This window comes from Pinus tabuliformis, chromosome 3_2 (genome assembly GCF_031772625.1).
Source record: "Pinus tabuliformis cultivar Carrire ecotype Pingquan chromosome 3_2, CPIR1, whole genome shotgun sequence".
Taxonomy (NCBI): Eukaryota; Viridiplantae; Streptophyta; class Pinopsida; order Pinales; family Pinaceae; genus Pinus; species Pinus tabuliformis.
Window position 1 is genome coordinate 272646934 of NC_142302.1, and position 72089 is coordinate 272719022.

Consider the following 72089-nt stretch of genomic DNA (forward strand, 5'->3'; position numbering starts at 1 on the left):
ATCCAGCAACACCTCCCAGCAGAAAGAATTTCTCCTCTTCACCTCCTTCAAGCATCACCCAATAGCTCTATAGTGAAACCAACAGCATATCATTACTTTGCACAAAATTCCAGCCTCCTGAGCTCATAGGAGAGAGCTCAATATATAGATGAATTGAGAAAGGATGAGTCAGCTTGCAACTGATGTGTAGCTGCCTTGTGTCCTCTCTCTCTTCAGTTGATCTTCAGTTCTTGAGTCCACTTGGAGAACCTTGCTTCCACTTGGAGAAACAGAGCCTCTGACTCATCACAAGGCGAAATCCCTGATCCAAGTGTCATTTTTGGAAGATTCCAGAGCAATGACTCAGTGTGCCACTTGTCCCATCTCGCTCAGCGCAGGTGGCCTTTGTTCTACCTGCTTTGCAATGCAGGTACACCATGGAGGAGTTGAGTTTCAGCGCAGAAGCCTAGTGGAGCACCTGCTTTGATTTCAGGATTGCTTGTTTTTGAGTGTTTTCAGGTGGAGAACTGATCTGAGAGCTGTTGGTTTGCTGACCTTGTTCCTCTAGGGGTAGGAACATCATGTTTAGGGACTTTGGATCCCTTGGATTATTGACAATTCATGCCTGATGCTGCAAGGCACAAAATTGTCTATAACACATGATCCGACGAATCATTGGTATTCATCGGTCGAATTGGCACAACATGTTATTTTCCGCGCTTTGGACGTACCAAACCTCAGTGAAAACATCAACAGGGTTCACTCCTTTCCAACCAGTTTATGGTTTGGAAGTTGTGCTGCCCATTGAATGCGAAATCCCGTCACTTCAAATGGTTGTCGAATTACTTCCAGCTACTTCCGAAGAGGAGAAGCGTTTATTATACTTAGCTCAATTAGATGAGACTCGACGTGATGCTGCATTAGCGATCGAGACTCATGCAAAACGTATGAAAGCTTAGTATGATCGAAATGTGACCCCTCAAAATTTTTCGGAAGGAGACCTAGTGCTATTATATGATCAAGCTAACGATAAATTAGGTGCTGGAAAATTCGTTCCTATGTGGCATGGCCCTATATTGTCAAGCGAAAGCTAGCAAAAGGGGGCCTATGAGCTGGTTGACTTTGACAGGGACTCTTTGGGTAAACCCAGAAATGGACTTTACCTAAAGAGGTATTATGCTTAAATGATGGGTATGGAGATTTTAGGTTAGGTTTTTCTTTCTAGCTGGTGTGTTTGTTAGTTTAGACAGTGTGCTTAGCTTAGAAAGTGTGTTTTTCGTCGTTATTCTGCTTATCTTGGTTTTACGCTTAATGTTTGCAGATGTCGATGCCTCTCCAAACATAAATCGGATTTGCTGATGGTGCTTGTCGTAGTACACGGAATATCTCTTCCGCAGCTTGGGTTATTTATTCACCCTCTAACGAGTTAGTTTCTATGCATGGGGTGAGCCTCGGTCAAACAACAAACAACATTGCAGAATACAGTGCAGTGATTGAATTATTGTATGAATCTATTTCATTTGGGATTCGGAGTTTGATAGTGAGGTTAGATTCTGAACTCGTTGTATTACAGCTTAATAGAGTGTATGCCATTAGAAATCCAGTGTTATTAAGATTATTTTTGAGAGTGCGTCTCTTGGAACGTGAATTTGATTACATTGAATATCAGCATATTCCAAGGTCTTTAAATACATTAGCAGATGCAATTGCTTCTCGAATGTTAGACAGACATTTGCGATAATCATACATGTAAATTTAAAACCATTTCATCACACATGTTTAACAAGATAAGCCGGTAATAATGATATATATAGATAGGAGTGTAAAAAATACATCGTCTTCGATCATAGGTTGAAAAACACCTTATGATCGGCAAAAATGATAAGTACAAAAAACCAAAATGTCACATGTGTCTACAAAAACGACCATCCAATCACTGGTGATGCTCTCTTATACGACACCACTGCACGCGCTACCCTACACAAGAACCTCCTAAAAGGTCCTGGGACTGCGACTACATAGCGCTGAAGCCTGATAGGAATATCATCTATAGTAGTCTCTGGTATATCTGCCGTCAGACGCTCTAGGTCTTGTTCCAACTCAGCTAAGGTCTCTGCGGCAACGTCCTGTGGGGCCGGTGCCGGTGCAACTGGTTGTCTCCTCTCGAAAGGCCGGAGATTGGTTGGACGACGTGGGCCTACATCTGCATTTTGAAAATTATTACTGTCAGTTTTGAGACGATATAAAAAACAAAAAAGTAGATAATTTAAAACTTGTGAAAAATGAAGTACCTGTGTCATCCCATTGTTCTCCCGTGGAAGAACCATGTCCGATCTCCACGAAAATCAACTCTGGCATAAGGAAAATCCTGTATCGAGAAGATCTGGTCCTCCAACCAGTGAAAATACTCCGATCTAAATCGGACAACCTCCGTGCCCTCGTCAGGATGACGGGCCATAACCGCAACCCATCGCGTCAACTTAGGCTCTCGGGGAGGCCCAACCTCAACAGTGAGCTACTGTGGGATCAGCATCAGAACTCTCTCTAGGGCAAAACTCACAACTAAAGGCCCATAACCAAAAGTCTTCAGCTGTCCATTTTTGGTCCTAGTCAGTTGGCCCTTTAAGTTGGCCAACACAGCATCGCACCAGTTGAAAATGGTGCCCCGATAGCAATCAATCGCCATCCGCATCTGGGATCCAGTGGCAATGTGCAAAGCGGCAGCCCCGCAAAGTCTGGTAACTGTAAAGGAAATTACCATAAGTTCAGGTCGGGATATCTTTTTAATCTCTATCCCCTTCTCCTGGTTCTGATTATTGCACCACTCTAGTCGGAGACTAGCAATGGACTGGCCACCCGGCCTAGTCCCAGACAGAGTCAATTGTTCACCCCTCTTGGGCAAACCAGTGAGAAAATAAATGTCTGAGGGCTCTATCTCGAGCTGGTGCCCTCCAATGTAAAAGCACTGATCCTGAACGTTCCACCTTTCAACCAGCCACTCTAGAAAGCACACCTGGGCCCTCATGCCAGGTATGGCCCAGTATTTGTAAAGACCGCATGCCTTCAAAGCATCAATGGAAGGTTGGTGATTAATGGCGGCCAAATCAACATCTTCGTGTTCTCTCTCGCGCCAATCAAGCATGGTGGGCAATCTACACACCATAAAACATCTGTTAGAGTCCATAAAATTAAAATTTTTTGGTCCATTTTGAGAAATGGGGGTTTGAAAATCCTCTCCGCGGTGTACGCAGCCTGCCTTTAGAGACAGAGCGTGTGTACGCAGGTTCTCTGAAGGCAAGCTGCGTATGCCCAGCATTTTCCCAACTGAGAAAATTTCGGGGTACGCAGGTCACCAGTGGAACACCTGCGTACCCTGAAAAGCGGACCTTGAAACCCCAAAACCTCCAAAAAATGAAACTAGGGCCTAAAAGAAAATTCTAAACAGATAGAAATGAAGAGGAGGATGTTGTAGAATACCTGATGAGACGGCGTTCGTTTTCGACGGTCGGATTCTCCGCAATGTCCACGGGAAGTTTCTTGCCAAAAGCCCTTTTTCTCTCCTCAACAGTAAAATGGTAAAAATGAAATGGTAAAAGCCCTTTTTATAGGTTTTTTGGGTAAATAAATGCTGAATTTGTTTATTTTTCACCATGAAAAGGTATTTTTCAAAGTATTTTTATCTATCTTAAACAGGTATGAGTAATGTGTTGGTTTTTGTGCAGGATAAAAGGATTTTCAGGGAAAATTGTCATTTTTTCACAACAAAAACATCAGAGTCATCTTTTAAGCCCTTTTCTGACTCCTAAAACATGAAAAGATTGCTGAGCGTTTCTTTTACACTCGTTAAAACGGAATTAAAAGACGGTCCCCTTATAGCCCTTTTCTGACCGTAAAAACAGGAAAAGATTGCCGGATTTTTGTCGTTTCAAATTCGATACTGGAAATAAAACGACGTGTCCTTGATCGCTTTTTACTTTTCAGGTCAAAGACACTAATCATGAAAGTACTCCTTGGTCACAAGATCAAGCGGTTCTCTCAAGTATTATTTTATACTTTTTCGGGCTTGGGAGACACAAATTTACAAAAAGTTCAACCTTGGAGTCTTCTTAAGTTTTTCAGACTCTCTAAAATTGAAAAACGTCGAGTTTCTCCTATACTGGACTCGTTAAAATTTCACAATAAAGGACCTGTTCGATTACAAACAGGAACGGACCGCTCCTTCTTAGGGTTTGAATCTAAACTAAGTTGGACTCATCCGAAGGATGAGCTTATAATCAAGCATATGTTATCCTCCTCAAGCTTGTAAAAAATAAAGAGGTACTTGCCAGAAATGGTGGGGGAAAAGAGAGAAAAATGAGCCTATTTGTTATCCTTTGTCTCAGAAGAAGCCTTATCACCACTCTTGAACACAACACTTTTCATTCACCTGGGTTGGGAAATCCTTTGCCTAACATTTGATCAAACCACATTGAAAATCTTCAAACCGTTCCGGTATTAACTATTGGGTCAATTGTCACCAAGCCATCTGTCGTGTCGTTATGTGTTCAAGAGGTCACTGCAAATAAACCATTCATCTGCAAAATACCCGTCATCCATCTCGACCATCCCTGAGTCAGTCCTTACAGCTACATTTCTTCAACTTGATCTATGATTTCGTGTTGTGGGCTTGCCTGCAACGGGTCGCTTTCTATCGACATCAGCACATTATCTAGAAAGATGACCTAGAAATCGTCATTACCTTGAAATCTTCATGCATCAATGGTAGGTTTCTCGCCTTTGACGATGGTTTACATCATTGACTTTCGATCGAAGGATTCCGTGAAATGTTCGACATCATCAACTCATTCATTCACATCATTGTGGATTGTACTGGGTAACCATTGACAACATTGTGCTCTCTGGTCTCACTCACACTTATTAACAGTTACATCATCGACTGGTAATCAAGTGGTTTCTACAATGTTCGACATCAACTCATTTATTCGCATGGATAGAATCGTACCTTTTCGGGAAGTAGAAATGAAGACCCTGGATCTAGTTTCCACCATCCAGGCTGCGAGGAGTTTTGTATTCATTATACAGTAGACTAATCATAAACAGATGGCTGCGTCCATACTATGTCTACAAGAGTCTATGATTATGATGTACTGCGAAATCATTCCTATATCAGAGCAGTAGTTAGTTTGTTAGTTAAAGTTTTCAATCTGAGTATGGGAATGCCTACCTCAGTGATGATATGATCTTATATATGTATTTTGTGTTGAATATTTGCAGGTTCTGACTGGGCTCTCCACAAGATAATCCTTGAAATGATAAAGTACTTCACCCTTCCTAGATGATATGAAACCCTAATCTACTACAGGCTTCGCACTTTAGGGGGCAATCTGTTACACTAAAATTTGTCACCATGACTATTTGCAGTTAGTATGGCTCCATCAACTGTCATACTATCCTCCTTGGCAAGTCTTATACCTCTGCTCTTCATGTCAAACTCCAAGAAAGAGAGAAAGTCTTTAAAAATCTATATAACTCTGGGTACGCAGTTTCTCTTAGCCTTACCTGCGTGTACGCACCTCAAGTTCACATTCCATGCGTACTTGTACGCTCTGTCTGTAAAGGGTGGGGGTGCGTACCCATGTAAAGGTCAAAAGGCGCGATTTTTACTTCAAAAAAGTTACTTGTGGTCGATCCTAGAGCATTCTAGAAGTTTGTTTGACGTGTATTGAGCGCCTCCAGATGGTTCATGTATCCCTATGAAAGAGGAACTTATCCCATCAAGAGGGGAGCTATCCCATTCAAAGAGGGGCTTATCCCATTGATGGTGGACCTGATTAACTTCCTCTAAAGCACTATAAATACAGGCATTGGGCCAGAGGGAGGGAGGTTGAAAGCTGAACATTCCTAAGGGTAGATGCTGCTGGAATTAGGACTCCCTTATAGAGCTTGAGAGGAGAGATTCCCATCCTTTCTTAGCTTCATTTGGAAGTGGGTGAGTTGATAAAAGTAAAGGAGAACTCTTGTTGGACCCTGGGAGGGACCTGCACAACACCAAGGCATAGGTTGTAATGGTTTCTTTTGTTTCCACTTAATACAATTAAGCTCATTTTTCTCAACAGATTGTTATACATGATTTGTTTCATATACTCCTTGGTCTGTATGATGAATATGTTTTATTTTATAAGTTATTCAGGTGCTATGTAATCGTTTGCTTGTTAGTGAATGCAGGTTTCGAAGAGAAGGAGGAGCTCATCCGGATCGGCGAGGCTGGACTACTACAAAGCGTTGGACTAAAGGTATGTTATAAACACCTGATTACTTGTATTCTAAATGCATATTTAGGGAAAGGTAGTGTTTAATTGTCTTGTTTGTCACTAGAAAGCCTTAGCTTCTAGGGAGGTCGGTTTTGTCCGCAAAATTGACTCTTTCCGCATGACACACCTGCATCTTGAGGTCTTCCCAACTTTGGTTGCCACTTCCCTTTAACTTTCTCATTTCCCTTCAAATCAAGCTTAGGCTCAGCGTTACACTTTGACTTATTATAACAATACTTCAGTTTCCTTATGGCTTCCTCTAGTGATCGAGGCTCATCAAACTCAATCTGGTCTCTATATTTTTTTGGCAACCCATTGATGAACCTTTGAATCTTTTCTTTCTCATCCTTGAGGTAAGGACCATACCTTAATAGCTCCACGAACTTGCTAGTATAATCATCATCTATCGTAGAACCCATTTTCAGCTCACAAAATCCTTAGCTTTTCATCATAACACCTCTCAGACATGTACTTCTTCTTGAAGAGTCTCTCAAACTCATACCAAATCAACTCTTATTCCTAAATACCCTTGAATTTGTTCACATCTTCCCACCATATATTTGCTTTCCCTCTCAAACTGAAGGTGGTTATTTTGGCTTTCATATTATCTGAAAAGTTATGCAATCTGAAGAATTTATTCATTCCAAGCAACCATGCATTTACATCTTCTAAATTCTTCATCTCTCCATCAAATGTAAGCGGCTTGAATTTCTTCAAATCCTCGGGAAAGTACTCACTCCTCCTATAAGGATGATGGTGGTGACAATTGTGATGATGTCTCCTGGATAAGGAACTAGAATGATACCCATACATACCAGTCCTCCTGTTAGGTGTATCTAATAATCTGCTACCTATGATTGTGTCTCCTCTATCCAACCTGTATCCTGACCGAGACCCGCTACCATAGGCTCCATCAGTCTTCTCTTCCTTTTATTGACTAATCCTCAACTGTCCCTGTCTTTGCAAGTGTGAAAAACTATGAGGGATGACTGCATTGACATTTGCTTGCTTTTCTTGAGCCCTTGCGAGTCTTTCCTAAGCCTCAACCAACCTATCATTTTCTACTTTGCAAATTATGATCCTTGCCCTAAACTCCTCAATGTGTCTGCTATATTAGGAGAATTACCATCTCCTTGGTGCCCAATTGATCTATAGGGAGACTCATGTAAACTGTAGTCTACTGTTTTTATCATCGCCTTTGATTCTCTTCTTTCTGCAAGTATACCATCTCAAATAAACCAAATAGATATCATAACCAAAATCATACCTCAATGACATTCATGAGAGGCTTATCTCATTTGCAGAATCAATCCACATTAGGACGATACGTGTATAATCATAATCATATCAATATGTCAACACCATGCATGACAATACCAACTACATACAATGACCTCATGCATGACAATGATAACCATGATAATGCATGCATGACCACATGTGTCTATCCCATTCAATCCAAGTGTTTGAACCATGCTCGGATACCAATCTATGGTATCAGATATTACCCAAAGAGAGTGCAACCTACTCTGATACCACTTTGTAAATGTCTCCTCCCATATCGACCCACTTTCATCAACCTTCCTGGGGTAAACATGAGTTGAGGGAAACTATGATATGACTCAACCTCCTAAGTAACCTTAAGGAAATGGAGCCAACAAAAGAAGACCTTACTGACTTCCCTCATGTGCTATATGAACACCAGGAACTAACCAACCACTCTAGGTTCCCAACCTCTGACTTAAATTTCTTTTTCACTAACCTATAGCCTCAATCGCTCCCATTACAAGGCCTCAATGTGAGTGGAAACCTCCAGTCGCTCCCACAAGCCTGCTTCCCAATGACTGCAGTCTTTTTTGCTCAATTTTGTTCTAATGACCCTGAGATCTAAGCCACTTTTTCAAGGCTATGATCCATACCTCTGCCCATAACTTAATGAAACTCCCATAAATGATAAATAGCCCAAAGACAAAGCCTCTAACACAAAGCTTCATGAAGGACTTGACCTAGCCCAGTCTAACAGTGACAATCATTCCATTAAACACATGGTGAACATGAAATCTACAGGTCATAAATTCATATTTGAACATAGAGATCTAAAACTTATCTGGGAATCATGAAGAAGGTATAATTACCTCTCACAATAGGTAAAATAACATTTATTAGGTCATGGATCCAATAACCATTCATTTACAAATGAAAACATGATAAGATCCATAACTTGAATTTGTCATCAAACCATGCTTATAACCAACATATAACCAGATAAATAACGATGATAGAACAACCATTAAAGCCACATAATAACAAGTATAATTACTATTGAGTTACAAGGGAATAGATCTCTTATCAATCATATGAAAAATCCAACCAAGTCAAGGACTTACACTACCACCCGACTATATATTAGGCTGAACCAAATATTTTGTTCAGTCAATCACCCTTGGGCCAACTTCTAAGCATGAATGTGGGATCTCATGGGATAAACCAATCCATAAGCAAACAATGAATCCTAGCACACCATGGCTATCTAGAAATGGCAAAGAAAGGCTAAAACCACTGTTGAAACCTGACAAAACCATGCCAATGAAAAAAATGAACCAAATACACACATGAATATACCATGCATGCCAAACCTAGTTAGGAAATCATACATGCAACATGTGACCTGCAAGTATTCTTGTTGAAGCCGCTTTATCCAACCTTTCCTTGCTTGATCCTTGCTTTCCTTTTCTTTCCTTTGCTTTCATTGTCCTTCCTTTGATTGATTTCTTCTCCTCTTGATGCTCTTCTCTTCATTGAGACTAATTCCAAAACTGAACCAACAAAAGGCCCCAAACTGATGTTCTGATGTCTTTTATTATTGAAGCCTCTAATTTCTTCATTTTCCCTATATTTTCCTTGAATTTCCTCCTCGCACGAAACTAGTGACCTTTCACGTTCTTTTTCTCCCAATTTCCTTTATTTTCATAAATAAAATTCCAAAAATGTCTTTTTTCCCTTTCAATGCCATTGCCAATTTCCCTTACACACAATAAACAACAAGTGATGCCCACTAGGATGTTTTTCCCCAAAATTCAACTTGGAATATGTGTCCCATGAGCTTGGTCTTATTTTTCCTTTATTAACTTTATTACATGAACTCTTAACCCAGGGCTGTTATAGACCCCTCCTCCTTAGGGGAACACCATCCTCGGTGTTCAATGATACCTAGAACTAGGAAAACCACTGAAAAACCAAAACATACTGCCCATGGATCCTTATAAACTAGCTCATTGTAGTATTTACAATGAACAACCTTCTCAAAAACAAAAACCACCATGACAAACATGACAATATGACAACCATACCGCTTATTGGAGATTTATAACACAACTCATTGCGGCATTTACAATAGAAACCATACATAAATGTTCACATACGCCAAAAACTTATTTTCCTCCACCGACAAATAATGAAGGATACATAGCCCATATCTGATCAGCCATATCCCATGTAGATTCTTTGGGCCCAAAGTGCCTCTACACTTTAACTTCCTCGATTTCTCTATTTCGTAGCATGATTTTTTTCCACAGCAATATACACTGAGGTTCCGGCTGGAATTCTCCTTCTGGCTTGACCTGCAATATAGACCAATCAATGACATGATCAACATTTTTTACATATATTTTAAGAAATTAAACATGGAAAACATCATGGACTTTCACTGTCAGAGGTATTGCAAGTCTGTAGGCCATTGGTCCAATCCTCTCAAGGATCTCAAAAGGTCTGCAATACTAAGGTTCCAACTTGGCACATGACGCAATCCTCAAGGATATCTTCTTAGCCTGACACTCACACATGCTCTCCAACCTGAAACTCCTTAATGCCTTGTGTTTATTTTCATAACTCTTATGCATGTCCTATGTTGCCTTTAGATTCTTCTTGATGACCTGCATTTCTTATTCCATCTCTACCAACATGTCTGGTCCTATAAGTACCTTATTCACTGGATCAATCTAGTTGATGGGAGTATTACAACTCTACCCATAGAGTGCCTCAAATAGACTCATCCTTAATGACTCCTGATAACCATTTTTGTAATTAAACTCAACCAATGGAAGATACTCCTCCCACTTCCATTGTTGATGCATGACATACATCCTCAGCATATCCTCGAGTATCATGTTGACCCTCTCTGTTTGTGCATTTGTTTGTGAATGATAAGTTGTATTGAAGGCCAACTTTGTACCCATACCTGCAAACAACTCCATCCAAAACCTAGAAGTGAACTTAGCCTTTGTATCTGACACAATATTATTCGAAACACAATGCAACTTAACTATCTCCCTGATGAAGACATGTGCTGCCTCACTAGCTGAATAAATAGACTTCACTAGAATGAAATGTGATACCTTGCTCAATTTTTCTACCACAACCATGATTAAATCACGTTGCTTCGATGTCCTCAACAAACCTATAATGAAATCCATGGAAATGACCTCCCATTTCCATTCTGGAATCAAAATAGGTTGTAACAAACTAGCTGGTTGCTTACACTCGGATTTCACCTGCTGACAATCCAAGCATTTAGCAAAAAGCTATGCCACTTCCTTCTTCATGTTTGGCCAATAGTAGTACTTCTTCACCGATGTCAATGTCTTCTGATATCCTGGGTGACCCAAATATGGCTTGACATGAAAATCCCTCAAGATAAGCTTCTTGATCTCACTGTAATCCAACACATAGAACCTATCCCTAAATATGACCAAGCCATTTGTTGTGAGATGATAGTCCACATCTTGTTCACTTGTACCCTATTGTAACCTATGATTAAGTTGCTGGTAGTTGTCATCCTGATGTCCTTCTTGTAGGATCTAGTCCTATAAATTCATCCCATAATAACTCATAGTTGCAACATGCTTTACCTGCACTCTCCTACTGAGAGATATTATAAAAGTGTTCTCCTTTCCTTTAATATTTCTTATCTCAAATTCAAACTCACTAAGGTTGTCCAACCATCTAGCTTTTGTGGAATTCATATTTGGTTGGTCAAACAAGTACCTCAGCCCACTATGATCACTCATCAGTACAAACCTTCTACCAAGAAGATAGTGCCTCCACATCTTCAAGGCATGGATAATAGTTTCCAACTCAAGATCATGAGTCACTTAGTTCTACTTGTGCTCATTTAGTTTCCTTGACTCATAACAAACCACACATGCCTCCTGCATCAGGACTCCACCAAGTCCTCTCTTGCAAGAATCTGCACACACCACAGACTCTTTATCTGGATCTACAATAAATTGGAGCGTTTGTCAACAACTACTACAACTGCTCAAAACTTGTTGCACATTCTTTTGTCCATTCAATTTTTTTTCCTTTAGTTTGCGAGGACGTAATATGATATGTGATCTAGGACAATTTCCCAATGAACATCCCATAATAACCTGTTAACTCCATGAATGATCTGACCTCATCCACATTTATAGGAGCTTTCCATTCCATGATAGCACTTATATTTTTTGGATCTACTGCTATGTCTTCCTTAGAAACCACATACCCCAAGTAAAGTAACTTTGTCTGAAATAATCTCCATTTCCTAAGCTTGGCATACAACTGATGCTCTCTTAGAAATCTCAATACTTCTGCTAAATGTTCATGTTGGCTTAAGGGGACCTGACCTAGGTTCAACATTATTCGTGCCAAACAACAAAACCCTAACTTTTGGCCATTTTGGTAACAACCTGCGTAATGCATGTTGTAGTCTCACCCGAAACAGTATTGGGGGATGCTAGAACTAGGTTTCTGCATCCAAAGACCATGTGATGTGTATCTTGAAGCCCTTATATCTCAAATCTTCCTTCGCGCAAATCTATATCCTCCTATTGTTAATTACTGCAATTCTATCCAATTGACCTCCATGTCTCTGCAAAGGTATACAATCGTTCTTGTCGGACATAAAAGAGGCAGATTCGCGACTTTCGCTCAGTAAATAGCAACCCTAGATCTTCCTTCACACATATCTACCCGTTCTGAATAGTTATAATAATAGATCTATCTAATATCTTTGAGAAAATAGTTCATTACACTTTTCATCCATAGATATTAAAGATCCAATAGATTCACGCAGAAAATACACTTTAAAACGGATCTTTGAGCGAATATGCATAAACTTAAATAGAAATGAGAACAAAGCATAGATGCAATAGATTTGATCCAAAACAATATTTATTAGATTTAGCATTCAGTTAAAGACTCTTTCTGCCCTGCGCACCCAGCTGCATGGGCTCGCGCACTCAGCTGCGAAACTTACCAAGGTCTCCGCGCACTCAGCTACTGGAGCCTTCCCAATTCGCATGAGTACTGGAAACAAACTTTTCCTGCCTTAGCACCTTTCCCTTACAATGATTTTCTGTCAAAATTTCTAGATCCTTAGATTTGCTAAGACTTAACTATATATAGATTTTTCATTACAATACCATGGCCTGCGACCCATGGGTGAGTCTCAAAACCGACCTATCACCTACCCATACAAGGGACTAAAGCCCCTTTGACTCTTACTTAGCTACACACTCTGCTTCCACATTTTGTTGAGACTTTACATTCATTACAAAATTCTAACCAAAAATTGATTAAACTGTCAAAATTTGACCCTAGGGACCTTATCCCAACAGGTCCCCAACACAAATATGGTGACTCACCCTCGAGTCACTCAGCTGGCTTCTCTACTTTATGGCGGAGCTCACTGAACTCCTGCTTCAATGCTTCCAGCTCCGCGATGCTTTGTACTGCAATCTGCTTCACCTCTTCAACCAGTTTTTTTGTAGTTGGTCCCTCCACCGCAAGTCGCATGGTCCTTTGAGTCTGCTAAAAAGATTTCAGCTTTTCCTGAATAGTCTAAGAAATCTAGCTTGCCTCCTTTGTCCATGGTTGAAGTCAAGCCTTTAACATTGATTCTTTTTACTGCAATTCCTTAACTTGTGCTTGTATCATCTTCTCTTCTTGTAAGTGCGTGAAGCGCTGAACTCGCGTTAAGGTGTGTGCACTCGCACTGATCTCATAATATTTTTGCTAGGCCTCTCTAATTTTTGTAGTCAATCTCTATAGGTTTGGGTACTCCTACAAAGTATCCCATAAATCCATGGCGTTGTCAAAAATAAAGTCGCAACCTTTTACTTCATTCTCCAGAGTAGTCATGTGCTCCTTGATGGTTGAGTCTCGCTACTTATGACCTCTGGTGGAGTAGCCGGTTGTAGTTTTAGTTGTAGTTATGATATCTTCATCTGGAAATCAAAACTAACTCTGCCTATTTCATATTTTGATTCACACATGGCAGCAGCCAATTTCCTAATATTTTCCATAGTTGTTGCATCCTCTAGAATATGTAACTTTGGGACTGAATTACACGCCTGTGTAATTGTTTCTTCCAGGCTTTGACTTTACGTTGCTAGCTCTTCATTTTCTTTCAGGGCCTGAGCCTTCTCAGTGAATATATGTTCATTGTTCAAATTAACCTCACTGATCACCACTAGTGTGCGTTTCTCTCTGATTTGAAGCTCGTCTGACACCCCCTGATGAAGTGCGTGGAGGGACTGAAGTGGCAGCGTGGCTAAGCTCACCCCCATGCCTTTAACCTTTCCTAGTTGTGCACGGTCTTCCTCTGGTAGGGATATGTCTCTGAGGTCCAGAGTCCTTTCTATCTCCAACATGCCCTCGCTCGCTTGCTACAGGCTTTCTTGAACCCCGCTCGCTTGTCTGACACTCACCTGAATTCTACTAGTTTGGATCTGCAACTTGCGCAGATCCTTCTGGACACTCTTGATTTTCTGTATGTATTATTGCTCGAACTGTTGCCACAATTCCATTATTGTATCATGGACCTTATCCCCGATCTTGTCCAAGTCCCCCTCAGTAAGGATCATGGGGTCCACCTGTGTCTGTTTATCTAACTTTTTCTCTTTTCTTGGACCTGAGGTTGTTTCCTTAGTTTTCTTATTCAATGTGAAGGGAGTGCTTTTCTCGTCCCCTCTGTCTTCACTTTGCTTGGATAGTTCTTGTTCCTCAGTATGTTGGGAACCCAATGCTTCAACTTCCACTGTGTTCTGTTTCCTGGCAAGCTATTTCTCAGCACGCTCTTTTTTAGCGTTCTCTTTTTCAACAGTTGCCTTAGCAGCAACTTATTTCCTCCTTTGATCGGCTAATGCCTGTGCCGCTTCCTATGTTGCTTCTTTTTGTTTCTACATAGTTGTCGTCTGCATGACAGATCTTTCTCCGCCCTGACTGGTACATGCACCAACATCCATGGGTTGTCGCCTCTCTGCTAGCCACCTCCCCACAATCTCCTGCGCATCTGTCTCCCAAATTAGGTATGGAAACTTGTGTCAGATTTTCTTAGGGTCTTACCTCACCTAGATTGAGACATTATGAAATTTTGCCTTAAACTCCGCAAAGGCCCTCAACTGCTCAAACAAGGTTGGAGACAACCTTGGCCTCTCACTTATTACTGTGCCGAGGTACATTTCGACCAAGATCCAAAAGACCTTTGATTCCATGATCCTCTCCAGATCCTTCGTCACCCGCAGCGAAACGAGCTTCGCTGCCTCCTGTAAGTCTTCTTCCTGTGGAGGAAACTGACTATCCTCCGATAGTCGCCATTCTACTAGTAAAAGTAGCAACAGGAGTTGGGCATAGTGAAATGCCTTGTTGTCTTCCTATGCTTCGCGGTAGTTCGCTAAGAATTCTTTACACAGGTACTGCGCCCAGTTGTACTGCATCCCCTTCGCGCATTGTGCAGCCAACGAAACAACTGGTGCCAGAACCTCAACCACGCGACATTTCCTCGTGATATTCCCGACTAAAATTTGAGCATAAAACTGCACCGCTTTGTCTTGAATTGAGCAAATATAATATCTGCGTGACTTCTTGATTAGCCCAAATTCAATTTTCATTCTATCTGCGAGCTCCTTTTCTTTGCTCTTTCCTCCAAATTCCTTATTTGGTTCCGCCCCTTTATAGGGCAACTCCATAATTCTATGGGTAAGCATATCAATTATAGGGATGGGTTTGCCTAGCCACAAGCACCAATCATGCACTAGCGCGAGCAGTTGGCGCACATAGACAGTGTTGATAATCGATCTATGGAAGTGTTCTAGTGCGCACAGCATATTTAGTTGTCTGGCTTGCTTGACGCCTTTTACCCATTTCATCAGTTCCAGCCTTGTGACCTCGGTTTCTTCATAATAAATATTGGCCATGTATTTATTAGTGTCCGAATGAGGTAATTTCTCATGGTCGGCGAGATCTGAATCTTCCATTTTTAACACCGGATGCGCACTAAGAGCACGCCCTCAAAAACTACTTCTTCCGGTAATAGGGGCGTAGAGACCATGAATTTGCTTGAATCTAGTTCCTTGGTCACCTTTTCTTTCCCTTTTCGTGGAGGGATATACATTGGGAGCCTAGTGATAGGCTCACCCTCCTCAACATCTAACTCCTCAACTCCATCGCGAATTTCCTCTGCCTCCAAGTCCACTGGTTCCTCCAGCTGCTTTACCTTGTCCTTCCTATCTCTCTGGCGAGCCTTCCAGTTCTTCCTTGGTGACTGCATCACTGGTACAAGTTTCTTCTTCTTCTCCTTAGTAATTGATTGCTTTGGCCTAGGCGACCTTGGCACCGTAGGCACAGAGGGCGCAGCTTCCATGGACACAACTTCAAGGCCTTCCGCTTGAGACACAGCAGCTTCAGAACTGACTGGCTTGGAAATTTGTTCAACGATAATCTTCTAGTTCCACTCAGGTAGGTTCGCAAATACCTAGCTTGAGGCTAAATCCTCCCAAACCTACCAATTCATATAGCGGAAACAAGAGGGCTCATACACAATCGTCAGAAGGCAAAGTGTTCTTCGGCAGACCAACATGCTAGATTTATAGGTGATTTCGAATTCAAATCTAACTGTTCCCTCCATTTTCTGATCATAAATGCCTCTTTGGTGGCAGATCTCCAAATATTTTCACCATAAATGTCACCTACCCGCCTCTCCTAACAGGAGTTTTTCTATCTGATCATGAATAGTGACTCCAACGGCTATTTTTGAGCCCGGCTGTGCGACACCACCTCGTGTGGCGTAGCTCATCCATCGCATCTTCTTCTATCACATTTCTTTCATCCTTCGCGCAGCCACCTTACTATATTTTCCTTCTCTTCGAGTAGTGTAGTTTACAGTTCTGCTCTCCCTTGCAACTTCCTAGAGCTCTAAGACTGTCCTGCGACCATGTAGTCATTGTGCAGGGGCAAGACCCCTTGTATACAACTTCAACTGACTTTCATTCACTCTACTAGGGAATGGCTCCCCAGTCAGCTTCGCGAGTTGAACTGCGCCACCATCGTGATCTCCTTAACAACATATGGCCATAACCAATGCATTTGAAATTTCCCTGAAAAAATTGTGAACTTGCTGTCACATAGCAGCACCAAATCATCCAGCTTGAAATTGCATAGCTTAATATGCCTATCATGCCAAGTTTTTTCGCGTTCCTTTTGCACTTGTTGGTGAAATCCTACAAGAAAGCAATCTTCTTCTTGCTCCAGTAACTGCGCAATCCGTTCCTCCAAGGTGTCACGATCTGCCATCTCTATCAAAGTTACAATACGTAGGCTTTACACAATATAATCTGTAGGCATTACCTCCTCAAACCCATGACCAACCTCGGAGTTTGTTTGTCAACTTCTTGCAGGTCGTTCGATATGCCCATAGAACTGTTGGTACGCGCACATTCCAACGGAACCCTCAACAAAGTCCGCTGCCAATCAATTTTTGTAACAGCAATTCATTTAAAACAGAGGCAGCCTTATTTTTTCATTTGCCATGAGTAATTAAGGTTTCACTGTGTGATTTGATCATAGGGAGGGATATTCAATTTCCTAGGGAGTTTAACTGAAGGGACAAGCAATTGAATTAGGGTTTACATAGGGAATTAGGTAGGGGAAAAAACAGAGTTTTGAGGAGGGGAAAAAGATACCATGTTACTGCAAACCCTAACCACTGCAAGTCTGATTTCTTTGATGACTATGCAAATGAAATTTTGTCATGACCTTATTTGAGCTTTGAAGTCTTTGACATATACACAAGATGACATTTTCCTTTATTTTTCTAAGGCTATGCAAAATGGCAAATTTCACTGTTTTTACAATTTTTTGAGTGCATGCCTTGTCATCACTTTTCTATTTGTTTTTTACCTGTTTTCTTTTCATTCACTGCTGTACATTTACATAGGCATTTTGCTGTGTTACTAGTGCTTAGGGTTTGATCATTATACATGGGGAAAAGGTAGGGTTTATAGGGTTTGAAAGGACTAGGGTTTGCAAATGATTTAGGGGTAGGATTTGTATAAGATTGGGGGTAGGGTTTGAGTATTGTTTGCAAATGAGATTAATGATAATGACATTTTAACACCTGTGATTAATCATGGGAAAATGAATGGAAGGGAATAAGGAATAAAACACCTTGAATAACAAACAAAACTACCAAAGCATATGCTTGCAAAAACCTCAAGCCAATTTAACCTATTCTTACATTGACTTCTTGCATGAATTTTATGACCATAATCCACCTTTGAAATCATGACACATTTCAAAACGATGTGATGGAGGCATACCTTCAAACCCACGAGCAAAATTTGGTGAAATTCGAGAGTTTGGGTGAGTTTCTGGGCAGACATAAGTTCTGGTCGCGCGCACCTTCAGACTGGTCGCGCCCCTGTAACTGGTCGCGCCAGTGTATTTTTAACACTGTGCGTTGGGCTGTAACTGGTCGCGCGCACCCAGATGGTCGCGCACCTCCTCAGAATGGTCGCGCGCACCACTCCAAGTGCTGGAACTTGCAGAAAATTGCCACGAATTGCCTCCTTTGCCTCTAGCACGAAATTTTGACTTTCATTTGCATAATAAGAGTGATTTGAGAGGGAAATTAGCTTTTTATAGGGTCACTTAAAAAAAAAATTAACTTTAGAACCCACTTTCTAATGTTTCCAACTTGCTTTGCTTTTTTTAACACTGTTTAGAGTCTTTTTGTCCTGAAATGAGCTCTTTTGATGCGTTTGACTCCATTCTTTTTTGCAGTTTGACCGCCTGATGAACTGTAGCGAAGGAACCAGGGTTATTGCCGGCACTTTTACAAATTTTTGAGAATTTCTTTATTTTTTCAAATTCCACATGGCCTTGGACTTAAAAACAGGGTTTTTAAATCCAAGGCATGATATGAGCTGCAGCTGAAGAAAATGATAATGAAACATATGTACAAGACTCCTTCCGGCTTGCTGGGCACCTACTGACCATGACTCATGACCTTGAAATGATTTTGACTCGAAACCCTAGACCTAAGACCATGGGACCTCAAGACAAAAACAAGAACAAGCATGACTCAATTACATTGTTATATGACCTGATCCAGCAAAGCCAAGAAGGGGACCAAGACCAGCTCCTCCATTCAGTGTTATGGCATGCCTAGCGGGATGCAAAACTGACACTGATGAGACACCTATAAATGCATATGCAAAGAGTTATTGATCACTGATGGAGGGCTCAAGACCGACACTAACATTGGCTCCAATGGGGATGGTAGCTCCTTGGAGGTGCCAAGAACCTCAGACCTCTTGGGAGAGCAGACCAGTGCTTTATTCATTGGGCAATGGAGTCAACTAATAGAAAAAATAACCAACTCAAAAAGACTTTATTTGACTTGACTATAAACTGAAAACTTTGAAAGGACTATGACTCAAACAAACTGACTTTTTGCAGAAAATAAACAAACTGAAATCCCACACCAACCAATCTTCATGCTTGGAATTATATCCTTCACTTCGGGCCCCAAACCAAGAATGAAAGATCAGTTCACGCTTGCTGTAGTAAAGTAAAATGATATGTACAATGAAGATGATTTAGAGCAGCATTGTTCAAACATGATATCTCTTGAGAAGCCGGCCATTCACCGACCCACCGGGACATCCATCGCCATTCAACTCCTTAAGAAGGAAAGCATTAGGACCACGATATGCAGCAATCTTAAAAGGACCTTTCCACAGATTATCAAACTTACCGTGTTTACCTTTGTCCTCGTTTCGAGCATCCCATCTCAAAACAACATCTTCTAGCTGAAAATTTTCTGATTTTGCCTTCTTATCATAAATCTTCTTGATACGTTCTTGCAGCTTCAAATAGTTTTGGAGGACTTCTTCCCTTGTCTGCTGTAGGTGGACCATTTGACTGATTCTCCGTTGCATTGGATCCATGTCTTCTCCCGTTTCTTGGATTAACTTTGCGACCGGTACACTAAGTGATGTAGGAAAAACTGCATCAACCCCATAAACAATCTCAAATGGCGACATTCCTATTGATCTCTTTTGGCTCACCCGATCAGCCCATAGTGCATTGACCAACTTCTTGTGCCAACTTTTCTTGTTGATCTCCAGCATCTTTTTGATAATGTTTACTAGTGATTTATTTGATGATTCGGCCAGCCCATTACCTTGCGGATGATAAGCGGTGGAGTGACCCAAACTGATATTGTACTTATAACAAAAATCCACCATCTTATTTGACTTGAAAGCAGCTGCATTATCCGTGATCAATTTGAATGGACAGCCAAAACGGGACAAGATATTAGTTTCAAGAAAGGAGATAATTACCGAGTCTGTGGCCTGCCGAGTAGGAATTGCTTCTATCCACTTGGTGAAGTAGTCGGTAGCAGTCAAAATCCATCTATGCTGCCCGGATGAAACTGGGTGTATTTCACCAATGAAATCAAGGCCCCACTACTGAAAAGGTGCACTAATTTCCACCGGCTTGAGTGGCAATGGCTGCAATCTTTGTTTCCCTTGAAATATTTGGCACTCATGGCAGCTCTTCACCGCTTTGTATACATCAGAAAAAAGGGATGGCCAATAGAAACCAGCTCTCAAAATCTTGTTGGCTGTAGTTTTCCAAAATAAATGACCTCCACAATCACCTTTATGGAAGTCTTCTACCGTTGCTTTCGCTTCTTCTTCAACCAAACAATTCAGTAGGATGCCTCCGGGATCTTTCCAATACAATGCTGATTTCATGATGCAAAACTTAGCGGCCTTCAATTTCAAAGTCCTTGCTTTGTTCTTTGACATTCCAGGAGGCGCGGACACATTCTGAAGTACATACACTATATCAGCATACCAAGGAGAATTAATGAAAATGTCTGATACCTGAACCGCTGAATTTTCTCCTTCACCATCGGACAAGGCTGCAATCAAGTTGATGTCAAGCACATGTAGGTTTGTTTCAGCCATTAGTTTAGCAAGTCCTTGTCCTTTAACCAGCTTGGTTGGCTTGATTTCAACATCATACTCCAAGAGAGCAGCAATCCACTTGCCTCTCCTACCTTCCGGCTCTGTTTGTACCAAGACATCCTTTACCGCTGCACTAGGAACATAAGCTAAGACATGAGAATGAAGAATATAAACCCGAAATCTTTCAATGCCTTAATCAGGGCCAGCGCTTGTTTCTCAATGATGTTATATTTTAATGCCCCATCTCTAATGATCCGGCTGAAAAATGCAATTGGCCTTTCAACACCCTCTCTTTTTTGCATCAAAACTGCTGCTAGTGTATGCTCAGAAGCGAAAGAAAACAATATGAAATCCTGAGTATAATCAGGGCTGATTAAGGTCGGGGCTGAAGACAAGATTACCTTGATTAAGTTGAAGGATTTGACTGCCTCCTCAGTCCATTTGATCTCGCTGTCCTTCCGAAGCATGTTGGTCATTTCTCTTAAGTGCTCTGCAAGATTAGGAATGAAGCGACGCAGAAAATTCAATTTACCATTAAAAGATTGTATCTCCTTCTTGTTTCGGGGCTGTTCTAGCTGCTGAATTGCCTCCACTCTTGCGGGATCAATACGTATACCATCTTTGGAAATGATATGTCCCAACAATTTTCCTTCACTCATGGCGAATAGACTCTTTTTTGGATTTAAAGAGATGCCATATTTTCTGCATTTTTGAAAAACTTTCGTCAAATGAAAAAGATGCTCCTCATCGGATTTAGAAAATACCGTTAAGTCATCAAGATAAACAACTAAAAATATGTCCTTTTCATTTGCAAAAGCCATGTCCATAGCTCGCTGAAATGTTGCACCTGCATTCTTTAAACCAAAAGGCATTTTAGCATAATGAAATGTTCCCAAGGTGTAGTGAAGGCTGTCTTATCACGGTCATCCTCATGGACTAGGATCTGATTGTAGCCGGAGTATCCATCCAACAATGACATCTTGGAGGCACCTACTACTCGCTGCAATATGTGATCCATCTTTAGCAGCGGATAGTTATCTTTGAGAGATACCTTGTTCAAATTTCTAAAATCTATGCATAACCGAATCTCACCGGTTTTCTTCCTTACTGGCACTAGATTAGAAATCCAATCTGAAAAGCGAACAGGAACTATAATTCCGGATTGATAAAGTCTATTTACCTCTTTTTCAATCAAGGGCAGCAACTTGGGATTGATCCTCCGCAACTTCTGCCGAAAAGGTTTCTGATTTTGTTTGATTGGAATAGTGTGTTGGATTATGCTTGTATCATAAGTCTTTAGATCTGAATAATCCCAAGCGAATACATTAGTAAATGATGACAGCAATCTAATGTATTGATTCTTTACCTTGGGTGGCAGGGCCTTTGATAATTTCACCATCTTTGGATGTTCCGCTGTCCCAAGGTTGACATCTTCCACACCTTCTTCGGTTGGCATCAAAGTTGGCTTGCGAGCCACATCGTCTTGATCAAAAAGCTCTTCTAAAGGAATCATCCCCTTTGGAATATGATTGTCTTTCAGCTGCAAAACATCCATTTGATTTATTCCTTCAGGCTCCATGTCAATTGAGATTTCTTCAAACTTACCTTCTCCATGCAAGAAGTCTTTGATTTCCTCATCATCCTGAAAGACTTGCCAATTCCTTTGGTTGTCTGGGATTGTGGGATGGTGTTTTACATAGATTTCAAACTTGTTACTTGAATTCATTGGTATCTTTAAATTGCTTGCTGCCTTAGCCAAAGCATCGGCAACTCCATTTTGTATTCGGGGTATGCATGTTAAAGTATGCTCTGAAAACCGCTTCAAAATGTCTAGAACAGCATTGCGATAAGCCCGCATACGAGGATGTTTAGCTTGAAATTCCCCCTTTACTTGTTTGATCACTAACTCGGAGTCGCCATAAATTGCTATCTTCTTTGCTTTTAATTTCCGGAGGATTTTCAAACCAGCTATAAGGGCCTCATATTCAGCTTCATTATTTGAACAATCAAAAGCCAATTTATAAGAGCAAACTTGTACCTTACTTGGAACTTGTTTAGAGACTGAAAATGGGCTGCGGATCCATACGCCAATGCCTGCTCCATCGCTGCCCACTGCCCCGTCGAAATCCATGGTCCAAAGACCATCTTCATCATCATCCAAGGGCTGTACTTGTGATGTTGTTTCAGTCATGACTTGCTGTCCATTTATCTCAGCAATTGACTTTATGACAGCAGCCTTTTCTTTGCTTTCCGTTCTCAATACTTCTCTAACATCTTCAGCAATGCCTGGGATATCTTCTATCTGAACTAATTGACTATTTACTTCATTAAAACTATCAGCAAATAAAACATAGGACTCTAGATCTGTCTGTACATAGTTTACAGGATGATTTACCGGTTTTTCCTTGCTTGTAATCATATACTTCATCTTTTGCTCTCGATAGACTTTCCTCATTTGTCCAAACACCGGAATAGTGGCATATGAAAAGTCCAGCTGTAAAGTGCCTTTGAGTTTTGATCCCCATGACCTTGAAAGAAGCATGCCAAACCTTGGCGGAATGTCCGCTACTACCACATCCATCAAGAGATTCTTTGCGGGAATTTGATCCAAGCTAACAACTAAATCTTTAATCAGACCGATACATCTAACTCGGCTGGAATCAAATGAGTATAGATCATGGTACTTATGAGTTATATCAAGTCCTAACTTCTCCATTATTGCCTTTGGCATTAAATTGTGTGATGCTCCCGAATCAAACATAGCATTATGAAGCACATAATCATGAATTCTCAAGCTGATATAGAATGGCGGGACATCGCTTTCCGGTGACTCACCATTGAGAGCTGGCCCAAAGATCAATTCCGGCTGATCATCCTCCACATTAACCGCATCTAACATTGGATCAGTATTGAACATCTTAGAAATTTGTGCTCTGTAAGTAGTGTTCTTCATGACTTCTGTAAGCGGAATGGACAATTTCAATTTTGAGACTTCATTCTCAATGCTGAATGCTTGACTTCTCTCACTTTCTTTGGCCGGATTATCTCTTTTTTCTGCTCTATCTTTAGGTACATTTGATGGCTGATCCATCTTGTTTGCTGGAGCTGTTGGGGCTGATGAAGAATCCATGACTTCTTTACCCTTTCTTTGTGGAACAACAGCACCATTCTTTGCCGCATTTTCTGCCTTCTTTTGAAGTGGATGTATAGGTACTGTTCGGTTTCTCAGCTGTCTCTCTTATCCTTGTTGAGCTGATAAGGCATGTAGATAACCTCTTTGATATTCCTCAGACTCATCTTGAAGTGCCACATCATTAGATAGAATGTAATGCTCATCTTGAGGTGCATAAGCATTACTTACCAGCTCGTCTTCTTCCGTGATGTAAGTGTGTCATCGGGAGTGAAAAAATGATTTTCTTCACCGGACCTTCACCCTCATCTTCAGATTCTTGAGTGACATAGTTTTGCTGAAATGGGGGTTGGATCGGTTGTTGTACTGCCGCCTCTTGTCCTCGTGGCTCCCGCTGTTTTATCCTATATTGGGGCTGCTGTTGTTGGCCTCTAAAGTTCGGATTTCGAACTTGCGGTTCCGGTTTGCCAAGACTGAGATTTTGGAGTGCCTTTGAAATATCTTCAACTTTCCGAAGAACTTGAGAAGCAGATGGAATATCCTCCTTGATGGTGACCTTCTTTTCCGCTTTCATTCTTGCCCGTTTATCATTCAGATTAGCCTCTACACTTACCGCATTTTTTGCATTTCCTCCAAAGAAGGAGGATCTCGGTCCCGTAGCGAGTAGGCCATTTCCGGATCGAAACCATCCGGGAACTTCAGCAAGGCAGATTTTCGAGATGGCTTAAGATCATCTGGTATAGCATTATACACTGCATTAAATCTTATGATGTAGTCTTGAACGGACTCACCCGGATTTCTCTTAAGGTTGTTATATTCGGCATTGATTTGCAGCGGATCCTTTCTGATTTCCCATCTGTCCAAGAATTGTGTTTGAAGTGCTTCCAAAGAGACAATACTATTTGCTCTCAACCCTCTGAACCATTTCCGGACCTCTCCTCCAAAAGTCTGAACGAACAACCTCATGGTAACATCTTCCTCATCCAATTCATACAGATCAAAAAAGGTAGTCATCCAGTCAACATGCTGCTGAGCTGGGACACTCTGTGGAGTGCCATCAAACATTGGTATCTTGCTCTGGTAGTCAGCTGGCATGTCATGAAGGTTTGCAGGGAGAACAAGGGGAGCAAATCGGGCAGCCATGACTCTAGGCGGGGGAGGTGGAGGAGTAGAAGGAGTATGAGGAGGAGGAGGTGGAAGTATAATAACAGGGGTTGTGATAAGGGGAAGGGATGTTGGCGGAGATAAAGGTGATGATGGAGTTTGAGGTGTAGATGGAGGTGAACCAACAGGGGTATCGGGAAGTGTAACTATAGGTGAAATAGGTGAAATAGAGATGAAAGGAGGGAAAGAAGCTTGATGAGCCGTGAGGGAAGTTTGAAGATTTTCAGCTTGATCAATAGTAGACCCAATATGATCAGATATGTTTTCAATAAAATCAACAAGAGTTGAAGCATGTATACTACTTTGAAGATGCCGCAAAATATAAGATTCAACCACTTTGTTATGCCTTTCAAGGTCAATCACAGCTGCAAAGTCAGGATCAAGAACCAAAGTATCGAGTGCACTTTCAGATTTAGATTTAAACAATGACAATTCAAAATCCTCGTCGAAATCAAGATCTTCAAAATATTTAATTATAGCAGGCGATGAGTTAGATCTAACAATCAATTTTGAATCAGAAGCCAGCTTGTAAATACAAATAAACGAGGAAAGGAAAAAAAAAAAAAAAACACTCAGCCAAATGGAAACTCTTAGCTTATCATCTGAAGCTTAGAGTCCATAATGATACTGGGATAAAGATGTCACTGAAGCGCTATGTTCACAAATCCCACGGAGATAGACTGAAGCAGCGTTTATCTACTAACGCTGATGTAAAACAAGAGCGTTTTCGAAGGCTTCTGGCGTAACTTCAGGCTCCGTCTAAGACTTATGAAACAACACACTCAATGAGAAAAGATTTAGATGTTCTTACCCAGTATGGTCGCCAATATGTTAGCGCTTGGAATTCACCTAGGCTGAGATAGACAAACTCTCAAGGCTACATCAAACCATTTCACCTCGTAGCTAGCCCTACGAGGTATGAGAAGGCTCTCTCGGGTCAGATTCGATAGATCTTTCAATATGATTAGGCTGACCAATTAATAATAAAGATTTTAGGCTAGTAAATTGATAAGGGGGTTGATTTAATGATTTTTGGGGTTTTTGGTGGCAATTGGTGGAAGTGCAATTCAAGGTGCGGGGATTGAGCACAGTTTTCACAGGGGGATCTAAGGGGCAAGGTAGGAATGAGTGCTGATGCCTTAATCTGAGATGGATGATCAGAGATGATAGAGGAGAAGCTAAAGAGGGCAAACACACAATTCGAATCCTCTCTAGACAGTAGAAAACATTAAAATTGAACAAACTAAAAAGCTGAGCATGTCAAAACATGAATTCAAACTTTACCACTTCATCTGTCCAATTTAGAAGCATAAGAGAGATGTGAAACACATAAACAAACTTACAAGAACATGTAGAGAACACACCATCAACAATCAGATCCACAAGAATCCTCAAAGATGTCTGTAAAACCCTGGCTTTCCTTGCCTTCAATTGCAGAAATAGATGCACAATATACAATAAAGCTTCCTTACACAAGAGTCCAACCATCAAAATGAGAAGGAGAGAGCATAATATAGACCATCTAACTCCTTTCCCCACCTCTAGGGGTCGAGCTCAGCTTCCTAGGAGCTGTTACAACTAATTCTAAATCAGTCACTAGATAATAGGCCAGCACAACAACTTGCCTCTAAAAGTTAGGAAGCCTATCCATGCATTAAATATTAACTATTTACATCAAAGAAGCTTCTAGAAGAGTAAAGAAAGATAAAGCCTATCAAAGTGCCATGAAAATATTACATTCATCCATCATCTACAAGTAAAAATGGTCAACCATAGTCAAAACAGTGTTTTTTGACCGAAAATGGCAATTCTGGCAAATCTGGAAGTTCTGGTCGCGCCCCTGGAAGTTCTGGTCGCGCCCCTTTACAGCTGTTTTTGAGTGGGTTCCACTGGTCCAAATCAGGTGCAAGATGGCTCATTGGAAAGCTTGGCCTGTCTACTTTCCATCCCAAGTGGAATTTCTGAATTTGGTGTTGATTTGACCCCTCAAAAACCATTTCTCCCAAGGTCACTTTCTGCAACTCAAAAAGTGGGCAGAAAGTCATTTTTTAGGTGTATTTTGAGCTTTTGGAGGCTCAAAACTCAAAATCAGGCTTCTCCCAAGTATTGGTAATTTTTCTTTTTGAATGCCCTTTCCAAAAATGCCAAGTTTGCAAAATTCCGAGCAGCCCTTCAAACTGGTCTCACCCGGGGTGAGACCAGTTCTTGGGAAAAACCTGTAATTTTACCAAAAATTTTCAAAATGCTCAAAAATCTTCAAAATTTTCACATTTTGGTGCTGGATCAAGGCTGATCAGTACCATGATGAGTGAGGGAGGCCTCAGCCAAGATACGGAGCGGATTTGTCCTTTTCCTCCTCTTCCGGGCCTCCGATAGCTTTCTTTGGAGAATTTTCATTCTCGCCTTGCAAACATGTAATCTTGCCCAGTAGTGTGTCTTCATGTTCCGGAGCAGCTCTTTGTCACGGTTTGCCTTGTCTAACAGTCCCTCCAAGCGCCAATTTGCTCGGATGAGCAATAACTCTCTATCCTTGGGCAGTGGGTCCCCAGGCCTCCTGTGGTTGATGACTCGGTCGAATCGAATCCTCCATAACTCATCCAACTCCTTCTCGGTCTCCAACTGTTTGTTTCGCTGCTCTAAATAAGTGATAGTCCACTGAGCCATCTCAAGCTTCCGCTGCAACACAAGGTTCTCTTCCTCTCTCTGCCTAATGAGCTCATAGAAATCTGAAGAGGAAGGAGAATCAGCATCACGACCAGTGAAATCATCATGTGCCTCGCCAACTGCCTCATCCTCAACCATGGGCTGCTTGCCCTTTCGTACTGCCTGTGCCGATGAAGAAAGCGAGGCCCCTTCCACCTGGTGTGGAGATAACACTCGCTGCTCTGATGATGAAGACGAGACCCCTTCCACTGGCTGTAGAGAAAGTACTCGTCGGGCTGCTGCAAATAAGGTCCTATGACCTCTCTGATATGTGACCCGAGGAGAAGAAGCCATGTGACTTGGAATGCTGGTCTCGGGCTGATGTGATGGCCCTCCCTCCTCATGAACTGCCTCCGGCCCTGAATGTGGCTGTGTGAAAACATCTCGGGAGATGAAATCCGCCCAAGGGATGCCCTGCTGGCTCAGCTGATGGGAAACTACTAGCTGAATAAGACCATGATGGCATAGGCTCCGAAGCTGCTGTACTGGGGTCTGTCTCCGAAAGGTAGTGGCCATCCTCTGAATGTCGTGAAATAAGTATGCCGAGATGTTCATCATCCTCACTCTGGTGAAGTGCATCATCATGCGGATATGACAAGAAAATACTCGAGAGAATCTCCCCTCGCATGTGAAGTAGTGCATAATGAGTCTCATGGTGTCTATATACTCTGCTCGGAGGAACTTGATAGGAAAGTTCCTTGACAAGTGATGCACATAGGCAGGCCTAACATATGGCTCATAGTATACCAGGTCCAGCCACTTGCGCCTTGGCCATACCTCACCCACATTGGGTATCCCGGTAGCATCTGTGATAGCCTCTGGAGAAAATACAAAATTCACCCTTGCAAGGGTGACCTGCCTGTCATGGAGATGGAGGACAAACAACCGTGCCAAGTCCCTGTGATGCTGGATGTGTGACAGCCTCTCACAAAACTGAAAACAAGCCATATGTTGAAAGCAAGATAGTGCCAACGGGCAAGCCTGCAACTCTGTCAATGATATAGGCTCCTCCCTCTTGTGGTGACCACCTTTGCCTCCCCTACGAGGCCTCTGCTGTGTATGAATCTCAGAAGATGATGATAGGTCATCACCTTGCTCATTAGTCTCAGTGGTTGACATGGTGTTATTGAGCAAGGTGGAAAAAACAAGTCAAATTGACCGCTGCCCTGCCTGCAAAATGCTGTGAAGTATGCTGTTTTCAAGGGGAAACATCATGAGGGATATGTTAGGGGAGGGAATTTACATGTAGGAAAGGGAAAAATATATACATAAACAGGGAATTCTGAAGGAAAACATCACATAATGCTAAACATGTCATTCCATCTTTCAACATTTGCAAATTAATACCTTATTTAGGGAAACTGTGATTTTTTTAGCACCAAGGGAAAGGACAATAAAAATCATCATGATGGAGGGGAGGATGTCATAAGCATAGGGGGATAGGGCAGCATCATCCATGTACAAGAAACAGGCAGCTCATTTTCAATTTGTTTTCACTGTCATTGAGGAGCACACTCTGTTTTTCATAATTTCAAAATGACCATTTGATGCTTTGGGAAACAGGGATTTAGGGTTTCTGATTGTAAGAGGAAGGGAAGGGGTTGTTGTGATCATTTTACAGTGGAAGGGAGAGGGGATTGTATCTTGGGAATGAGGGAAAATAGAGGATATTAGGGACTAGGTTTAGAGGGACAACGGAACCCTCAACAAAGTCCGCTGCCAATCAATTTTTGTAACAGCAATTCATTTAAAACAGAGGCAGCCTTATTTTTTCATTTGCCATGAGTAATTAAGGTTTCACTGTGTGATTTGATCATAGGGAGGGATATTCAATTGCCTAGGGAGTTTAACTGAAGGGACAAGCAATTGAATTAGGGTTTACATAGGGAATTAGGTAGGGAAAAAACAGAGTTTTGAGGAGGGGAAAAAGATACCATGTTACTGCAAACCCTAACCACTGCAAGTCTGATTTCTTTGATGACTATGCAAATGAAATTTTGTCATGACCTTATTTGAGCTTTGAATCTTTGACATATACACAAGATGACATTTTCCTTTATTTTTCTAAGGCTATGCAAAATGGCAAATTTCACTGTTTTTACAATTTTTTGAGTGCATGCCTTGTCATCACTTTTCTATTTGTTTTTTTACCATGTTTTCTTTTCATTCATTGTTGTACATTTACATAGGCATTTTGCTGTGTTACTAGTGCTTAGGGTTTGATCATTATACATGGGGAAAAGGTAGGGTTTATAGGGTTTGAAAGGACTAGGGTTTGCAAATGATTTAGGGGTAGGATTTGTATAAGATTGGGGGTAGGGTTTGAGTATTGTTTGCAAATGAGATTAATGATAATGACATTTTAACACCTGTGATTAATCATGGGAAAATGAATGGAAGGGAATAAGGAATAAAACACCTTGAATAACAAACAAAACTACCAAAGCATATGCTTGCAAAAACCTCAAGCCAATTTAACCTATTCTTACATTGACTTCTTGCATGAATTTTATGACCATAATCCACCTTTGAAATCATGACACATTTCAAAACGATGTGATGGAGGCATACCTTCAAACCCACGAGCAAAATTTGGTGAAATTCGGGAGTTTGGGTGAGTTTCTGGGCAGACAGAAGTTCTGGTCGCGCGCACCTTCAGACTGGTCGCGCCCCTGTAACTGGTCGCGCCAGTGTATTTTTAACACTGTGCGTTGGGCTGTAACTGGTCGCGCGCACCCAGATGGTCGCGCACCTCCTCAGAATGGTCGTGCACCACTCCAAGTGCTGGAACTTGCAGAAAATTGCCACGAATTGCCTCCTTTGCCTCTAGCACGAAATTTTGACTTTCATTTGCATAATAAGAGTGAGTTGAGAGGGAAATTAGCTTTTTATAGGGTCACTTAAAAAAAAAATTAACTTTAGAACCCTCTTTCTAATGTTTCCAACTTGCTTTGGTTTTTTTAACACTGTTTAGAGTCTTTTTGTCCTGAAATGAGCTCTCTTGATGTGTTTGACTCCATTCTTTTTGCAGTTTGACCGCCTGATGAACTATAGCGAAGGAACCAGGGTTATTGCCGGCACTTTTACAATTTTTTGAGAATTTCTTTATTTTTTCAAATTCCACATGGCCTTGGACTTAAAAACAGGGTTTTTAAATCCAAGGCATGATATGAGCTGCAGCTGAAGAAAATGATAATGAAACATATGTACAAGACTCTTTCCGGCTTGCTGGGCACCTACTGACCATGACTCATGACCTTGAAATGATTTTGACTCGAAACCCTAGACCTAAGACCATGGGACCTCAAGACAAAAACAAGAACAAGCATGACTCAATTACATTGTTATATGACCTGATCCAGCAAAGCCAAGAAGGGGACCAAGACCAGCTCCTCCATTCAGTGTTATGGCATGCCTAGCGGGATGCAAAACTGACACTGATGAGACACCTATAAATGCATATGCAAAGAGTTATTGATCACTGATGGAGGGCTCAAGACCGACACTAACATTGGCTCCAATGGGGATGGTAGCTCCTTGGAGGTGCCAAGAACCTCAGACCTCTTGGGAGAGCAGACCAGTGCTTTATTCATTGGGCAATGGAGTCAACTAATAGAAAAAATAACCAACTCAAAAAGACTTTATTTGACTTGACTATAAACTGAAAACTTTGAAAGGACTATGACTCAAACAAACTGACTTTTTGCAGAAAATAAACAAACTGAAATCCCACACCAACCAATCTTCATGCTTGGAATTATAGCCTTCACTTCGGGCCCCAAACCAAGAATGAAAGATCAGTTCACGCTTGCTGTAGTAAAGTAAAATGATATGTACAATGAAGATGATTTAGAGCAGCATTGTTCAAACATGATATCTCTTGAGAAGCTGGCCATTCACCGACCCACCGGGACATTCATCGCCATTCAACTCCTTAAGAAGGAAAGCATTAGGACCACGATATGCAGCAATCTTAAAAGGACCTTTCCACAGATTATCAAACTTACCGTGTTTACCTTTGTCCTCGTTTCGAGCATCCCATCTCAAAACAACATCTTCTAGCTGAAAATTTTCTGATTTTGCCTTCTTATCATAAATCTTCTTGATACGTTCTTGCAGCTTCAAAGAGTTTTGGAGGACTTCTTCCCTTGTCTGCTGTAGGTGGACCATTTGACTGATTCTCCGTTGCATTGGATCCATGTCTTCTCCCGTTTCTTGGATTAACTTTGCGACCGGTACACTAAGTGATGTAGGAAAAACTGCATCAACCCCGTAAACAATCTCAAATGGCGACATTCCTATTGATCTCTTTTGGCTCACCCGATCAGCCCATAGTGCATTGACCAACTTCTTGTGCCAACTTTTCTTGTTGATCTCCAGCATCATTTTGATAATGTTTACTAGTGATTTATTTGATGATTCGGCCAGCCCATTACCTTGCGGATGATAAGCGGTGGAGTGACCCAAACTGATATTGTACTTATAACAAAAATCCACCATCTTATTTGACTTGAAAGCAGCTGCATTATCCGTGATCAATTTGAATGGACAGCCAAAACGGGACAAGATATTAGTTTCAAGAAAGGAGATAATTACCGAGTCTGTGGCCTGCCGAGTAGGAATTGCTTCTATCCACTTGGTGAAGTAGTCGGTAGCAGTCAAAATCCATCTATGCTGCCCGGATGAAGCTGGGTGTATTTCACCAATGAAATCAAGGCCCCACTACTAAAAGGTGCACTAATTTCCACCGGCTTGAGTGGCAATGGCTGCAATCTTTGTTTCCCTTGAAATATTTGGCACTCATGGCAGCTCTTCACCGCTTTGTATACATCAAAAAAAAGGGATGGCCAATAGAAACCAGCTCTCAAAATCTTGTTGGCTGTAGTTTTCCAAAATAAATGACCTCCACAATCACCTTTATGGAAGTCTTCTACCGTTTCTTTCGCTTCTTCTTCAACCAAACAATTCAGTAGGATGCCTCCGGGATCTTTCCAATACAATGCTGATTTCATGATGCAAAACTTAGCGGCCTTCAATTTCAAAGTCCTTGCTTTGTTCTTTGACATTCCAGGAGGCGCGGACACATTCTGAAGTACATACACTATATCAGCATACCAAGGAGAATTAATGAAAATGTCTGATACCTGAACCGCTGAATTTTCTCCTTCACCATCGGACAAGGCTGCAATCAAGTTGATGTCAAGCGCATGTAGGTTTGTTTCAGCCATTAGTTTAGCAAGTCCTTGTCCTTTAACCAGCTTGGTTGGCTTGATTTCAACATCATACTCCAAGAGAGCAGCAATCCACTTGCCTCTCCTACCTTCCGGCTCTGTTTGTACCAAGACATCCTTTACCGCTGCACTAGGAACATAAGCTAAGACATGAGAATGAAGAATATAAACCCGGAAATCTTTCAATGCATTAATCAGGGCCAGCGCTTGTTTCTCAATGATGTTATATTTTAATGCCCCATCTCTAATGATCCGGCTGAAAAATGCAATTGGCCTTTCAACACCCTCTCTTTTTTGCATCAAAACTGCTGCTAGTGTATGCTCGGAAGCGAAAGAAAACAATATGAAATCCTGAGTATAATCAGGGCTGATTAAGGTCGGGGCTGAAGACAAGATTACCTTGATTAAGTTGAAGGATTTGACTGCCTCCTCAGTCCATTTGATCTCGCTGTCCTTCCGAAGCATGTTGGTCATTTCTCTTAAGTGCTCTGCAAGATTAGGAATGAAGCGACGCAGAAAATTCAATTTACCATTAAAAGATTGTATCTCCTTCTTGTTTCGGGGCTGTTCTAGCTGCTGAATTGCCTCCACTCTTGCGGGATCAATACGTATACCATCTTTGGAAATGATATGTCCCAACAATTTTCCTTCACTCATGGCGAATAGACTCTTTTTTGGATTTAAAGAGATGCCATATTTTCTGCATTTTTGAAAAACTTTCGTCAAATGAAAAAGATGCTCCTCATCGGATTTAGAAAATACCGTTAAGTCATCAAGATAAACAACTAAAAATATGTCCTTTTCATTTGCAAAAGCCATGTCCATAGCTCGCTGAAATGTTGCACCTGCATTCTTTAAACCAAAAGGCATTTTAGCATAATGAAATGTTCCCCAAGGTGTAGTGAAGGCTGTCTTATCACGGTCATCCTCATGGACTAGGATCTGATTGTAGCCGGAGTATCCATCCAACAATGACATCTTGGAGGCACCTACTACTCGCTGCAATATGTGATCCATCTTTAGCAGCGGATAGTTATCTTTGAGAGATACCTTGTTCAAATTTCTAAAATCTATGCATAACTGAATCTCACTGGTTTTCTTCCTTACTGGCACTAGATTAGAAATCCAATCTGAAAAGCGAACAGGAACTATAATTCCGGATTGATAAAGTCTATTTACCTCTTTTTCAATCAAGGGCAGCAACTTGGGATTGATCCTCCGCAACTTCTGCCGAAAAGGTTTCTGATTTTGTTTGATTGGAATAGTGTGTTGGATTATGCTTGTATCATAAGTCTTTAGATCTGAATAATCCCAAGCGAATACATTAGTAAATGATGACAGCAATCTAATGTATTGATTCTTTACCTTGGGTGGCAGGGCCTTCGATAATTTCACCATCTTTGGATGTTCCGCTGTCCCAAGGTTGACATCTTCCACACCTTCTTCGGTTGGCATCAAAGTTGGCTTGCGAGCCACATCGTCTTGATCAAAAAGCTCTTCTAAAGGAATCAGCCCCTTTGGAATATGATTGTCTTTCAGCTGCAAAACATCCATTTGATTTATTCCTTCAGGCTCCATGTCAATTGAGATTTCTTCAAACTTACCTTCTCCATGCAAGAAGTCTTTGATTTCCTCATCATCCTGAAAGACTTGCCAATTCCTTTGGTTGTCCGGGATTGTGGGACGGTGTTTTACATAGATTTCAAACTTGTTACTCGAATTCATTGGTATCTTTAAATTGCTTGCTGCCTTAGCCAAAGCATCGGCAACTCCATTTTGTATCCGGGGTATGCATGTTAAAGTATGCTCTGAAAACCGCTTCAAAATGTCTAGAACAGCATTGCGATAAGCCCGCATACGAGGATGTTTAGCTTGAAATTCCCCCTTTACTTGTTTGATCACTAACTCGGAGTCGCCATAAATTGCTATCTTCTTTGCTTTTAATTTCCAGAGGATTTTCAAACCAGCTATAAGGGCCTCATATTCAGCTTCATTATTTGAACAATCAAAAGCCAATTTATAAGAGCAAACTTGTACCTTACTTGGAACTTGTTTAGAGACTGAAAATGGGCTGCGGATCCATACGCCAATGCCTACTCCATCGCTGCCCACTGCCCCGTCGAAATCCATGGTCCAAAGACCATCTTCATCATCATCCAAGGGCTGTACTTGTGATGTTGTTTCAGTCATGACTTGCTGTCCATTTATCTCAGCAATTGACTTTATGACAGCAGCCTTTTCTTTGCTTTCCGTTCTCAATACTTCTCTAACATCTTCAGCAATGCCTGGGATATCTTCTATCTGAACTAATTGACTATTTACTTCATTAAAACTATCAGCAAATAAAACATAGGACTCTAGATCTGTCTGTACATAGTTTACAGGATGATTTACCGGTTTTTCCTTGCTTGTAATCATATACTTCATCTTTTGCTCTCGATAGACTTTCCTCATTTGTCCAAACACCGGAATAGTGGCATATGAAAAGTCCAGTTGTAAAGTGCCTTTGAGTTTTGATCCCCATGACCTTGAAAGAAGCATGCCAAACCTTGGCGGAATGTCCGCTACTACCACATCCATCAAGAGATTCTTTGCGGGAATTTGATCCAAGCTAACAACTAAATCTTTAATCAGACCGATGCATCTAACTCGGCTGGAATCAAATGAGTATAGATCATGGTAGTTACGAGTTATATCAAGTCCTAACTTCTCCATTATTTCCTTGGGCATTAAATTGTGTGATGCTCCTGAATCGAACATAGCATTATGAAGCACATAATCATGAATTCTCAAGCTGATATAGAATGGCGGGACATCGCTTTCCGGTGACTCACCATTGAGAGCTGGCCCAAAGATCAATTCCGGCTGATCATCCTCCACATTAACCGCATCTAACATTGGATCAGTATTGAACATCTTAGAAATTTGTGCTCTGTAAGTAGTGTTCTTCATGACTTCTGTAAGTGGAATGGACAATTTCAATTTTGAGACTTCATTCTCAATGTTGAATGCTTGACTTCTCTCACTTTCTTTGGCCGGATTATCTCTTTTTTCTGCTCTATCTTTAGGTACATTTGATGGCTGATCCATCTTGTTTGCTGGAGCTGTTGGGGCTGATGAAGAATCCATGACTTCTTTACCCTTTCTTTGTGGAACAGCAGCACCATTCTTTGCGGCATTTTCTGCCTTCTTTTGAAGTGGATGTATAGGTATTGTTCGGTTTCTCAGCTGTCTCTCTTTGCCTTGTTGAGCTGATAAGGCATGTAGATAACCTCTTTGATATTCCTCAGACTCATCTTGAAGTGCCACATCATTAGATAGAATGTAATGCTCATCTTGAGGTGCATAAGCATTACTTACCAGCTCGTCTTCTTCCGTGATGTAAGTGTGTCATCGGGAGTGAAAAAATGATTTTCTTCACCGGGACCTTCACCCTCATCTTCAGATTCTTGAGTGACATAGTTTTGCTGAAATGGGGGTTGGATCGGTTGCTGTACTGCCGCCTCTTGTCCTCGTGGCTCCCGCTGTTTTATCCTATATTGGGGCTGTTGTTGTTGGCCTCTAAAGTTCGGATTTCGAACTTGCGGTTCCGGTTTGCCAAGACTAAGATTTTGGAGTGCCTTTGAAATATCTTCAACTTTCCGAAGAACTTGAGAAGCAGATGGAATATCCTCCTTGATGGTGACCTTCTTTTCCGCTTTCATTCTTGCCCGTTTATCATTTAGATTAGCCTCTACACTTACCGCAATTTTTTGCATTTCCTCCAAAGAAGGAGGATCTCGGTCCCGTAGCGAGTAGGCCATTTAAGGATCGAAACCATCCGGGAACTTCAGCAAGGCAGATTTTCGAGATGGCTTAAGATCATCTGGTATAGCATTATACACTGCATTAAATCTTATGATGTAGTCTTGAACGGACTCACCCGGATTTCTCTTAAGGTTGTTATATTCGGCATTGATTTGCAGCGGATCCTTTCTGATTTCCCATCTGTCCAAGAATTGTGTTTGAAGTGCTTCCAAAGAGACAATACTATTTGCTCTCAACCCTCTGAACCATTTCCGGACCTCTCCTCCAAAAGTCTGAACGAACAACCTCATGGTAACATCTTCCTCATCCAATTCATACAGATCAAAAAAGGTAGTCATCCGGTCAACATGCTGCTGAGCTGGGACACTCTGTGGAGTGCCATCAAACATTGGTATCTTGCTCTGGTAGTCAGCTGGCATGTCATGAAGGTTTGCAGGGAGAACAAGGGGAGCAAATCGGGCAGCCATGACTCTAGGCGGGGGAGGTGGAGGAGTAGAAGGAGTATGAGGAGGAGGAGGTGGAAGTATAATAACAGGGGTTGTGATAAGGGGAAGGGATGTTGGCGGAGATAAAGGTGATGATGGAGTTTGAGGTGTAGATGGAGGTGAACCAACAGGGGTATCGGGAAGTGTAACTATAGGTGAAATAGGTGAAATAGAGATGAAAGGAGGGAAAGAAGCTTGATGAGCCGTGAGGGAAGTTTGAAGATTTTCAGCTTGATCAATAGTAGACCCAATATGATCAGATATGTTTTCAATAAAATCAACAAGAGTTGAAGCATGTATACTACTTTGAAGATGCCGCAAAATATAAGATTCAACCACTTTGTTATGCCTTTCGAGGTCAATCACAGCTGCAAAGTCAGGATCAAGAACCAAAGTATCGAGTGCACTTTCAGATTTAGATTTAAACAATGACAATTCAAAATCCTCGTCGAAATCAAGATCTTCAAAATATTTAATTACAGCAGGCGATGAGTTAGATCTAACAATCAATTTTGAATCAGAAGCCAGCTTGTAAATACAAATAAACGAGGAAAGGAAAAAAAAAAAAAAAAACACTCAGCCAAATGGAAACTCTTAGCTTATCATCTGAAGCTTAGAGTCCATAAGGATACTGGGATAAAGATGTCACTAAAGCGCTATGTTCACAAATCCCACGGAGATAGACTGAAGCAGCGTTTATCTACTAACGCTGATGTAAAACAAGAGCGTTTTCGAAGGCTTCTGGCGTAACTTCAGGCTCCGTCTAAGACTTATGAAACAACACACTCAATGAGAAAAGATTTAGATGTTCTTCCCCAGTATGGTCGCCAATATGTTAGCGCTTGGAATTCACCTAGGCTGAGATAGACAAACTCTCAAGGCTACATCAAACCATTTCACCTCGTAGCTAGCCCTACGAGGTATGAGAAGGCTCTCTCGGGTCAGATTCGATAGATCTTTCAATATGATTAGGCTGACCAATTAATAATAAAGATTTTAGGCTAGTAAATTGATAAGGGGGTTGATTTAATGATTTTTGGGGTTTTTGGTGGCAACTGGTGGAAGTGCAATTCAAGGTGCGGGGATTGAGCACAGTTTTCATAGGGGGATCTAAGGGGCAAGGTAGGAATGAGTGCTGATGCCTTAATCTGAGATGGATGATCAGAGATGATAGAGGAGAATCTAAAGAGGGCAAACACACAATTCGAATCCTCTCTAGACAGTAGAAAACATTAAAATTGAACAAACTAAAAAGCTGAGCATGTCAAAACATGAATTCAAACTTTACCACTTCATCTGTCCAATTTAGAAGCATAAGAGAGATGTGAAACACATAAACAAACTTACAAGAACATGTAGAGAACACACCATCAACAATCAGATCCACAAGAATCCTCAAAGATGTCTGTAAAACCCTGGCTTTCCTTGCCTTCAATTGCAGAAATAGATGCACAATATACAATAAAGCTTCCTTACACAAGAGTCCAACCATCAAAATGAGAAAGAGAGAGCATAATATAGACCATCTAACTCCTTTTCCCACCTCTAGGGGTCGAGCTCAGCTTCCTAGGAGCTGTTACAACTAATTCTAAATCAGTCACTAGATAATAGGCCAGCACAACAACTTGCCTTTAAAAGTTAGGAAGCCTATCCATGCATTAAATATTAACTATTTACATCAAAGAAGCTTCTAGAAGAGTAAAGAAAGATAAAGCCTATCAAAGTGACATGAAAATATTACATTCATCCATCATCTACAAGTAAAAATGGTCAACCATAGTCAAAACAGTGTTTTTTGACCGAAAATGGCAATTCTGGCAAATCTGGAAGTTCTGGTCGCGCCCCTGGAAGTTCTGGTCGCGCCCCTTTACAGCTGTTTTTGAGTGGGTTCCACTGGTCCAAATCAGGTGCAAGATGTCTCATTGGAAAGCTTGGCCTGTCTACTTTCCATCCCAAGTGGAATTTCTGAATTTGGTGTTGATTTGACCCCTCACAAACCATTTCTCCCAAGGTCACTTTCTGCAACTCAAAAAGTGGGCAGAAAGTCATTTTTTAGGTGTATTTTGAGCTTTTGGAGGCTCAAAACTCAAAATCAGGCTTCTCCCAAGTATTGGTAATTTTTCTTTTTGAATGCCCTTTCCAAAAATGCCAAGTTTGCAAAATTCCGAGCAGCCCTTCAAACTGGTCTCACCCGGGGTGAGACCAGTTCTTGGGAAAAACCTATAATTTTACCAAAAATTTTCAAAATGCTCAAAAATCTTCAAAATTTTCACATTTTGGTGCTGGATCAAGGCTGATCAGTACCATGATGAGTGAGGGAGGCTTCAGCCAAGATACGGAGCGGATTTGTCCTTTTCCTCCTCTTCCGGGCCTCCGATAGCTTTCTTTGGAGAATTTTCATTCTCGCCTTGCAAACATGTAATCTTGCCCAGTAGTGTGTCTTCATGTTCCGGAGCAGCTCTTTGTCACGGTTTGCCTTGTCTAACAGTCCCTCCAAGCGCCAATTTTCTCGGATGAGCAATAACTCTCTATCCTTGGGCAGTGGGTCCCCAGGCCTCCTGCGGTTGATGACTCGGTAGAATCGAATCCTCCATAACTCATCCAACTCCTTCTCGGTCTCCAGCTGTTTGTTTCGCTGCTCTAAATAAGTGATAGTCCACTGAGCCATCTCAAGCTTCCGCTGCAACACAAGGTTCTCTTCCTCTCTCTGCCTAATGAGCTCATAGAAATCTGAAGAGGAAGGAGAATCAGCATCACGACCAGTGAAATCATCATGTGCCTCGCCAACTGCCTCATCCTCAACCATGGGCTGCTTGCCCTCTCGTACTGCCTGTGCCGATGAAGAAAGCGAGGCCCCTTCCACCTGGTGTGGAGATAACACTCGCTGCTCTGATGATGAAGACGAGACCCCTTCCACTGGCTGTAGAGAAAGTACTCGTCGAGCTGCTGCAAATAAGGTCCTATGACCTCTCTGATATGTGACCCGAGGAGAAGAAGCCATGTGACTCGGAATGCTGGTCTCGGGCTGATGTGATGGCCCTCCCTCCTCATGAACTGCCTCCGGCCCTGAATGTGGCTGTGTGAAAACATCTCGGGAGATGAAATCCGCCCAAGGGATGCCCTGCTGGCTCAGCTGATGGGAAACTACTAGCTGAATAAGACCATGATGGCATAGGCTCCGAAGCTGCTGTACTGGGGTCTGTCTCCGAAAGGTAGTGGCCATCCTCTGAATGTCGTGAAATAAGTATGCCGAGATGTTCATCATCCTCACTCTGGTGAAGTGCATCATCATGCGGATATGACAAGAAAATACTCGAGAGAATCTCCCCTCGCATGTGAAGTAGTGCATAATGAGTCTCATGGTGTCTATATACTCTGCTCGGAGGAACTTGATAGGAAAGTTCCTTGACAAGTGATGCACATAGGCAGGCCTAACATATGGCTCATAGTATACCAGGTCCAGCCACTTGCGCCTTCGCCATACCTCACCCACATTGGGTATCCCGGTAGCATCTATGATAGCCTCTGGAGAAAATACAAAATTCACCCCTGCAAGGGTGACCTACCTGTCATGGAGATGGAGGACAAACAACCGTGCCAAGTCCCTGTGATGCTGGATGTGTGACAGCCTCTCACAAAACTGAAAACAAGCCATATGCTGAAAGCAAGATAGTGCCAACGGGCAAGCCTGCAACTCTGTCAATGATATAGGCTCCTCCCTCTTGTGGTGACCACCTTTGCCTCCCCTACGAGGCCTCTGCTGTGTATGAATCTCAGAAGATGATGATCGGTCATCACCTTGCTCATTAGTCTCAGTGGTTGACATGGGGTTATTGAGCAAGGTGGAAAAAACAAGTCAAATTGACCGCTGCCCTGCCTGCAAAATGCTGTGAAGTATGCTGTTTTCAAGGGGAAACATCATGAGGGATATGTTAGGGGAGGGAATTTACATGTAGGAAAGGGAAAAATATATACATAAACAGGGAATTCTGAAGGAAAACATCACATAATGCTAAACATGTCATTCCATCTTTCAACATTTGCAAATTAATACCTTATTTAGGGAAACTGTGATTTTTTTAGCACCAAGGGAAAGGACAATAAAAATCATCATGATGGAGGGGAGGATGTCATAAGCATAGGGGGATAGGGCAGCATCATCCATGTACAAGAAACAGGCAGCTCATTTTCAATTTGTTTTCACTGTCATTGAGGAGCACACTCTGTTTTTCATAATTTCAAAATGACCATTTGATGCTTTGGGAAACAGGGATTTAGGGTTTCTGATTGTAAGAGGAAGGGAAGGGGTTGTTGTGATCATTTTACAGTGGAAGGGAGAGGGGATTGTATCTTGGGAATGAGGGAAAATAGAGGATATTAGGGACTAGGTTTAGAGGGACAACGGAACCCTCAACAAAGTCCGCTGCCAATCAATTTTTGTAACAGCAATTCATTTAAAACAGAGGCAGCCTTATTTTTTCATTTGCCATGAGTAATTAAGGTTTCACTGTGTGATTTGATCATAGGGAGGGATATTCAATTGCCTAGGGAGTTTAACTGAAGGGACAAGCAATTGAATTAGGGTTTACATAGGGAATTAGGTAGGGGAAAAAACAGAGTTTTGAGGAGGGGAAAAAGATACCATGTTACTGCAAACCCTAACCACTGCAAGTCTGATTTCTTTGATGACTATGCAAATGAAATTTTGTCATGACCTTATTTGAGCTTTGAAGTCTTTGACATATACACAAGATGACATTTTCCTTTATTTTTCTAAGGCTATGCAAAATGGCAAATTTCACTGTTTTTACAATTTTTTGAGTGCATGCCTTGTCATCACTTTTCTATTTGTTTTTTACCATGTTTTCTTTTCATTCACTGTTGTACATTTACATAGGCATTTTGTTGTGTTACTAGTGCTTAGGGTTTGATCATTATACATGGGGAAAAGGTAGGGTTTATAGGGTTTGAAAGGACTAGGGTTTGCAAATGATTTAGGGGTAGGATTTGTATAAGATTGGGGGTAGGGTTTGAGTATTGTTTGCAAATGAGATTAATGATAATGACATTTTAACACCTGTGATTAATCATGGGAAAATGAATGGAAGGGAATAAGGAATAAAACACCTTGAATAACAAACAAAACTACCAAAGCATATGCTTGCAAAAACCTCAAGCTAACCTATTCTTACATTGACTTCTTGCATGAATTTTATGACCATAATCCACCTTTGAAATCATGACACATTTCAAAACGATGTGATGGAGGCATACCTTCAAACCCACGAGCAAAATTTGGTGAAATTCGGGAGTTTGGGTGAGTTTCTGGGCAGACAGAAGTTCTGGTCGCGCGCACCTTCAGACTGGTCGCGCCCCTGTAACTGGTCGCGCCAGTGTATTTTTAACACTGTGCGTTGGGCTGTAACTGGTCGCGCGCACCCAGATGGTCGCGCACCTCCTCAGAATGGTCGCGCACCACTCCAAGTGCTGGAACTTGCAGAAAATTGCCACGAATTGCCTCCTTTGCCTCTAGCACGAAATTTTGACTTTCATTTGCATAATAAGAGTGATTTGAGAGGGAAATTAGCTTTTTATAGGGTCACTTAAAAAAAAATTTAACTTTAGAACCCACTTTCTAATGTTTCCAACTTGCTTTGCTTTTTTTAACACTGTTTAGAGTCTTTTTGTCCTGAAATGAGCTCTCTTGATGCGTTTGACTCCATTCTTTTTTGCAGTTTGACCGCCTGATGTACTGTAGCGAAGGAACCAGGGTTATTGCCGGCACTTTTGCAAATTTTTGAGAATTTCTTTATTTTTTCAAATTCCACATGGCCTTGGACTTAAAAACAGGGTTTTTAAATCCAAGGCATGATATGAGCTGCAGCTGAAGAAAATGATAATGAAACATATGTACAAGACTCCTTCCGGCTTGCTGGGCACCTACTGACCATGACTCATGACCTTGAAATGATTTTGACTCGAAACCCTAGACCTAAGACCATGGGACCTCAAGAAAAAAACAAGAACAAGCATGACTCAATTACATTGTTATATGACCTGATCCAGCAAAGCCAAGAAGGGGACCAAGACCAGCTCCTCCATTCAGTGTTATGGCATGCCTAGCGAGATGCAAAACTGACACTGATGAGACACCTATAAATGCATATGCAAAGAGTTATTGATCACTGATGGAGGGCTCAAGACCGACACTAACAGGGCGTACGCTTTTGATGGTATACCTTGAATTCTTCAAGCATCATGCTGAATGTTTCATTCAGAAAATGGTACCCCTGTCACTCATTAATACCTTAGGGCACCCAAACCTTGTTAAGACATACTTGAACAAGAACTTCACAGCAATGGCAGCAGAAAAATCCTTCGTCAGTTGCACTTCTGCCCATCTCATTAAGTACTTTGTTGCAGTAATAATATACAACACACTCGTCTTCTCTCCTGGTGGTTGTATCGGTCCTATAAAATCAATAACCCAGTTATCAAATACTTGCAATGACACCTGAGGGTTTATGTGAAATTCATCTCTTCGCGAAGGCTTTCCCATCCTTTCGCAAGCATCGCACACCTTAAAGTACGCCTTATAATCCTTATGTAATGTCGTCCACCATAAACCTACGCACAAAATCTTCTGCAAAGTCACTTTCCCTGCATAGTGTCCTCCCTCCGCTCCTCCATGTGATTCGGCGAGGATACTAGCACGCTCAAACTCTAGAACATATCTTCATTGTATTTCATCTGTTCCCATCTTATACAAGTTATCCGAAATCACTGAAAAATCCGCAGAGCTGACCACTAATTCCTTCTTTTGCTAAGTGGAATACCCTTCCGGAGCTGTTCAAGTAGTCATAAAATGAATTATATCTACAAAATGATCATCACCAAAACACACAGCAAAGGGTTGTGCATCCGAAAATCCCTCATCTATATTAGTTGGTTCTTCGCCCGTTTCAATCCTTGACAGGTGTTCTGGTCCTTCATTTAGCCTTCCGGGCTTCACACTTACTTCAAAGTCATACACATTAAACAATGATAGCCATCAGTAGATTTTCCCCCCAACACAGGCTTATTGACCAGGTACTTCAGCGTGGAGTGATCTGTATACATTTAAAATGGGCGCCCAACAAATAATGTCGATACTTTTGTAGTGCGTAGACCATCGCCAGCCCTTCATGCTCTGTGGTGGAATAATTCTTCTCAGCCTTTGATAACGTTATGCTCACGAAAGCTACTGTATGATCAATTTGTCCTTCCCCTGCCTGGGTCAATACCGCACCGAGCACAATGTAGAGGCATCTACATGCACATGGAATTTTTTCTTCCAATCTGGGAATATCAAGATCGGTGCAGTCACCATCTTCTCCTTCAATATGTCTATATTGTGCTGACATTCTTCATCCCAACAAAACGTCGCATCTTTCTTCAATAATTTTTCCATTGGTGAGGTTATCTAAGCATAAGCCTTGATCAAATTTATATAATACCCAGTGTGCCCCAATGTCGCATGTAGTTGGTTTACATTCTTGCTGGCTTCCAAATTCACAATCATAGTAATATTCGCAGGGTCCACGATCAATCCCTACTTACATACTACATGACCAAGAAATATTCCAAAGAGCACACAGAATATCCACTTCTTCAAGTTCAGTGTGATATGATATATGTGGCAAGTATCCAGCATAACGTGTAGACTTGCAGCATGGCGCTTCACCAACCTGAAGATAGTCCAATGATCAAAATATACTTCCAAGAATTTATGAATAAACTTTGTGAACACCGTAATTACTACTCTAGAGAAGATTTTGGGTGTGTTCTTTAGTCCGAATGGCATTACTGTATATTGAAAGCAACCCCATTCTGTCGTGAAGGTTGTCTTGCTACGATCCTCCGGTGCGATCTTAATCTGATGGAATCCTAAGAACCCATCAGTGAACGAGTAAGCCTCTTGTCTACCAACATTCTCTAATACTTCGTCTGTAAGCAGTGTTGGAAACAGATCGTGCACGCATGCATCATTCAGATTTCTTAGGTCTACGCATATCCTAATTTCGCCTTTTTGTTTATTTTCTTGGAAAACCATTGGGCTCACCCAATTGGGTTCCTCTATAGGTTCATAATTCTAGCATCCAGCATCTTATCTAGTTCTTGGCGCACCTTTTCTTTATACTTCAGATTGAGCCCACAAGGTCTCTGCTTGACAGGCTTCACGTCAGGTTTCAAAGTGATTTTCATTACACCCAAATCTCCTATGATCCCCTTGAGATTCGAGAACTTTTTTGGGAATAGATCTTCGTATTCGCACAAGCATATGTTATCCTCCTCAAGCTTGACAAAAATAAAGAGGTACTGGTCACAATGACTAGGGAAAAATTGGGAAGAAAACTTGAAGAAACTTTATTGGTAGCAGGTCGCTCTTGAACATGACACTTTCACTCCATCACCATGATTGAGTTGGGTTGGGTTATTTCGTTCACTGGTCATATCACCATTGGTCCTCTGTACCATCCATATTTGGGGTTAACACTACCAATCCATTTCAGTGTCGTTGATGTGTTCAAGAGAAGTCGCTCAGAAGATTCACCAACCCAGCTTATGTCTCATACCTTGACGCTTCATTCCTTCATGACCGCCACCCTGAACCTTGTATCATCAGATCGTTTTCACCTCCGCAAAATCATTTTCTTCGTTCCGTGTTGTAGATGTGGGATTCATTAAAGCCCTCCTATGATGGGTCACTTCTTGTCGACATCAGCTCATTATCCAAGAAGTCGACTTAGGAACAACCCTTTCAGTACTTTGAAGCTTGCATGCCTCAATGGCAAGTTTCTCACTTCCGCAACAGGTTTACATCAATGGCCTTCAACCGAAAGATTTTGCGTGGTGTTCGACATTGACTCATGTATTCACACCACGTGAATTGTACTGCAGTACCTTGAGGGTCATTATCATTATCAGTGATTCCTCTCGTGCCTGTTAACAGCTTACATCATTGGTTGGTAATCAGGTGATGTCTTTCCATGTTCGACACCAGAACATCTTTTCACATGGATCGACTCGTACTTCGGGTGAAGATTGAACGAGTTTGAGGACCCACGGATCTAGTTTCATCCATTCGGGCTATGATATATTTAGGAAAATAAAGACATCAAATGTACATGATAGCTGCACAGATAATCATCCAAGCTAAAGGATGATGACTCTAACAGAATCATCAGTTTGCCACACAGACAGTTGTCTGTCCCATGTACATGAAAATGAATTTACAAAGTTGAGCATGGGAATGCCCACCTCAGCTAGATCATGAAAATATTATGAAGATAATGTATTGTATTATATCTTATTACAGGTTGCCTTCTAGTTCGAAAAACCTCGGATCCTCATGATAAAGCATTTCACCCGAAATTAGAAGATTTACGACCTCATGCTTTAGGGGGCAACTGTTATAGACATACTTGTGCACTAAAACCCCAATCTCATATGTCCATCAACCAAGGGCTTCTAAGCCCCTAAAAGTGTTGTTTCATACCCTAAAGGAACAAGGTCAGTTGATTACATCATCTCCCAGAAGTTCTCCATGAAAAACTACTCAGAACTGGTCAAAACTGCACCATACAAACTGCTCAGTGCTAAGGGTGCGATGCATCTCACCTACCACATGCAAAAAGTGTGATGCATACTGAAAATCCCTTCTGTAGGGTACGATGAGCAAGAGTAGACAAATGGCAGAGGCAGTTGGCTAGGTGGAAACCCAGAGAATCTTCTAGAAACTGCCTATTTGACACTTGCCTCTCTGAATTCGCACAGGGATGAGTAAGAGATCATGAAATCTCCAAGTGGAACCAAGAACTATCAGAGAGATGACACTAATCAAAATCCCAGAAGCTGACTCACCCACCTACAAATATCTATATATGGATCCCTCATCCTAGAGATCCAAAGGCTGGAATTTTGTATTTTGTAAGGAAGTGTTGTTGGTTTCTATGTGCAACATTTTATTGTTGGGTGATCTAAGCTTTTCATGAGGTGAAGAGGGCTTTCATGCTGGGAGGATGGCATTGGGTTAGACCAATGGGTTGTAATCCTCTCTTCTACTACTTCTATTAATAAAGCTATTTGAGTTTTCCTCCATATTTTTGTATATCTTTGAATCTTGTTTCGATATATGCATTTGTATGGTTAATATACATCTGATCCTATATTGTTTATGGTTATAGATCTCTATGCTTTGATGGTATTATGCTGCTTTGACTCTACAGGTGTTCTTTGAAGCGGGACAAGTAAGGAAGGAGTGGCAAAGCTCTGTCAAAGGAGGGAGGAAACAAGCAAGGAGCCAAGTGAAAGACTGAGGTTGGTACTCTCTGCTTCTCTCTCATCTATCTCTCATAAAGGAAAACACAAGTAACTTTAGTTTGTTTGTTTCTAAGATAGCTACCTGTCTTAGTGGGACTAGCAGCTCTGAAAGGACACTAGTTTTCCCGATAACAATTTTCTGTAGGTCTTATTCTTCCCCTTCAGCAGTGACATTGTAACATTCTAGCGCATGGCGCAGCTGTGTACTCGAATCCGGCCGAGTCCATTCTACCAGTTCCTTAGGAGTTTTGAATATCGCTGCTTTTATTGCCTGGAGTGCTTCATCAATGCATTCAAAACCATCCTCAAAGATGAAATTCAATAAGAAACTCTCTCTTAAGATGCCCCATTCAGTTGTCCCATGGCGAAGCTCCATTTCCAAATACCAGTTCATTAGGATTGTATCTAAGGTCTGACAGAAAAAGTGCACCCATTCTGGTTGCGGCTCCATTCCCTAGGCCTTAGTCCACCATGCCAAATGCTCGTGAGGGTCATCCTTCCCAATGTACTTCTCAGTCATCTTGGTATTATCATATCCAAACCTTAATTAGATCATCCTTCTATAATCCTTCCAACCTACGAAATTCTCCTTGTGCGTACCCCACCAACAGGCAGGTGTAGCGCGCAATGCCAATTCAAGCTCTTGGAAGCGATGTTCTTCAGGTACATACCTTTCACATTCATCCAGAAATAGATCAACATCATTCAAACTATCATAATTTGGAAGCTTCCTTACCTCAGTTGAGACACACCGTAGTGATTTGGTCATCATATTGCAATGGGCAGGTGTAGAGCGCAGTGCCAATTCAAGTGCTTGGAAGCGATGTTCTTCAGGTACTTACCTTTCAAATTCATGCAGAAATAGATCAACATCATTCAAACTATCATAATTTGGAGGCTTCCTTACCTCAATTGAGACACACCGCAGTGATTTGGTCATCATATTGCAACACAGCGTAGATACTTCATGCAACCGATTCTGCCAGTGTTCAAGCTCTTCATCTGAATCTGAGGTGCAGGAGTTGTCTCTATCCCACGCAATTCATCCATCACCCATAGGATTGATCCATTATTTGTCTCACACTGTGATCTTGTATATCTTATCCAGCTCATCATCATCCTCCATAAAGTCGTGAACAGGTTCAGTATAGCGTGCTCCCTCAGCAAGGTCTAGTGGCACTACAACCCTGAGCGCCTTTATTTCAAAAGTCATCTTCCACTTCTTCCAGTTGACTACCACGTCTATTTCAAAAGCCCAATCAATTCCCAATAGCATGGGGCAAGGGTTACTATCATCCACTATTTCAATGACCTCAATGTCTATCGTTACACCATAGTGGCATCCGATCAAAATAACCTTCTATTGATTTTCCATGCGTAGCTGAATAGGAGACCACTGCATCGCAGGTCTCCCCATTCTTTCCCACGTCTATTTCAGTAGTACATTCGCATCCCAACCCAAATCCAGGATGACTTGGTCCATTTCATATTCACCTATCTGCACAATCAGCCTCATCTCGCACCCTGTCCTCTTCTTATGCTTACCGAGTTTCCTTACAATACGTTGTTCCGAGGGAACTTTAATTTTATCTGCACACTTGTCTATTAGTTCTTGGATCCATTCTATTGCTTTCTTATCATGCAACAACTTCATACAGGTTTTCAGGAAAGTGGCTAATAGCAAAGGATCTACATCTTGCACTTTATTGTTCTCGGCAGATTTCTCTTGACTCCCTGACGTAGAAGCTTCAATGGAAGTCCTTTTAGCCTCCATAAAAGTTTCTTAGCTTGGTTGAGGTCAAATCCGACTTCCTTTTTAGTAGCCTTTCACACCCATCCCTCGCTCTCTAGCTATTTTCCCTTATCTTCGTTAGTGACCATACCACTGCACGTTACTATATTAACATTATGATATTCTTCACGTGGTTCTGCCCTCGTCATCTGAATATTATGTGTAGGTTGTTGGGGCTGTGTCTTCTTTTCTTACATCTTTACTATAAGGATCAGACAATCTTCTATCACATGGTCGAACTGTCTGCAGTATTAACATGATGGATTCATTGGGTTTTGGTCGTCTCGCTCAAAGTGTCCTGCCTCACCACAGTTGTAACAAATCACTTGTCCATGACCTCTACTAGCCCCTCCTCGTCTTCCTCTTCCTCTGCCTTGGAATCCTTTGCGCGCTCCACCCGTGCCCTGCTCTTGAGGTCAATTTTCCACCTACATGCAGTTCTATCCATCATCAATTCATAGCTTCGGCAATGATGCTCATCATTACCTACAAACTTGCATAAATTGAAAAACAATTGATGAGGGGTCTGTACAAACTTCTATAGTAAATGGGAATTATCAATTGCATGATGTCCTATAACCTAACAAATAGCGCACCATGGCGCAGCTCCCGCACTCGACCTAGTGGAATTTTCTGGCTTCACGGGTACATACCCTCTTCCTATAAGATAATTCTGATAAATCGAACAATGTTCCTTATCGTGCCCATGGCCCTTCCATTTCAAGCACCAAACCTCAACACGCACTTCAGGTTGGGATTCCTTTCCTTTCTTCAAGCTCTGCAACTCCAAGAGCAGGCTTTCTAGATGTGAGTGAATATGTTGCACTCCAATGTTTGCATCTTGTATTGGTGAGGCTTCCAACCTCATCATGATTTCTAAGGCTTCTGCTTGCATTGCTATCTTTTGTTGTGACAACAGAAATCTTAACTGTGGTAAGATCGATGTGGTATACTAGTCTCGATGTTGTGAATCTACGATCACCATATTGGCTTGCCTGATCAGGCATTTTGTTATGAAACCAGTTCACAAAAAGATACAAAATATCGATGGACGCCTTAGAAATAAGCCTCTTTGAGGGGGAAACCTCCTTTACATTACACAAATGAATAATTCTTGGATGATACAAATGACAAGACCTCCTTTCTATATATAGGAGTCTGAGGGGTCATAATATAATCAGAGTCGACATAACAATAATAATGTAAGGCACAATAATAACAATAGTGGGCTTCTATGGGGCACAATAATAACAATATGGGGACTACATGGGTACAGCAATATAATAAGGGGGTTGTACTAATAACAATAAGGGGTTACACTAATAGTATAGGAGCCTAACATGCCCCTCTCCTTCAAAAAGTGTTGTCCTCAACGCTTGAGTAGTTCTTGATGCTTCTGTATAAAATTCTTGTCCTCCCATGTGGAATCTTCAACGAGTAAGTTCTTCCACTTGATGAGATACTCTGAAATTGATCGATTTTGTAGCTGTCGGGTTCTTGTTTCTATGACTGTTCCAGGTTCCAATATGATTTTTCCTTCATCTTCAAGTTCTGGCAATATTGTTTGAATTGGGATCTTCCGCAACTTTTGAATGAGTGGCCACAATTATTTGTCCTTCTTCCATTCATCCCTTGCTTCATTTATCCAATCTGGTTGGATAATAGAAATAACACAAAACAATGCTTCCACATCCTCATCCATTCTTGAGAGTGCATCTGCAACAAAATTTTTCTTCCCTTTTCTGTAGATGATGTCAAAGTCATAACCCAACATATTTGTGACCCATTTTTTCTATTATTCTTGTTGGACACCTAATCCTAATGGGTTAGTGTGGAAGTTGAATGGACAAAAGCAGTCCAAGAGACCTTGGGATCTGAAACCCAAGAGTCATATGTTGTACTATAAATGTATATCTGATGTTAATAAAAAATGTACTCACATGATTTATCTTTCCTATTTTGTGCTGTCCATGTGTGTTTAACATGGTATCAGAGCAGGCGATTGCTGGTCCTGCTTCAATTTGAGCCATTTGTTTTGTGGCCTCTATGTGCATATCAGTTATGACATTTCTGTTCAGTGTCCATAACACTCCATTAATTCACTGACAGTCAGAAATTTGATGCTTTTACTCTGTCCATTCCTTGGATTATCTCTCTGTTGTGCCTAATCGAAATTCATGCACATATATGCGTTTTTCTGCCAAGACTGTGCGTTTTGTCTAGACTGCGCACTCTGACATATGTGTTTTTAAGTAAATGCTGAACGTTTGCCATAATGCCTCTGTCCTGCGTGTCATTGGGTCTCTGCGTATCGGTTAAGAGTCACTGATTGTTCTGCGGCCTGTTCTCCCTCATACCTGCAATTTAGGGTAACAGTCTTCACTGCTATGGTCAGTCATCTGCGCATCTTTTCCATCATTTTCTGTGCATTTTATTCTACCGTTGAATCGTTTCCTGCATGCGATATCATCTGGTTATGAAGATTAAATTTACCTCGGGGCCCTCTGTATTAAACGCCCTTTAAAGCTCAGTATTCTCTTGAATAAAATTGCGATGGGAAGCTATTCGACATTATTACAGTTAATTTTTTATAATCCCTACCAGTGTCTTGTCTGGATTACTTGTGTGGTGCGCCCGTCTGCTATTTACGCTGCGGACATTGGTGTTGTGTGCCGTCAGAATAGCATTGCGGGGTCTGCATTCATTTTCATGGCTGGCTGAGCATATACCTACTGAGCAAAGAAATATATTATTGTGTATAATATCAGTCCCTTAACTTCTCATTTTTTGAGCTGCATGGAGTTTTATAGAGCTATTATACTGTTGTTATAAGGAAAAAAGACGCAAAACTTTCCTTGCTGGAGATATCTCAGTGGTTCGAATTCTTCAAGTGACTGTTTGGCCTTTCATTTCACTCGAGGTTCGATTGTTTCACTGAAATTTACCTTGCTGGAGAACTTACCAGGTTTTAATACAACATCTGCGTGAAAAGCTTAATTTTAGCGAGGCTAAGTTGAAGGATTCCCAGTATCATTTGACATCATGGCGAGCAGACCCGGTGTATCAATCTCCTTATCTTCCAACCGCATCAATTACTCCTCTGACAATCTTAGCAGTCTTAGCCTTTGGAATCAGAGAAAAGGGGCGTAGAACTGTAAGGAGACTCTTCAGCTCCTCCCCCCGCTTCTCGTGTGTGAGGAGTGACGGCTCAGAGCGTTTGTCACTCGAGCCTAGTATTACTCGAGGCCATACGTTCGAATCGCACCAAGCGAAAGCGAAAGAAGTTCAAGAAAAAGAAACGTCATACGTTCGAATCGCACTAAGCAAAAGAAGTTCCAAGTAAAAGTTCAGTTCTCTTGATGTCCAAGGCACGACTGAGAGACTCTGTGGTTGCAGGTATAGAAGACATCGCTATGATAATCAGAGGAGCAACTCTGCCACTCAAGTGGTCGATCACGCACCAAAACTGAAGGATCCAATAACCGCTACGGAAGCTTATTTTTCAGAGACGTGATGTGGGATTGTGTGTGGCCTTCTCATATATATATTGAGACTACCATACACAATATATATTAATGTTGCTGTAATGCGGTTTAACGTTGCTTTCATTCATGTATATTCAACATTTCCAGCAGGCTGCAATATATTCTTGGCCCAGTGAAGGACAGCCCCGTGTTTGAAGAAGACCATCATTTATTTAGCGCTCTGGTATCTACTCCATGGTGAACGCTGCTTTGATATGACTCCATTGTTGGTTGACACGCTGTTGGTAAGTTGAACGTCCTTGAACGCTGTCCATTGGTATAAAAGCACTAGATAGTTCCATCCAGCCACTGTCATTTAGCCTGCATGATAAGACTTCATGCCCCGGAAATTGTTCAAGCTCAAGTCACTTTTCCTGTTACACATTCTCTTGTTCACAACAGCGACAACATCATATAAATCAACATGGTTGTAGTACTCTTCGGCCGTTATAGCCTTCATGGAATAGTTCTTAAAAGCAATGTATCCTAGGCCTGAATCAAGGGAGATCAGGTCACCTGAACTACTCAGAGGTCTTTGCTGAAGTATAAAGAGTGTCACCAGCAGTGACCACTCTGATATTCGAGTCTTCTGAATCGACTGCGTGTACGGGCCCTTCGCTTTTGGAAACAGATTCAGCTCTGTCCAAGGCTCCCTCCTCGCTGATATTTGATGAACTTATATCCACTGCTTCGGAAACCTTGTCGTCCATCTTCTCATCATCAAATTCTACGTCTGCCATAGTCACCTTAGTTTTAGTCTCCGATATTGATGCATCTTTGGGCTGCTGCTACAGTCCAGTCCCTTCTTTCTGAGGAACTGCCATGGAAGATTTACAACTGAAGAAAAACCAGAGATTCGTTTGATACTGAGCGTTATTATTGTTGTTGCAAGAGAAAGCAGGAGCGCAGAACTAAAGAACCTGAACAACACTTTTGAGGTAGCATGGTTATACAATGATATGTGAAACGTTTTAAATATTGAATGTGCGTTGTTTTTAAATATTGAATGTGCGTTGTTTTTAAATATTGAAATGCGCGTTGTCCAGTGATATTTGAAACTATCATATGATCCTGCCATTAGTTTTTGCTTCTCGACTTTTGCACATTTGCCAAGCACTTGGGTGTGTATAAACTACATATCATTGTCAGCTTTAGTAGAGGAGGAAAAGTGATATTTACCCATGCCTTCCACAAGGATTCTGGAGAGACTACTTTACTTATAAATGAATAATATGCAGTGCGGCACACAGACAGGTTTTTGAGGACCCACAGAGTTTTTTGGATGCGTGGATCTATAATATCCTTGGAGGAGTATGCCAATTGTATTGTTTGATGCAAGGAGTGTTGTTGACTGTTTGCATTAAACAGAGATTAGATTTAGAGATTTGATATGACAGTATTGACACATTATTCTTTGATAAAGCATCTATTGAGTTGGTACTGCTGACATTGTTGATCTATAGACATGTATTGATGAAGTGAAGTATGATTTCACATTCTAGGGTTTCAGAGAGCTTGACATTCCTTGATTCCACTGCTGCATAAAGATTTTGGTGAGCTGATTGTAATCTTTTATACTGCACACTGATCATTTGTTGACATTTATAAAGGATATTGTTGTGTACTGTGAGTATATATTATTTTTTTGCATTAAGACAGATGGCCAGAACCAGTGAAGTATTACAGTTCCTTAAAACTTTGATATTATCTACTGTTGATGACACATTACAAATCAGCAAAGGATCTCTCTCAGAAATTCAGACATGTTTACAAAATGCACAAGAAAAGATCGATTTTTTGCAGCTTGAATCACAGCTACAGCAAGAAGAGCTACATCAAAATAGACACCATTCTGAACCTGTTTTTGTTCAGAACATTGAGACAACCACCCATCAGCAGCATGTTAATAATGGTATAGTTCATTCAAATAAAGCAGCAGTTGTATATGCAGATGCAGAAACTCAGTCTGCACTTCCCAAGCCCATCATCAGACCTTGGGAACAGCTTGTCCACAACAAGCACAGAACTGGTCTTGGATATGACAAGGACTTGTCCTTTCATATTCCAGACTACTCAAAGCCCATTCAGTTTCAGAGTGCTAGATTCATTGATGACAGTTCACCTGCTTCTCATGACAGTTCAACTTCAGTTGTTCCAGATTCTGCCCCTCTTCCACAGCAACAACAACAACAAAAACAACAGATCGTGAAATTCCAACACTGTGACCGAGTTGGCCATATGAAAGATCACTGTTTTGATCTTCATCATTGTAAGCACTGTCATAAAACCAGTCATTCTTCACACAGATGCTTCAGAAACAAACGTCCTGCAAGAACAAAGATTCATCTTGGATGGATCGCTTCTTGGCAATGGGCATCAACAGCCAAGAAGATATTCCAAACACATGTCAGAACTTGTTCCAGAATATTGAACAGTCTTGCAGTCGAGTTTTCTCCATCATCTCACCTTGTATCTGACAGGGGGGGAAATGATGGTCATCTACAAGCTTCGAAGTCACATCAAGCGAGCCTGAGCCACAACCTGCCACACCAGTTTCAGAGTTGTAGCCAGAGACAAAGATGCCCGTGAACATGCCTTCAGTTGGCAATCTGGGACACTTCCTCTAGCAGAAGACTCCAGCTTCTTGCCAGTTTTGGAAGAGTTCCAGGAATCGCAGAGTTGTTGGTCATCCTTAAACCATCACAGATTAAGAACACTTCCTCTAGCAGAAGACTCCAGCTTCTTGCCAGTTTTGGAAGAGTTCCAGGAATTGCATTAAGCATTCCAGAGTTGTTGGTCATCCTTAAACCATCACAGATTAAGAACACTTCCTTTAGCAGAAGACTCCAGCTTCTTGCCAGTTTTGGAAGAGTTCCGGGAACTACACTAAGCGTTCCAGTGTTGGTGGTCATCCTTAAACCACCGCCCTTTTTTTATACCAACATTTCATAGAGCACATTTAGCCTAGTGCTGCCATGCATTTTTTGCACATTTTGTATTACAGCTCTCTTCTTGGACTCATACATAACCCTTCGGATTAAGGGGGGGAATGTTGGACACCTAATCCTAATGGGTTAGTGTGGAAGTCGAATGAACAAAAGCAGTCCAAGAGACCTTGGGATCTGAAACCCAAGAGTCATATGTTGTACTATAAATGTATATCTGATGTTAATAAAAAATGTACTCACATGATTTATCTTTCCTATTTTGTGTTGTCCATGTGTGTTTAACAATTCTAAAGATAATATTTGTTCTAAAAAGTATTTAAGACTATCATGATCCATTTTTACCTTGAAGTGTCTTCCCATTGCGTACGGTCGCCATTTCTTAAGTGCATGTAGTATTGCCAACATTTACTTCTCATAAATAGCTTGCCTGCAATGTAGCCGTAAAAATACCAGTCACTTACATCAAAACTTTTTTCACTGCGATGTTGATCTACCTGTTGTTTCATTCGATTCTGCACCAAAGTGGCGTTATCCTTTAAAAGTTGGAGAACTTGTTGTTGATGCTCGATGTGATCTCTCACTGCTTGAACTTTTTTCTTCTTGATATGTCCTTCTATCTTGAGAGTTTGAGGAGTGGTGATTTCTTCCAATGCTTTACAAGATATGGTCGGATTCATTTCTTGGTGCTCGATGTGATCTTTCACTTCTTGAACATTTTTCTTCTTGATATGTCCTTTTATCTTGATAGTTTGAGGAGTGGTAATTCCGTCCAATGCATTACAAGATATGGTTGGATTCATTTCTTCTTTCTCGATGTGATATTTCACGTCTTGAACCTTTTTCTTCTTGATATGTCCTTCTATCTTGAGAGTTTTAAGAATGGTAATTCTTGTCAATGCTTTACAAGATATGGTTGGATTCATTTCTTCTTTCTCTAGGGTTGGTTCCTCATGTATATCCTCTTCTTTTGATGATTCTTGATCCTTTTCTTCCTCCTCTTCATAATCTATGTAAAATAATTCCTTCTCAGCACACTTATGACCTTTAGTGCATTTTCTATCACAATTGTAACAAAGCCCTTTTTTCTCTTTTTCCTTCCAATTTTTGTGGTGTAGACCTTGTAGGTTGTGGAAGGCTAGGAGAAAAAACACTTCCATAATTATATTCGTGAGTGGTGGGATTCCTTGTTTCCATAATTTCACTTTCAATTTTTCTTGCCCACCTAAATGCCTTCTCCAATGAATCAGGTTCCCAAAGACGAACCTCATGTTGAATGTTATCCTTTAGAGTACCTATGAAGATATCAATCCTTTGCTTCCCTAGAATATCATTTACCCTTATATTCAATTTTTGAAAGTCCTCAATGTGCTCTACCATTGAACACTTTTGTTTGAAATTTATCAATTGGCTAAAGAAGGTGTTTCTCTTTATATCCTCATAATGTGCTATCATTTCCTCCGTGAAAATTGACCACATAACAAGTGGTTTATGAGAACAAAGCCCTTTATACCATAAAAATTGACCTGGTTCTAAAAATAAAGATGCAGTACGTACCTTTTGTAATAGTTTCACCTCATGTAGATCAAAATATTGCTCCATCTGTAGTATCCAATTTACCGAATCCTTGCCATCAAACTTCCTCATATCGCCTTTTCTTGATTTTAGGAGCTCAATTTTGAAACGACTGTAAATCTGTAATTTCGAATCTTCTAGTTTTGAAATTGCAACCTAGAGTAGCCCTATGCGTCCTCTTTCCAATGCCACTAGTCTGATCGAAATTGGATTCTCTAGGAAAGCGTTATGCACAATCTCCCAAGATGACCTGATTATATACCTTTTTAGAAGAATGAACTTGTTTGAAGTGCCACGTGTCACTGTTTTGACCTTCATATCTAAAAAATATACATAGGAAACTAAAGTCCTTCCTATTTCTGTAACTTCTTACGAAATTTCAATCTGATGCTCAGAGAGATAGTTATGACGATTTTCCCCAGGTCACCTATCTGGAATGTAATTCGGGAGTCTGCAAAAACTCTACCTTCCTCAGATCATATCTCCACCAATATAGTGCAACAAGCTCTAAACTTAGGATTCGAAGTGCAAAACTATTTCACTCAAATGGGTTTTTTTTGTAGCTTCTAAAACACCGCAGAAAAAAATTTTATAGTGAAAATTCCACGATGACCTGTTTGGAGCAGCGAAACCCTAGAATCGAAAGCTCTGACACCAAATTTTATGAAACCAGCTCACAAAAAGATACAAAAGATAGATGAACGCCTTAGAAATAAGCCTATTCAAAGGGGAAACCTTCTTTACATTACACAAATGAATAATTCTTGGATCATACAAATGAAAAGAGCTCCTTTCTATATATAGGAGTCTAAGGGGTCATAATTTAATTAGAGCCGACATAACAATAATAATGTAAGGGCACAATAATAACAATAGTGGGCTTCTATGGGGCACAATAATAACAATATGGGGACTACATGGGTACAACAATATAATAAGGGGGTTGTACTATGTTGTAGCTCTGATACCACTTGTTGTAACTCTGATACTACTTGTTATAGATCTAACGCAGAAATATTATAGATCTGATATGAAAATATAGCTCTGATACCACTTGTTATAGCTCTGATACCACTTGTTGTAGATCTAACCCATAAACAATAAGAGAGAAATAGATAGAAATGCTTCTTTATTATCAAGACCCTTATGGTAGGGCAACACCATACATTCACTCCTTAAGGAAGGAGAACACTCCACAAGCCATATGCATGTTCATACAATAATCCTTCACTATCTTCCATGTGGAGTCTCTAGCCTCTATATAGGCCTCATACATACAATACCATGGGTCATTACCATGGTTCCCTCATACCATCAAACTAATACCATGGGCCCATTACATTATTATTAACTACTTGTGGTCCCTTACATGACATGGGTTAACCACCTTATTTATTACTATGGCCCATCCCATTATTACATTATTACCTTGGGTACCTCCCTTGGTACCCCATATTATCCCCCCTAGGTATATAACATTCCACCCCCCTAAGCATGTTTTGTCCCCGAAACATGGGAAGAACACAAATAATAAGATCTACTCAAAAGAGTAGTCCACTAGTACCATGAACATGCATCTAGCCATCCAAGAGAAAGGTGAACCCTCGACCTCACTGGTGTCTCGCTCGTTTGAGATGGAAGTTGACCGTGGTAGCTCTTCTGTGTGGATGTGTAGTAGGTGGATCTTCGCTCCTCTCGATCTGTCATGCGGGGGTTGTTGTCCATGTGGCTAATTGGTTGCCATCTTGATGGTTGTCTTGCGGGGTGATGTGGGTGATGATATGTTGAAGTTTTAACCCACGATGGCTTTTTCTTTACTTCACCCTGCTGTGGTGGCTGTTGTGGTGTCTTCTTTTTCAATATGACTTCAACCACTGAGCCCTCCTCTGATGTATCATCACCTGTAACCTTTTCTTCTTCAGCCTCTGTTTGTGTTTGATTGTTGATCATCAAAGGCTCATCATCTGATATGTCAGTCCCTGGAACATCTTCTGCTTCAGCCTCCATGTGCTCTACCTGTTTATGGATGGAAATATCCTGTAATGTAATTTTCTTCTTTTTATACCATAGCTTCAGGAATTTCTTCTGCACATTAATATTGATAGTACCCGCAGATTCCATCCAAGGATATCCCAAAACAACATCCATATTATCCATCTCTAAAGTATAAAAATCACCATGCAACACATACTTATCCATAGAAATCTTCAAATCCTTATACACTTGAACATCCTCATCATTCACCTGTGTGTTTTCAATGTGTTTTGCTGGAACTGGCAATTTTTTTGCCAAATTAACATTGATAAAATTATGCTTGCAACTAGGATTTATAGACACAATGATCTTCTCCTTTTGAATCAAACCATGAACCTGCAATAAGAAGACACCAGTAGAAGATAACCCCTTACATGGCTCATTCTCCTTTTTTTCTAGCACGAGACCATTTGTCTAAAAGGACTTTTTCAAATTCTGCATCTGAGAGTTTGGTCAACTGTTTGTCATCAAGTGAGAAATACCATTTGTAAGCCTCATCTTTGAAACCAAACCACACTGAATCCCTCCAATTTTTTGCCCATGCTGACTTTTGTTGTTTTATGTATTCTTCAATAGTAAGACCATTATCTTTCCCTGTAAAATATTGCTTGCTAGAAGCCATGAAAAGGGTTTTGAAAAAATTCACTCACTTGGCGAAAATTTAAAGTGGCCACAGTTTAGTCAATATTGCTCAGAATCTTTATTATGACCTGTTTTCGGAAATGGAATGACCATTCTGCATCTGCCCATGTGATAGAAATCCTGATCCAGGCACTAGAATTCCATATCTGCGCTGCAACTCTCCCGCCGTCACCAAAATTTCTGCAAAAAAGAGCTGATTTTAAATCAGCGATATCTCCCTCATCCGGACTCCAATTCGACTGATTTTTTTTGAAATTGGGTAATTTTTCTCAAAAAATTCAGATCTACAATTAGATTTTGTAGATATTGCACCAGGACGTCTAGATATGTGCCGCAAACTCGCTGCCCTGAAAATTGTCTGCAACCCCACTGATTTTTAAATCAGCGATATCTCCTTCATCCGGACTCCAATTCAACCGTTTTGTTTTTTGAAATCGGCTATTTTTTCGCAAAGAATATAGATCTACAATTATATTTTGCAGATCTTGCACCAAAACGTATAGATCTGATCTGCAAACTCGCCACCCAAAAATCCCTGCAAAAAAAAAAAAAAAAAATCTCCACTGTTTGCCCAAGAAAGTGCTCTAATACCACTTGTTGTAGCTCTGATACCACTTTTTGTAACTCTGATACTACTTGTTATAGATCTAACGCAGAAATATTATAGATCTGATATGAAAATATAGCTCTGATACCACTTGTTATAGCTCTGATACCACTTGTTGTAGATCTAACCCAGAAATATTAGATAATAGAAATAACCCATAAACAATAAGAGAGAAATAGATAGAAATGCTTCTTTATTATCAAGACCCTTATGGTAGGGCAACACCATACATTCACTCCTTAAGGAAGGAGAACACTCCACAAGCCATATCCCTGTTCATACAATAATCCTTCACTATCTTCCATGTGGAGTCTCTAGCCTCTATATAGGCCTCATACATACAATACCATGGGTCATTACCATGGTTCCCTCATACCATCAAACTAATACCATGGGCCCATTACATTATTATTAAATACTTGTGGTCCCTTACATGACATGGGTTAACCACCTTATTTATTACTATGGCCCATCCCATTATTACATTATTACCTTGGGTACCTCCCTTGGTACCCCATATTATCCCCCCTAGGTATATAACATACTAATAACAATAAGGGTTTACACTAGTAGTATAGGGGCCTAACATGCCCCTCTCCTTCAAAAAGTGTTGTCCTCAACGCTTGAGTAGTTCTTGATGCTTCTGTATAAAATTCTTGTCCTCCCATGTGGAATGTTTAACGGGTAAGTTCTTCAACTTGATGAGATACTCTGAAATTGATCGATTTCATAGCTGTCGAGTTCTTGTTTCTGTGACTGCTTCAAGTTCCAATATGATTTTTCCCTCATCTTCAATTTCTGGCAATATTGTTTGAATTGGGATCTTCTGCAACTTTTGAATAAGTGGCCACACTTCTTCATCCTTCTTCTTTTCATCCCTTGCTTCATTTATCCAATCTAGTTGGATAATAGAAATAGCACAAAACAATGCTTCCACATCCTCATCCATTCTTGAGAGTGCATTTGCAACAAAATTTTGCTTCCATTTTCTATAGATGATGTCAAAGTCATAACCCAACATATTTGTGACCCATTTTTTCTATTCTTCTAAAGATAATATTTGTTCTAAAAAGTTTTTAAGACTATCATGATCCATTTTTACCTTGAAGTGTCTTCCCATTGGGTAAGGTCACCATTTCTTAAGTGCATGTAGTATTGCCAACATTTCCTTCTCATAAATAGCTTGCTTGCGATGTAGCCGTAAAAATAACCAATCAACTACATCATAACTTTTTTCATTGCGATGTTAATCTACCTGTTGTTTCATTCGATTCTACACCAAAGTGGCGTTATCCTTTAAAAGTTGGAGAACTTGTTGTTGATGCTCGATGTGATCTCTCACTACTTGAACTTTTTTCCTCTTGATATGTCCTTCTATCTTGAGATTTTCAGGAGTGGTGATTTCTTCCAATGCTTTACAAGATATGGTCAGATTCATTTCTTGGTGCTCGATGTGATATTTCACTTCTTGAACATTTTTCTTCTTGATATGTCCTTCTATTTTGATAGTTTGAGGAGTGGTAATTCCGGCCAATGCATTACAAGATATGGTTGGATTCATTTCTTCTTTCTCGATGTGATCTTTCACGTCTTGAACCTTTTTCTTCTTGATATGTCCTTCTATCTTGAGAGTTTTAAGAATGGTAATTCTTGTCAATGCTTTACAAGATATGGTTGGATTCATTTCTTCTTTCTCTGGGGTTTGTTCCTGGTGTATATCTTCTTCTTTTGATGTCTCTTGATCCTTTTCTTCCACCTCTTCATAATCTATGTAAAATAATTTATTCTCAGCAGACTTATGACCTTTAGTGCATTTTCTATCACAATTGCAACAAAGCCATTTTTCTCTTTTTTCTTCCAATTGTTGTGGTGTAAACCTTGTAGGTTGTGGAAGGCTAGGAGAAAAAACACTTCCATAATTATAGTCGTGAGTGGTGGGATTCCTTGTTTCTATAATTTCGCTTTCAATTTTTCTTTCCCACCTGAATGCCTTCTCCAATGAATCAGGTTCCCAAAGACGAACCTCATGTTGAATGTTATCCTTTAGAGTACCTATGAAGACATCAATCCTTTGCTTATCTAGAATATCATTTACCCTTATATTCAATTTTTGAAAGCCCTCAATGTGCTCTACCATTTAACACGTTTGTTTGAGATTTATCAGTTGGCTAAAGAAGGTGTTTCTCTTTGTATCCTCATAATGTGCTATCATTTCCTCCGTGAAAATTGACCATGTAACAAGTGGTTTACGAGAACAAAGCCCTTTATACCATAAAAATTGATTTGGTTTTAAATATGAAGATGTAATACGTAGCTTTTGTAATAGTTTCACCTCATGTAGATCAAAATATTGCTCCATCTGTAGTATCCAATTTACCGGATCCTTGCCATCAAACTTCCTCATATCGCCTTTTCTTGATTTTAGGAGCTCAATTTTGAAACGACTGTAACTCTATAATTTCGGATCTTCCAGTTCTAAAATTATGACCTGCAGTATCCCTATGTGCTCTCTTTCCAATGCCACCAGTCTGATCGAAATTGGATTCTCCAAGAAAGAGTTATGCACAATCTCCCAAGATGACCTGATTATATACCTTTTTAGAAGATCGAACTTGTTTGAAGTGCCACATGTCACTGTTTTGACCTTCGGATCTGAAAAATATACACAGGAAACTAAAGTCCGTCCTCTTTCTGTAACTTCTTACAAAATTTCAATCTGATGCTCAGAGAGATAGTTATGACAATTTTCCCCAGGTCACCTATTTGGAATGTAATTCAGGAGTCTGTAAAATCCCTACCTTTCCTCAGATCATATCTCCGCCAATCTAGTGAGACAAGCTCCAAAATTTGGACCTGAAGTGCAGAACTATTTCAGCTCAAATGGGTTTTTTTTGTAGCTTCTGAAACACCGCATAAAAAAAGTTATAGCAAAAAGTCCACGATGACCTGTTTGGAGCAGTGAAACCCTAGAATCCAAAGCTCTGATACCAAATGTTATGAAACCGGCTCACAAAAAGATACAAAAGATAGATGAACGCCTTAGAAATAAGCCTCTTCGAGGGGGAACCTCCTTTACATTACACAAATTAATAATTCTTTGATGATACAAATGAAAAGAGCTCCTTTCTATATATAGGAGTCTAAGGGGTCATAATATAATCAGAGTCGACATAACAATAATAATGTAAGGGCACAATAATAACAATAGTGGGCTTCTATGGGGCACAATAATAACAATATGGGGACTACATGGGTACAATAATATAACAAGGGGGTTGTACTAATAACTATAAGGGGTTACACTAGTAGTATAGGGGCCTAACACATTTCAATCCATGATCGAAATCCCAGGATGACTCATTTATCTTTTGTCGAATTTCTTTGAACTTAGTTACCGACTGCGCCTCTGACTTAGGATTTCTAAATTCTTTATTCAATGCTTGATGAGTTTTTGCCATCATCATGTTGGGGTGATCTGTGCAATACTTGATATACCAAGTTAAAGCTTAGTCTTGTAAGGCCATGACCAGTTGTGATTTCTTGATGTTATCATTCGTAATCTCTTGTGTCGCCCACACAACTCCTGCAACAAACCAAAACTGTTCAGAGTCTTCGCTTCCTAACCCTTTAAAAACTAGCATCTTCGAGGAATTCACCATGTTGAACGGTGGAAGAGGAGGTGGAGGTGGAGGTGAAGGTGTGGGCATATGAGGTGGGGGCAGAGTTGAAGGACGAGGTATCCTCAGGATACCTTGCTTAATCAATTGTACTTCACTTCATGGTGTAGTCAGCACCATCTCTTCGTCATCACTAAAAGGGAATTTGACCAACGGACTGTACTCTGAATTCTTTCCTTTGTTTCTTCTAAAGAATTTCCCACTTCACATAGCTCCAAACATTAAAGTAATTGCATAACCCGCTTTTCACATAAGAACATTTTAATCCACATTTTCAATGACTTCAACTCTTACCTCACAGTCCCTTGAAGAGCCTAAGTTCCACTTCACTATAACTGTGTTGTAGCAGCTACAACCACCCTCCAAAATTTTGCCTTGGCTTCATTTTGGAGCCTCCCTACCAACCTTCACAGCAACATGTCTTGCTTCGTCAAGTACACAAGCTCTAGTTATTTTCTTGCAGAAAGACAACCTATCGATTAGACCTTGATGCATTCCCCTCATAGGATGTTCATCCGAACTTGGTCCAGCAGCAGGCTAAGTAGCTCCTTCAATAATTTGTGCAAATATCGAGGGCAACCAGCCTTCCCTCTAGAAATTGTGCAATCCTGACTAGTAGCCTATTGGGCCCCAAAATTGCGCAATTCTGCTGAGCAAGCTTCACCTAGAAAATTGCATAATCCTTCTCAGTTGGGCTGCTTAGCCCAGAATTTGTGCAAATTTGGGCAGCAGTCAGTTTCTCCACGTAGAAATTGCGCAAATATTCTGAGAAGCCAACCTAGCTCCTAGCCAGAAATGTACATTTTCTCCCTGTAGTTGAGCAGCCTCTTGCATGTGCAGCTGAGTTGATCGGTTCCCTCTGAGACCAAGAAAAACAGACTCGCATGCATGGGCTCCTTCTCCCAAAGCAGCATGCAAAGGCATCCCTTATTTCAGGAATCTATTTTTTGCAGTTGGAGGTTACATGAAAGGATCATTTCATAAACCTGCCACCAAGTGTTGCTTTCCCTAGATTTGTGGCATGCATGTCACAACCTCGATTTTATCAAAACTCATCAACCAGACACTGCATAGCTCATTCCACACATCAACCTTGCAGCTCTGACATCCCACATTGCATCTAGGAGTTGTCGGCACATTCAGTTCAATTTTTTTTGGGGTAAGCTTGCTTTCCATGTCTTGTGTTGCATTTTTGGCACTTTTTGTGTTTCGCTTTGTATGAGCCCTTTCTGCTTGATTTTAGTGAGTGCTTGCTGTGGTTTTGGTACATAATAGCTTGTACAAGCATCGTTTCAGTTTTCATTAACATCTCACTGTTGTCGCATGCATGAAACTGTTTTTCACGAACGGTCGCCAATTCGGCGACTCGCCTCACCCACATGCGTGTTGTTCCATTTTCTGAATCTTTAATTCACTGTTTGCATGCATGATCATTCAATTATTCTTACACCAAATATCACCATGCATTCGCATTCACATTCATTTGCAGTTGCCCGCTGGTGATTCTGGGTAATCTTGGCTCGGACTCTGCCTCACCAAGACAGCATTGGGAAATCCTGAGAGGGAAGGCTCTGTCTTCCTCTCAGGAAATGTGCATTTTTGCGGAGTGACTATCCTTCAGTCTTGCATTGCACAATTCTGAGGGACAATGATTTCTGGCCCAGAAAATTATGCAACGCAGTCATTGAGCCTGCAACCATTGCCAGTTGAGATTGTGCATTACACAATTCTAGTAGTCACCAACCAGACTAGATTATGCATTGCACAGTTCCAGCAGTTAGTCAACCTCCCAGTGGCCCAGACTATGCCTTGCATAGTCTCGGTAGTCAGCCTCCCGACCTCCCAGCGAAAATTGCACAACCTTCATGATCAGTCACACAGGTATGTTGCAAGTTAGTTCTCAAGTTCATTTTTGTTTTTGACTAACAGATTGCTTTCCATGAGAGTTTACATGTCTCTAGGTATTGTAGGTGTTCATCTGCCTCTCAGAAATACAGGTACAATGGTTTCCAAGAGAGCCCAGTCGAAGACACCGTTTAGAGCACACTTGGAGATGCAGTCAATCAAGTGTCTATGGACTTGCCTACCCATGAAGACATCAAGTTGTTCGTAGACAAGGACGTCAAGATATGACAGCAGCAGCATCAAAGCGAGCAACATCATGAACAATAGCTGAAGGCAACATATCGGATGCAACGAATGCAAGAGGAAGGTTGTTGACAACATGGAGGTGGAACAAAGCTGCGAGCTCAAGCAGATCCACTAATGATGAAAGCAACTTTGGAGACTCAGGCTATGAGGTGATGATGCGACATGAAGATCGCGTTAGGATAAAGAATGGAAAAAAGAAGGAGTTGCATGTGCTGAAGCAGCAACTCAAGGAAGAACATGAGCTCCATAGACAAGTGAATGAGTTGAAGCAGGAACAAGAATAGTAGGGGGCACAACATGCACTCACGAATGAAATTGCACTTGTACAAGTTACAGATCCATCCCAGCAGCTAGCACAGAGTAGACATGGTGAGCAGTGTTGTTGATCGCATGCAAGGGATTCAGCAGCATGCCCATCATTATGCACATGCATGTGATCCAAGCCCTTCAGCACACTCACCAAGCCAATGACAAGAAGCAAGTTTGACTCGAGCTGAGCACGAGGTTGACAGTTGACGCGCATGACCACCAGCACACACTGGAAGATCAGCACAGACACTATGCATCAATGTGTTGCCGGCTTTTTCGCACCCAAGAAGACCATGTGCATGCTAGCAGATGATTTGGATGGAGGATCCATACCAATGCACCTGGATGCAACGGAGGTAAGAGTTTGCTTCAGCAAGATGTCACCATGGGGTGCATGCACACCATCACGGATGACCAAGCTTGGAATCAACTCACCACCTTCACCATCACAAGCATGTCAAAGAGTTGGTCTCATCATAATGGACCGAGTGTCAGTGATGTCTTGCATGGATTGCTTGAGCCATTTTATCTCACATGAGCACATGTGCATTGTAATGTAACATCGTGTCAAGTGGAAGTTCAAGTGTCGACAGTTGGATGTAATAGCCATAGAGTAGATGAAGAGTCATGAGGGTAGATGAACTGTCACAAATGGGAATGTCAAGGGTCACCCCACCCTTTTCTATAAATAGAATCTCATAACTCATTGTAAAGGCTTTTGGTCAGCCACGCTTTGATAGGAGTATCTTCGAGAAAACTTGGACAATATTGTAATAATCCTTGGCTTCTCCACTGCGCATAGCTAGTACATCTCTTTGGAGGAGCAGGCAGTTGTGGCTATAACATTCCACTATTGGAAATAGTGTTTGGACATGGATGTATTATATGACCAGAACTTACACTTCTTAATATAACAAGAGCCAACATGTTTCATGCATATGTTGTATTGTATTCTATGCTATCTGGTTTACTCTAAATGATATATGTATTTTCTTTCTTACTCGTTTTTATCGGCAAAACTAGTGTCCATTCAGAGCTACTAGTCCCACTAAGACGGGTAGCTATCTTAGAAGCAAACATATTAAAGTTACTTGTGTTTTCCTTTATGAGAGATAGATGAGAGAGAAGAAGAGAGTACCAACCTCAGTCTTTCACTTGGCTCCTTGCTTGTTTCCTCTCTCCTTTGACAGAGATTCACCACTCCTTCCTTACTTGTCCCACTTAAAAGAACACCTGTAGAGTCAAAGCAGCATAATACCATCAAAGCATAGAGATCTATAACCATAAACAATATAGGATCATATGTATATTAACCATACAAATGCATATATCAATACAAGATTCAGAGATATACAAGAATATGGAGGAAAACTCAAATAGCTTTATTGATAGAAGTGGTAGAAGAGAGGATTACAACCCATTGGTCTGACCCAGCGCCATCCTCCCAGCATGAAAGCCCTCTCCACCTCATGAAAAGCTTAGATCACCCAACAATACAGTGTTGCACAGAGAAACCAACAGCACTTCCTTAAAAAATACAAAATTCCAGCCTCTGGATCTCTAGGATGAGGGATCCATATATAGATGTTTGCAGGGGGGTGAGTCAGCTTCTGGGATTTTGAATAGTGTCATCTCTCTGATAGTTCTTGGTTCCACTTGGAGATTTCATGATCTCTTACTCATTCCTGGGCGAATTCAGAGAGGCAAGTGTCAAATGGGCAGTTTCTAGAAGATTCTCTGGGTTTCCACCTAGCCAACTGCCTCTGCCATTTGGCTACTCTTGCTCATCGTACCCTACAGAAGGGATTTTCAGTATGCATCGCACTTTTTTCATGTGGCAGGTGAGATGCATCGAACCCTTAGCACTGGGCAGTCTGTATGGTCCTGCTTTGACCAATTCTGAGTAGTTTTTCAAGGAAAACTTCTGGGAGATGATGTAATCAGCTGACCTTGCTCCTTTACGGTATGAAACAACACTTTTAAGGACTTAGAAGCCCTTGGTTTATGGACATATGTGATTGGGGTTGCAGTGCCCAAATATGTCTATAACAGTTGCCCCCTAAAGCATGAGGTCGTAAATATTCTGATGTCGGGTGAAATGCTTTATCATGAGGATCCGAGGTTTTTGAACTGGAAGGTGACCTATAATAAGATACAATACAATACATTATCTTCATAATATTTTCATGATCTAGCTGTGGCAAGCATTCCCATGCTCAGCTTTATAAATTCATTTTCATGTACATAGGACAGACAACCGTCTGTGTGGCAGACTGATGATTTTGGCAGAGCCATCATCCCTTAGCTTGGATGATTATCTGTGTAGCTATGATGTACATTTAATGTTTTTATTTTCCTGAATATATCACAGCGCAGATGGATGAAACTAGATCCGGGGTCTTCAAAACTCGTTCAATATTCGCCCGAAGTACAAGTCGATCCATGTGAAAATATGTTCCGATGTAGAACACGGAAAGACATCGCCTGATTACCAGCCAATGATGTAAGATGTTAACAGGCATGAGAGGAATCGCCAATAATGATGATGACCCTCAAGGTACTGCAGTACAATTCACGTGGTGTGAATACATGAGTCGATGTCAAACACCATGCAAAATCTTTCGGTCGAAGGCCATTGATGTAAACCTATCGCCGGAAGTGAGAAACTTGCCATTGAGGCATGCAAGCTTCAAAGTACTGAAAGGGTTGTTCCTAAGTCGACTTCTTGGATAATGAGCTAATGTCGACAAGAAGTGACCCGTCGTAGGAGGGCCTTAATGAATCCCACATCTATGACACGAAACGGAGCAAATGATTTTGTGGAGGTGAAAACGATCTGATGATACAAGGTTCAAGGTGGTGGTCATTAAAGAATGAAGCATGAAGGTATTGCAGCGGATGAGACATAAGTTGGGTTGGTGAATTCTCTGAGCGACTTCTCTTGAACATATCGGTGACACTGAAATGGATTGGTAGCGTTAACCCCAAAATGGATGGTACGGAGGACCAATGGTGATATGACCGGTGAACGGAATAACCCAACCCGACTCAATCATGGTGATGGAGTGAAAGTGTCATGTTCAAGAGCGACCTGCTACCAATAAAGTTTCTTCAAGTTTTCTTCCCAATTTTTCCCCAGTCATTGCTGACCAGTACCTCTTTATTTTTGTCAAGCTTGAGGAGGATAACATATGCTTGTTCTATAATTTTCCCTTCGGGCAAACCCGTCGCTATGTTTTAACGAGCCTAGCGACAATGAAACTTGCTCTTGTCTGCATGGACAAGTTTGTCACTATTATTTTAACGAGTTTAACAACAAAGATAACTCGGTTCATTTAAATTTTACAGAGTCTGAAAAGAGACGGAAAGGAAACTCCAATGTAATCCCTTAAGTTCGAAAAAGTGTAAAACAATACGAAAGGGATGATTTTTCGATAGTTTTAACGAGCCGAACAAGACAAGCGCTCGATTTTTTCGTGTAATAATCCCTCAGGTCCAAAAAGATTAAAATCTAGAGGAGGGATGGCACTTCTGATCGCTTTAACGAGCTAGAGAGGCCAATTGCTCGGCAATCTTTTCATATTTTACGAGTCAGATGAAAAGAGCTTAAAGGAGACTTGTTTTTTGAGGAATGAGTGATGTTTTTGGATAGTGGCTGGTTTCGGTAAGGTTTGGAACTTTTCAATCACGGCAATGTAAAGAAGGTGGCTAATAGAATCACTCATCGCAGTTGTTCCTCAAAAAGGGTAAACAATCAAATGGAGGCATATGATCGGCTAAAAAAGAGTGGAAGTGATGGTAAGAACACGACCAAGGTTTAAAAGTTGATAATTATGCGATCGCAATGGTTATTTACCGAAGGTGGGTTCATTTTTTAATGAGCTTAAACTCTGGTGGAACATATGCTCATTGCTAGGTTTATTTTTTAACGAGCTTGAACTTCGCGTAAAACTGCTCGTTGCTAGGTTTATTTTTTAACGAGCTTGAACTTCGCGGAAACGTGCTCATTTTCCTTTTTATGTAAGCTAGGAATGACCAAAATATAAAGCTAAAAAGCTAAAAACACTAAAAAGATAAAAAAATGAAATTGGTCGTTTTTGCTTGTATAAAAATGTTTGCATGCCACCAACATAAAAAAGTCTTCAGTAACCATATGGAAACTTACTGTGATTAAGCAGGATGATTTTCTGTCAATACTTAGACAAAACACTTCCTGCACTTTGTTCGCCAAATAGACAAAGGTGAAAAGTCACTCAAACCAATCACATAACTTACAGGGAAACTTATCTCTACAGCTGGGTTTGTCCGCAAAATAGACAAGGGTGCATGCCCCCTAAGCTTCATTACATTCACCAGACTACTCGCGGTAATTAGGTGGATGGAATGAAGGTTGCTTTACGAGATCAAGTGAAAGACTCGACTTGGAACTTTGCTTAGCCTTGTTTCATTTTTTAACGAGCTTGACACAAGACAAGGAATTTTGCTCAGATCCTTGGTTTCATTTTTTAACGAGTTTGACACCAGTCAACGAATTATCCTCTAGCGACCTTTGATCACAACTCATAAGGGGTCATGAAGGAAAGATCTGGTTCCAATGCCCCCAGTACATGATGTACAACATCACTGAGTTGATCATTAGATGATGTAGGTATGGTAGGGCTTGGGGGCAATACCTCGCGATGATCCACACTATCAAAATGGTCAGAGTTCTTCTTAATCTTTGATGATGTAGAAGATATCATATGACAAGTTTCCAATGTGGCCACTTCCGCCAGATTACTTGGAGGTGGGAGGGAAAAAGTACCCATTAAGAAAGGGTCTTTTAGGAGACCTACTCCGATATTTTGAAGCGATTGAGAGCTTCCATGGATCAATGGAATGCTTCCGGTAACTTGGGAACTGTTGGGGAAAAAGGTTAGTTGGTCAACAATTGTAATTCCACCTTGGAAGGGAAATGCAATCTTTCTAAAATATGTTGACACAACGGCGGCCATAGCATAAATCCAGGGCCTTCCTAGCAAGATATTGTAGTCAAGGTTTCCATCAATGACCTCAACTTCAATTTCTACTGTCTTGCCCCCTAGTTCAACTTGCAAGTTACTTAATATCCCATATGGCGTGTATGTTCTTCCATCGAACGCTTTTAATGTTGTTGATGATTGTGACAAGGGTGGAGAGCCTAAATTTTTCCACCAACTCATTGACATAATACAGGTAGATGCCCCCTCATCAATAATTGTTCGATGAACAGTTCTATTGAGGGCTTTCACTTGGATGAGGAAAGCGAGTTCAGCCGGTAACTGAGGTTCATATCCTTTATGATTAAAGGCCACTAGATTGGAATCTGTTGGATCAATCCCACCT